The sequence below is a fragment of the Paramormyrops kingsleyae genome, chromosome 5 (genome assembly GCF_048594095.1).
Source record: "Paramormyrops kingsleyae isolate MSU_618 chromosome 5, PKINGS_0.4, whole genome shotgun sequence".
NCBI lineage: Eukaryota > Metazoa > Chordata > Actinopteri > Osteoglossiformes > Mormyridae > Paramormyrops > Paramormyrops kingsleyae.
The window spans coordinates 14531876-14603964 of NC_132801.1; positions in this window are offsets into that span (position 1 = coordinate 14531876).

A 72089-nucleotide genomic window follows, 5' to 3' on the forward strand; every position below is an offset into this window, starting at 1 on the left:
GTTCTGGCTGAGGCACACAAGCTTACCCCCATTAAGTTTATTCATAATGCGTCAATAGCACTAGACACAAATCAGAAAGAAAAAAAATTAATAGTTCTGTACAAATATATTATACCATAGCAAAGGAAAGACAAGTAGGCAAATGAAATATGCTTTCTTATTACAAAAGGATTAGAATCCAAAATACAACTAAAAAGAGATGCTAAGGAGAATTGTCCACACCCTAAGGGAAGCTACTGCAACAGTGAAACAGATAAATTGAGGCTGAATACAGCCAAACCCTATTTTAAAAGTTATATGAAGACCCGTACAAGAATAATACAGAAAATATCAATTAAACGTATTCAGTTACATAACAATACTTTTCGTGGCACTTCCAAAAGGTGCCCATTTCTATAACACAGCTAAAGATTTCTTATGTGGTGTTTCTACGGTATATCCATTCGAGACCAATTAGACACCAGGAGATGAAAGAAAATCCATTTTATTTCTGTTTTTATTAAAATGGGCAATAGACTACTACTTAATAGGTTCTACGTACCCACTGTTACCTATATTATTAATATCTTCCATGCTATGTATTCAGTACGTGATTGCAGTGAACCTGGAGCTTACATTATTTTCAATGGAACACCCAGGATGGCATATGTCCAATGTGACCCTGTCCAGGAAAAGCGATTGGAAGATGGACAATTATAATGTCCGTCAGAAGGACCAGTACAGAAGCACGTGAAAGCACATTATAACCTGAAAACAATGACCACCTTTAGGACCAAGAGAGGTCCATTGAGGATTTCACCTGTCAAACTAGTTGCTGCTCAAAGGACACAGAGTGCCTCTTTAAAAGAATATACATATAAACAGGAAATAAAATCCTGTCTTCCTTATCCATTTTTTAGTAATCACTTTAACATTATTCAAATTATGTAATTCATTCAATCATAAGCTCATTCAAGGACAGTTAATTAAAAGCTCAGCTGGAATGAAAGCCAACATCCACAGAGTGCAGTCAGTGCCAATGTTGAAAAACACTGTTTTAAAGGGCATGAGAGTCAATACACACATACACTGTAAACTCCTTCGTCTCTAACATCAATACTGATTGCTTTGCTCTCTCCCACCAAGTAAATTTGTTATTTATGTTCAAGGGCAAAGCGTGGCATGGTGGCTGAGTGGATGGCATTGCTGCCTCACATCTGGCATCCCATCCAGGTTGTACCCCTGCCATGTACCCTATGCCATCTGGAATAGGCTCCAGACCGCGACCCCAAACTATTATAATAAACAATTAGAAGAAAGTAACAAGTCTTCTGTCTCTGATGTTCACTCCTAACTCGAAGCTTTTCAATACCTGCTTCCACTTTCAAAAAATGCTCTCGTATAAACTCTTTCGACATCTTTTTCTTTGTTTCTGTGGATGGTGCAAGTCCCATAGTAATTAAGGGCTTTGTGCGGCTGATTCTAGTACATATTCAGAGCAGCATCTTGTATTACGTGCTGCCATGCTGCTTGTGTCTTACAGGTCCGTTCATCTGCATCACCCATTCGTCGCTCCTGTCGCTGTGTTCCAGTCCATCTGCTCCATTTCGGACCTTCCCACTGTGTACCTGCTTCCGGTTCCCTCCCTTCCCCCCAGATCGAAAGCCGCCATGCCCGCAAGAAGACATCTCTGTTCACGACTGCGTTCAGCTGTATTTTTACTGGCTTGCATTCTTGTTATTTGACTTTGCATCGCGTACTGGTTCTCACCCTCTTGCCTGTGCCCTTCAGTTTCATAGCTGGATTGGTCTGATCGCTTGGTTTCGGTTTTCGATTGGGGGATTACGATTTTGCCCATTCCATTTGGTATGTGTGCTTATAATAAGTGACCACTATTTTATGTTCTACTGTGTTTGGCTTTGTTTCTGTTAATCAGGTGATCAGGGAAGTATTTGTCTTTTGTTTGACCTTTATTGGTTAAGAAAGGTAGATGGGGGATTTGTCACAGTTCGATTCTGTTTGTTATTTTGGCCATGGGTCACTTCTACAGTCCTGCACCAGTATGTCATTGCCCATTTGCTGTGTCCTGTTGCCATTACCCAAATAATCAGTCTTTTAGTTTCTACCCGTCTTGTCTTCCTTTTGTTTCTCCTCCCTATTTTCATTCACATCATTATGTTATGGCCCTTCCCCTAGACGGGGCCGTAACGCTTGACAATCAGAACCTTCTCCATTTTGGACAGCATAAGAATATGTCCACAGAGGATTGCATGCCACATGCACTCAACACCACCCTGGACCACACAGACAAAAATTACTATGCAAATTCACTATTCATAGACTTCAGCTCAGCAGTTAATATTGTAATCCCACCCAGGCTCATCAACAAGCTGGTAGACCTGGGAATCCATAGCTCCTACTGGAATTGGATTCTAGACTTCCTCATCTACAGAACCCCAGTGAGTGTGGGTTGGCAGAAACACTTCCGTCACAATAATCTTCAAGAGAGGCACCCCCACAGGGAAGCGTGCCGAGTCCCCAGCTACACTCACCATTTGTTCATGACCACATGGGGAGACACCGCTCCAAGACCACAATCGGTGTTGCTGACGACACGACCATCATAGGTGTAATCAACAATGACAATGGGGCCGCCTACAGGGGGGTGGTTGTGTTCCACAGAGTGTTGCCAGGAAAACAATCTGATCATTAACTTAAAGCAGAAATCTCCTTAAACTGACCTCCATTGATGGAGATGTCATGAAGAGGGTCAGGATCAAGTTTAAAATCAACAGAAATTACTTTATATATATATAATAAAAATTATCTGTACTATATTTGTACTTTATGGTAAAACTATAAAAAAAGATAAGGTTGGTGGTGTTTAACAAAGTGCTGACTGAATTTGTCACTTATCCACAGCAGCATCACAGGGAAGGTCTAGAGCCCATCAACAGGGAAAATGCAGGAGAAACCATACATGACAAAACAAAATATGAGACTTTTGGCATTTTTGTTTTTTGCTTGCATTCACAGATCTTTGAGGGGACCTGAAAAACGGTCCCCACAATGTCAAAATAACTGGGTTTTATCACAGTGTGGGGGACATTTGGTCATCACAATGTAATATAAATATAATACACACACACACGTGTACTTCTCTAAATGAGAACTGTCCATTCATTTCTATGGGAAAATCCCTAATTCCAATCACGACACCCTTAACCCCATACCCAGCCCTAACCTTAACCAAAAGCAACAAAACAAAAGACTTATGTTTTACTTCTTTGATTGCATTCACAAGTTTATACAATTGAGGTTATCCAAACAGGGACCTGAAAAAAGAGTTACCCCAAAAGCAAAAAAAGTTTCAGGTTTTAACACACTCTGGGAACATTTTGGTCCCCAAATGTGATCTATGCAAACCTGTCTACATATGCACACACACACACACACACAACAAAGGTTGGGATAAAGCCCCAACCCTGGAAGTGTGAAGTGATAGTGCTACTCATACCGCCCAATATACTGATACCATACTCATCATTTGACAATCCAGCCAAAGCTGCGACCCCCCCCCCCCCCCCCCGAGATGTTACACGATACAGTTTATTTCTGAGATCCACATATGGTTCATATCTCTGGCCCATGCATGTGGAGCAGGACATGAAAATTACTGAAATCAAAATGAGCATACTGTGAAGACATCGCCGTTTTCCATGATATCCTGCATCATTGTTTTTTTCTTTTTAATGGTAACATCAATGATGTGTTTGTCATGAAAAACATTCCAATCACTTGTTTGTATTAACAGCCTTCATAAATCCTGCATGCTGCAGTAGCTAAACAATTTGCCTGTCAAGGGATCCATTTTAAACTTCACAGAATGGTGCCTTTAATCATCAATGAGGTATTAATAAGCTTGTGAGTTGAATTACTAAATAATGGGCATAGTGTTTTACAGAGAGAATTCAGAATTGCCTTTCAATATTGAGAAGTTTTTATGTGTGTTTTTTTTGGAACATGAAGGCTTCTATCTACAAAGGTACTTTCCTTGGCTCAAAGTCCCTGGGAGGATCATGCCAGTCATTATTCAGCTGGTGGTGTAACCCCCTAATGATTTGACGCTTGTGAATTGTTAGAACTGGAATTACACATATCTGGAATGGACCATTAATTTTTCTATCTTATTGAGTAAAAATATGGCCAGTCAGCTCTGCATTTAATCGTGTCCCAAGTCTGGATTTAAAATGCATACTGGAGACATAAAACAATCAATAGACACTAGCATGCATAGTGAAAATATTAAATATTACTTACTGAAGTACCATTTCACAGAATATGAAGATTACCAGCAAACAAAAAAAAAATGAATCTTTCTTCTATCTATTTGTTCATTCATCCTTATGGAAATACAACTATATCCTTATGGTGTAACTGCTACTGGTGTTCATCAAAACCATCATTGGAAGTGTTGCTGAGATTATGGAATTAATCACACACTAAAATAGCATAAAGGTTTTCCCAGTTGTGTTACGTAATCACACATCCAGTACTAGGTTACAGTGAGCCTGGAGCCTAACCCAGGAAACCCACAGCACAACAACACCCTGGAAGGGATGCAAGCCCATAACAGAGAATAACTGGGCAACTGAGGGATACCAAATCACGCAATCATGTTTTTTGGGCTCCCAGCTGAAACCCCCAGAAATACAGTGCCAATGTCTGAGGCACTCAGCAAGGCTTTACATATTTTGAAAACTTTCAGTTTTCAAGCCAGTTAAGGCAACTACAACACACTCAAAGTAATGAGAGAGCAGTGGCAGTGTAAGCAGTATTTAAATCAAATCAATCAACAAAGGAAAGTTGCCCAGATTCATTGCCCGACTTTAAGATAACCCCCTATCCAATATTAATGTGATAGGCTCAACTTTATTTGACCACCCACTCTGCTTTTTGTCAGGCTGCATTTTCCACACTATTTTTTCCAATGGCAACTTACAGGCTGCTCTATAAAAAAACGTACATTTCGTCAGAATACTTTGAAGTGTTCATCTCTTATGAAAGCTATTTCTAAGTACTACCTACTTTCGAAAACAAACAAATGATGTGAATGATACAATTGTCTTTGGTCCATTTTTTCCCCATTGAAGTGAAGATATGTACAAGATACTTTAGTAGTGTGTGACAGCAGTCATGAGTAATATTGTATTTTGGTACAGGTGCATTTTTACTTAAGATGAAATAAAATAAAAATAAATAAATAAATAAATAAATACATACATAAATAAATAAAATAAAACTGTGAAATAGATACTGTAAACAGAACCACATTATGTGATTGTATTCACAGGGAATAGCTTTTATTTGGAGAACAACAGACATAGGGTAGGGAACGGGATCAACATAACATAACTGGCACATCAGAGTAAAAGGAAAACGGAAAAAGTAAAACGAAACTCGAGCAAGGTGATGGGGCAGTGACCAGGTTGCAGAACGGGCACATGGATTTACTAGGGTCAAGAAAGAATGAAACATTCATAATGAAATTACTAAACAGGGAACAAACTGAATCAATATTACATACCCAAACACTTCACCTCCTGAGACTTATGGCATGCCCTGTCCCATCTCATATCCACAATATTGTTACAAAAAACAAAAATGTTACAAAAAATGTTTTTAAAATAACATTGAAAAAAGGCAGAAAAAAAACTTCCATCAACATCTCATCCTCCCATTCCAAGAGAGTGTCAGAGAAATCCTACTGGAATCACAAAATCAACGTTGAGACATTAAGAATTCTTGCAATCAAAAGATTTGCACCTTTGTAGATTCAGTATTTCCAAGTTAAAAAAAAAAAAAAACCTCTTCAAGTTTACAGAGGAAGGATATGACTTTGGATATATTAAGATGGGCTTTAAGCCATTCTTATACTTGACAGGAGTTCTGGAATCGTACATTTTCATAAATGATTGCTTTGTATTTCTAATGTGTAGGAATAAAATCAGCTGGGCAATATTACATCTTCTAAATGGTATACAATGGAAACACACACATTCATACTTGCTGGAAATTTAGCATTAAAGACCTCCTTTATTTAGTTTATCCATTTATCCTTAGCTAATTGGAGTATTGGTCAGTAGATGGATTAATCATTAATTAAAAAAATATCAATATGGTGGAACAAGTGATGAGCAAAGATATTATTAGAAAAATGTCTGGAAATAGTTTTTTCTGTATTTCATTTTCTTATAATGACAGGAATGCATACATTCTCACTTCTACAAAGCAGAAGGACAGGAGCAAGGACTTTATGTGGAAAAGGGTAGTAAAGTGAAAAGTCAAAGCAACGGGGAGGAATCAAAACAAAAATAAATGTTTTGTCTTCACCACAGAGAACACAAAACAGAACAAAAGCACAAAACAGACACTGAGTTGCCAAAGGACCACAATAAAATCTATATGAAGCCAGACATATCACAGTATATATGAATGTGACTCATGAGAAAGGTGGGAGGTAATTGCAAGGAAAGACATTTTTCTTTTTAATAGAATCTTAATATGGCACTTAATTCTTGAAACTTCTTACTCTTTATAGATAATTTTCATCAATTATGGGGGGGGGGGGGTTCTTTAAATTAAGAATAATATCTACCCAAACAGCCCACAACTATGAATAAGATAAGTGGTCAATCAATGGATGGATTGATCATCCCAAACATGAGGAAATTAACACCTGTATGCAAGGAAACTACTTGGCCCCAAAAAGCGTGGAGCTACAATTTTGGTACTGAGAAGACATTTCTCTTTTTTTAACCATCCATCCAGCCATCCATCTTCCAAGCACTTATACTGGACAGGGTCATAGGGTTCACTTTTATTTCTTTTTTTTTCCCTATATAAGGAGTGTCATGGTTTGCAAAAGTTATTTGCAAGTGAAACTTGGCAAAGAACTTCTCCAGCAAAGGAAAAAGAAGACACATTTTATCTGCTTCCAAGGCAGTGAGGACAGCAGTTTAGAATGTCGACCTCCGTTTATGATCCTGGACTATTGTAGATGAAAGCCTGCCCTGTTAATTCAGCTTTGATCTGGATGGTTTGTCTTCTTTGCTCCTTTTTATATTCTCTTCAGCTTGCTAAAATACGGAATACATTCAATCTTATAGTTGTAATGTTTTATAATGGTATTTATTTCTTTCGGAAACTTCCACAGAATACAACACATTTGAATGCTCAGAATCTCTCAACTTAGTGCTTTTGAACTGAATATTCAGCTAACCCATAAAGGAAATTTCACTTGAGAAAACATATTTTATAGTACTTGTGATGAAACGACCCTCGGGGGAATCCTCCACACGCCAGCAGGCGCTGATCACCACCATGCGATTGGACAACAACCGGTTCCTCACCTTTGACCCAGAACCCATATGAGATGAATGCTGCCAGGAATTGGAAGGTAGCTGCTAACTCCACCAACTAAGGGTAGGCCTGTCTCCCATTGTGACACTTAAAGTCCGAGTTGAGCGTAAGCTAGTAGCTTATGGCATCTCTTCCCCTGCGGCTAAGCATCCAGGAGGATGGCTGCCCTGAGGGGACTGCTACCCCCCCTTGTGCCACACACCCACACTGAAGGACCTGTGCCCACCCACTAGATGGAAAAACCACATTGCCCCTGAGTCAGCAACCAAAGCCTCTTCATCGTCTTTATCCTGCACCCTTTCCCCATTTCCTAAAATAAATCTCACCCCACCAGGATTTTTTTCATGCAACTACATCTCCCATGCCTCCGTACCTTCTATTCTCTGAATAAAAAGTGCATATCTAGCTGCATGTAGAATCTGGAAATAAATACAGCTTCAGGTTACCTGATTACAAAAAAGGAAATCTTGTAGGATGGGCAATTTAATTAAAGACAGTCATTTCATTTTTCTTACAGAATTTCACCCTTAACATAGTCACTAGTTCCACCTTCTGTCTGCTGGCTCTTTGCCCATAATATGGAGCTGACTATAAACTGAAGAACCAAAAATATACAAAACAAAAATATACAATTAATATTTACATTTCAGTATATTTTTGTTATAATACTCTACTGCAAAATGTAATATTGAAAAATACATTTTTATCACGATTTGAGGGACGAAAGTGATGAGGGCAGGCGTTGTAGTGAATCAGAAGGGGTTTATTGAGCTAAATGAAGAAAGTTTGGAAACAAACATGACTGAGAGGGATCCAAAATGGGAGGACTGGAAATCAGGAAGGACACGGGCGACAGGAAGGTTCGACATTAATGGCTGGACTGGGGTTGACGAGACAAACAGGAACTTATGGTGCGTTCCACTTGCCCAAGTCGGACTCCAGTTTTGAAGCTGGAAGTGATGACATGCGCACTCCTGTTTCTCAGAGATCTGAGAAATATCCTGGAGCAGCACAGAGGATTCAAATTCAAAATCCAAGATGGCTACGCCCTTTATCAACAGAAGTTGTAGTTTTATACTGTTTAGGCACTACTTCTCATTTGTGGCTCATTAAATCGGTCGCACACACTATACCGTCCAACTTATCTGTGGACGTGTCGCTACGGCCTTTTATACGTAAAGCACGGCACATCATGTGTTATCAACTGATATTGCTAACAATGGTTAACAATTGGATTACATGATTAGTCGGATTATTTGTCAGATTTAAGGTGGATTGGGATAATTGTAAGCGAACTAAGATAAAGGCCATTTAAAACTGAGCTACCTTAAATCCGGCTAAGCAAAAAATCTTGCTTTTTGATACGGGTCCATGGTATTGCTACTTCTGTGTGCAAACAGAACGAATCCGACTTGATTTTCCATGAGTTTTTAGCGGATGTGACGTACTGTAATCTCAGCAACCGAAACTCAGATCCGAGGGCAAATGGAACGCACCATTAAATACAAGCACTATAATGAGGGGTAACAAGCAACAGGCGCGGCTCACCAGGGCCATATCAGGGATGAGACAGGACGGTCTTGTGTACAAGTAGTAACATTCCTGCCCCCCCCCCCCACAGCATGCACAAAGGCCAAACAAGGGGACCATACACCAGGCTGGACACACAGAGCCAGGGACAGAGCCCAGTCAAGAATATGATCTCACTATAATCTGAACCTATGAGATCAGTACATCTCATACTATGAGACTACTGTGATACCACTGCGAGATCAATTTGAAGTCACATACTGACCACACGCCGATATCATTTTATCATGATACCCATGTAATATCATGTTCATTATCTATAGATGACTCATGAAATATGTTGACCAAATGTATAGGTGTCATGGACCCGGACGGGTTTGGTGCCGGAACGTGGCATGACACAGGCACAAAAAAGGTGGACGACCCACTGGCAGCTCCGAGAACAACAAATGGGGTTTATTTAACTATACTAAACACAAAAAAGTACTAACAAACCCAAAGGACCACGGGGGGGTCAAAAGTAAACAAAGACTACAACAAAAACAGGACACCTAACAGCAGCAACAACAATGAACCACTGGGGAACTGAACAGAAGCAGGAACTAAAATACTAAGGGGTAACGAGACTAACACAGGACAGGTGAGGCTAATTAACAAAGACCAGGGAAACAGGGCACAGGTGAAACTAATAAACTCAAAGGAACTAAAAACAGGGAAACTAAGAACTAACCAAGGAAAACACTGGGGAATTACAGACAGGTAAAGACACAAGCAGGGCCACGAGGAACAAAACCAAAAACCAAATACAAAATCACCAGATACAAGAACTAGGAAAAACTCAAATGAAACACTAAGGAGCAAAATACAAAAACAGAGGAGATAGGATTCAAACACAGGACAAGGATCACAGGCAACCCCAAGCTCAACGCATTGAGCCATGTGGCTAAACAGGTAACCAGGGAGAACAAAGACTAACACGAAGGACGGGATGACCAGCGACACCTGCTGGCCAAATGAGGAAGGGACATGGAGTGGGACAACCGGGGCTGACCCTGACAATAGGTACATATATCGTTTGTTAAACATTCCACAAGTGTGTTTCAACTTTGAACAACAAAAAACAAGCTTTATTTTCCATTTGCGCAAGTACAGGCACACTGGAATGCTTCCCTTCAACAACCCCATCTTGCTTTCCAGAGTTTGGGGGTCACGCAGCAAGCAAGTTAAATTCACAGTACCATAACCATATTTTGCTTTTTAAAAGTATATCCTATATTGTTATTCAATCCATACAGACGCAATAATTATTTTTTCATTTAAATCATCTTTATTTGAATTCATAGCATTTAAAGTAACAACATGCATTAACTTACATGCACTACATAGTCATTCACAGAACACACATTTACACAGTGGATATATAAAGTGTACACAGCCCTGGTAAAATAGCAGGTTTTTGTGATATAAACAAATGAGACCACAATAAGTCATTTCAAAACTTTCCACCTTTAATGTGACCTTTATCCTGTACAATTCAATTGAAAAACAAACAAATTGGTTAGGGGGAAAATATATGAAAAAAATCAAAATGTACAATGCGCTGGTTGCATAAGGGTGCACTCCCTTAAATGAATACTTTGTTAAAGCACATTTTGATTTAATTACAGCGTTCAGTCTTTTTGGGTAGGAGTCTATCTGCGTGCCACATCTTGACCTGGCAATATCTGCCCACTCTTCCTTGCTAAAGTGTTCCAAACCTCTCAGATTGCAAGGGCATCTCTTGTGCACAGCCCTCTTCAGGTCACCCTACAGATTTTCAATTGGATTTAGGTCTGGCTGGGTCATTCCCAAGAATGGTGAAGCCATTCTTTTGTTGATTTGGATGTATACTTGGAGTCATTGTCATGCTGAATAGTGAAATTCCTCTTCACCTTCAGCTTTCTAGTAGACACCTGAAGGTTTTGGGCCAAAATTGACTAGCATCTGGAACTGTTCATAATTCCCTCTACCTTGACTGAAGTCCCAGTTCCAGCTGAAGAAAAATAAGCAATCAATTTTGGAGGGATGTCCAGTTATTGGAAACATCACTCTTGTCCCATATTTTCTGCACTTATTGATGACTGTCTTTATTGTGTCCATGGTATATCTAATGCCAAGGATATTTGCGTGCACTCTTCTCCTAACTGATACCTTTCAATAGTGAGATCCCTTTGATGTTTTGTAAGATCTCTGTGAACCATGGCTTTTGCTGTGGGATGCAAATGAGTAAATCTCAAGAAAATCCTACTAGGCCAGCTGAACTTTATTTGGGGTTAATCTGCCACTTTAACTGATAGCAGGTGTGTGCCCAAAAAGACTGAATGCCGTAATTAAATCAAAAGGTGCTTCAATAAAGTATTAGTTTAAGGGTATGCACACTTATGCATCCAGCTTATCGTATGTTTTTTTTATATATATATTTATTTTCCCCCTAATTGTTTGTTTTTCAGTTGAACTGTACAGGTTATAGGTCACATTAAAGGTGGGAAAGTTTTTTAATGATTTATCGTAGTTTCATTGTTTTACATCACAAAAACCTGGCATTTTAACAGAAGTGTGCACACTATGTATTTAAAAGAAATTTGTTTGTAGAATAGTTTAAAATGGCCAGTATTAACATAAATATTTTTACATTTAATCTAGTTAAATTAATCTGAACTTTGCCTTTGACTGTAACGGTTTCATTAAGAAAAATAGTAATTTAACTTAGAAACAATAAACTAATATCATTTGTAAAATGAAATGTTAACTTGGTTAACTTTTGAAAAAGCTATTGATAACTACTGCTGACGCTTATGCTAAGGAAGAACCATTTTACACATCAGACCTGATTAACGTGACTAATGGTAATACATTCATAGTCATGAGTATGTAGTTCAGATCACTCAATGGTGAAAATTACCTTGAGTCTTTATGAAAATAGTTGGCACCAAAAGTAAATGCAGTAATTAACATAAATAAAAAATACAGTAAATCTCTGTATACAGAGGATATAATAATAATTGATACTTTATTGATCCCTGTGGGGAAATTGTTTTTATGCCTCCCTCAACTTGCTCTTTGAAGAGTAAGTTGTCTGTGAAGGGCAGCCACCTGTTAGGGTGCCCAGGGAGCTTGAGGTTAAGGGCCTTGCTCAAGGACCCACAGATGTGCTGAGGCTGGGTTTGAACTGGTGACCTTGTGATTATAGGTACACAGGCTTAGCCCACTGAGCCACACACTGCCCCCATGGGGTTGGGGGGGGGCATACCTATCTTTGCCTATTGGCCCCCATATCACTAAATCTGCACCTGGGTACAGTATGATGTCATAAGTATGGTAGTGATATCAGATAGGTGATATCATGATGTGATGTCACTGTGAGATCATTATGAGATTAAGATTTGATCTCAAATATGTTAGATATGTATGACATCATGGTTATATCTAATGTATATCTGGCTGGGAAGGGAGTGGACAGAGTATGGCAGACCAACAGAGTACACAGAGTAGATAACACATAAGACCTGAGGGGCAGAACCACCGGACAGGACAGGACACAGGCAGGGGGCTGACCAGGGACCAAGAGGACAGCAGGAGAAAACAACACTTCGATGAAACAGACCAAACATGGGGCGAAACCAGGTACCAGGAACACACTAGGGACCAGAAGGACGAATATTAAACACCAACTGGGACTAAGGAGCAGAAGAGACAGACAGAGACAAACAGAACATGCCACCCCACAACAGACAAGCAGAAGAACAATGAAGACAATGGAGGGGGCAATAAGGGATACAGGCCAGGTTAAAACAAAGGCAGAACAGGACACTGGGACTGAAGAGTGACGAATGAAAACAGGGGCATCTGGGGAGTCTTCAAGACCCCGGGGAGCTGGGTGACAGTTCACCGGCAAGGTGGAGCACGTCTGGCCCATCTGACCTAGGGGCCTTGGAGGCCCAGTAGGGCTAGAGGATACAGAGGGGCTTGTGGGAACAGAGCAGTAGGGCACCAAGGGGTGAGTGGGGCCAGGTGGCACTGATGGGCCAGTGAGGCTGAAGAGTGTCAAGGAGACAGTAGGGCTGGAGCAGGAGGGCGCTGTGGGCTTTTCCATCTGGGCCTCAGCAGGACAGTCATCCAGGCAGGCAACGCTGGGTGAACGTAAGTCTGGGAGGCTGGCATGGATGGTATATCCCCCATCTCTCTCTCCAGGTGACAAAGACTCGGTCAGCCCCTCTCTTTGGCCTCAGCTGACACAGGTAGTTGACCCGGAACATAGACGTGGGCCGAGATCATGAGGTGGGCACCAGTGGGACATCAGGAGATGATGCTGGAGCCAATGGGACATCAGGAGATGAGGCTGGAGCCAACAGAACACGTGAATGGGGCGTATTTGTGACACCTGGAGGTGTGCAGGGCACAGCCAGTACAGCTGGAGGTTGGCAGTCCAATAACACTCAAATAAGGGTCAATTGCAGCCGGGACACTTGGAGGCACACAGGGCACAGCCAGTACACCTGGAGGCTGGCAGCCTAATAATAGTTAAATAAGGGTCAATTGCAGCTGGGACACCTAGAGGGTGGCAGCCTAATAAGGCTTGCAGTCAGGGCGGGTGATGGAATGGTCCATACGGTTGACACTGCAGTTGTGACTCACTGGGCCGGCTACTTTGAGCAGTTGTTTAAAGCTGACCCTCCCGCTAGGATGTTTGACATCTCTGGGTCCACAGTTCTCGAAGCTGATTCTTCGATCAGCTGTGAACCACCCAATCTCACTGATATTGCAAGGGTGGTAAATCAGCTGGGGGTAGGGAAGGCTGCAGGGATCTGTGGTACCCAGGGTGAAGTTCTCCAGGCTGGTGGTAAGGCTGTCTTCATGGCATTGCAGGCAATCTTTGCTTCCATTTGGGAGTCAGGCATAATCTCAATTGACTGGAAAATGGGACTTGTAGTCCCTTATCTGGAAAGGAAAGGGTGATCACCTGGATTGCGACAACTACAGGGGGATAACAATGCTTTCAATACTGGGTAAGGTCCTTGCTAGGGTCATCCTTAACAGGATCACTTGCTTGTCTGTCAGCGACCAGAGTCTGGTTTTACATCTAAGAAGTCTACCATCGACTGTATCATGGTACTGAGGGTTCTCATCGAGCACAAGCGCAAATATCGGCAGAGGTTATTTGCAGCTTTTGTTGATTTTCATAAAGCATTCAACACAGTTGATTGAGCTGCCCTGTGGGACATCCTAAGACTTCGCAGGATCCCCCTGAAGTTGCTGGACATCATGGCCGCCCTGTACACTGGTACTGTGAGTGCTGTGCAGAGTGGAGGGATAACCTCTGCATTCTACCCAGTTGATTCTGTGGTTTGCCAGGGGTGTGTTCTTGCTCTTACTCTGTTCAATACTTGTATGGATTGGTCGATGGGCAGAGTCGTGGGGTCCAGCAGCTGTGGGATGTCTATTGGTGAAGAAAGATTTACTAATCTTGACTTTGCCGACAATGCTTTAATCTTAGTGGAGTCAACGGAGGCTCTGATCAGGGCTCTTGAGAGACTGAGCGAGGAGTCTGAGTGTCTGGGATTGCGGGTGTCCTGGATAAAGACCAAGATCCAAGCATTACTGTATGGCTGTGTGACGTGGACGCTATCCAGTGAGCTGAGACAAAGACTGGGCTCCTTCGGTACTGTGTCTCTTCTAAGAATTCTTGGGTACTACTGGTTTGAGTCTCGAATGAGGCACATTACCAGCATCGTGATTGAGCCTCAGATACAGCACTATGGCCATGTAGCGCATTTCCCTGAGGGTGATCCGGCTTGCAGGATCCTCATTGCTGGGGAGCAAGCGGCTGGACCAGGCCAAAGGGACGCCCATGTAACACCTGGCTGCAGCAGATGGATGGGCATTTCTGGAGGGTAAGACTGGACCGTGTGTCTGCCTGGGGGGTTGAAAAAATTGATACTCAAATGCAGATACTCAAAAAATGTACTTAAGTGTAGTACTCAAGTAAATGTACTCTATTACATGACTCTGTACTAGCTGGTGAGTGATGAAATGTAGTACAGTAACACACGTTATTTCTGGCTATCGAAGTTTTATGTGAAATTTTAGTAGAAAGACATAAAAGATCACAATCTCTACAATCTGCATGAAATGTAGATCATGAATGTCTCATCTCCCCAGGGCATTTGCCCCAGAGTCCCCAGCTCCCCTAATTCCGGACCCCGCTCCCGTGGTTCCTGCTCCTATTCCCGTGGTTCCTGCTCTTTTTCCCATGGTTCCTGCTCCAGACCCCATGGTTCCTACTCCAGAACCCGTTGTTTCAGTCCCCGCTCCAGACCCCGGTCCAGATCCTGAGATTTGTTGCTCTTTCCCAAGGAGGAGGAGGAACTCGAGTGGGATCCCTTAGAGACCACACTAACACCAGCCCCAAGGACCACCCCCAGAGCAACACCCTGACCACCACCCCGTCATGGCAGATCCCAGCCAGGACCCCATCTCTTGGTGTCCTGCAGAAGGAGGGGACACTTGCGGCAGTGTCGGGACCCGCCCACCCTGCCCTCGGGTTCGCTTTCGGTCCCCCTTGCTTCTGACCGGTGGTTGCATGCGGTTCCATCAGCCCCTGCTTAGCTGTCACCTGCGGACCCCCTGGCTCCTGCTCGGCGGTCGCTTGCGGTTCCTCCTGCGGTGACTCGCCGATCGTCTGTAGTCCCACCTGCCTGCGGCGGCTTCAACTCCCTCCTCGCCTCCTCCAGTGTCCCCTTTGCCTTCCTCCTCGCCTCGCCCTGTTGCTCCTGCCTTCTGCCCACATGGGATCCCTCCGGCTTTCTGGTTCGCCCTACCCTTTGCCTCTTTGCCCCCGATTGTGCTCCCCCTGTGGGCTTTTCCCCATGTTTGCCCCCCGTCTGTTTGGGTCTCCCTTGCTCTCGCCTGGTAGTATATTTTTCCATGCAGGCATGGGGGTTCATGTTTCTTGACCATCCTGTAGGGTTAAGATAACTAAATATAGGAAAAAATATATATGTGGCAGTAAAGTGTTTTTAAGACCTCCCTTTATTTCTTCTTTTCAAGAAGGATAGTATATACTCGCATTTCCACTGTAGTTCACTTATCAACCATTAATCATGCATGAACAACTGTAATTAAAAATATTTGCTTTCTAAATTCACAATGTTTTTGAATGTTTCATTGGTCGAGGTAGGTAATTTCTGTCCAGGCATCAGTCAGCTTGGACCTGGACTGGACAGGGATTAAAACTGCCCCTCAATTAATTTTTCTGAGCACGGGAAGGGCTATCACTATCAATTTTGAAGGCCCACATTCCCATCAGCCCACTGGGAAAATGCCTACTGGGCCAGATGTCCAGTCCAGGCTTGGCCCCATTAAACTGTCCTGTTACCATTCGGTTTCTTCATATTTTCGGGTACTGTACCACTATAGAATTTCTTGTTTGAAATATTCTTAAATTATAGTACATTATAATTCTACATAGTATATAAGTGAAAATTATGTGTTTTACATCAAACGTGTCTCAAAATAATACATTTCTCCTGTGGTGTATTATACAGACTGACTGTATTATCCTGACAAGCTCAGTACTTGTTATTATGATAAGTTTAGAGTACTTTTCTAAAAATTACTATCACTGGAGAGATTTTCCAAGACATTTTTATTGGTTTCCATGGCTACAGTAACATTTTTCATTTTTACCTTGGACTGTCCTATACTTCAGTAAAAAGCATGTCTGTCTTTGATTCAAATGTCTTTAATGGTATTCTGTATGTATGTGGTTGTATGTGTCTTATGTAATTTCTAACTATATTTTATTGATGCATATGTTTTATTGAGTGCATTCATAAAAGTGCAGTAGATAAAATCATTCGTAATTAGAAACTGTGAACAATCAGTAGAGTTAATGTGTCTCCGTGGAAAGATGGGGAGTCAAATGGGGAGTGTAATGTGAGCCTTGTTAAGCAAACAGGCAACAGAGCAACTGTTCCACTGCAGTGTGAATCGTATGCCAGGGGGTGCATGAAATATTAAAGCAGTTTTGGTTGTTCTAATGCAATAATGCTTCTTATACTGCATACCAATTAAGGGTGAGTGGGAAGAGTTACCGCAAGATGCCAAAAAACATTCAACTACATTCAAATAAACCATGTATTTCTACATAATTAGAACAATTTTTAAACTAAATTACTGGGTTCGTGGTTTACAGAGTACAAACACATACACAAGGCATACAAACACCCAAACACACGTATACACCTATACAATGAGATCAATAATGATGTTTTAGCTTGTGTTCAGCAAAGAGAGTAGCTTTGTGTCTGTGTTGGACTACATCTTTCTCCATGTGACCCCGGCTGACGGTGCTTTAATGAAACGGCCAGCATGTAGGAAATCGACTAGGTCTTCATTCCTTTTCCAATTTCCCAACCCAAGAGCTATTTTGATTTATTCCTCACACTTTTAATGCATGGTGGCTGTGTGCAAATTTCAATTTATTGGCTTTTCTCCTCCTGGGAAGATGCAAGGTTGTTATCTTCCAGAGGTGGAGTCACCTATCACTCCTAACAATGTCCTGTTCTTGCTAAAATTATAGGAGAAAATCATTGGCAAGACCTCTCCAAAACATTTGCTTCAATATTTTATGCTATATTTATGAAGTAAAGGAATGGAATTCTGGATGCAAGTATTAACAGCAGTGTGCTTACTGTTCTGAACATCACCATTTGAAACTGCAGACATACCATCTGTTTGAAGACAATTTTTCAATGATACTCTGCGAGGAGCGACTTTTTTTTTAATCTATCAAGCGAAGTACACAAATCAAGTTTCACAAAGTAAGTTATGAGACATTCCTTTAGCCACTAAACAAAGTTCATTGTACACAAAGGTGTACAAAAGCTCCAGATGTTGGGATAGCACAGAACAGCATAGCCTTGTCTCACAGAAGTTCTACTGCAGCCTTCTCTGCAGTCATAACCATATTTGCTGCTCTTCACCCTGTGTACTTTGCCGAGTTGCCACTTCCAATCATGATATGATAACAAGGTCATGTACTGGTCGATGGGTCACTTTGTAGAAAAGTAAAAAATAAAATGGATGGTTGTATCTGGCTAATATTGCTGCCAATGGAAACGGCATTTGTTTTATTTCCATACTCCAAACACACTAGTAAAGCATGATTTCTCTTTCTTCCCAGATCTTACCAAAAGAAAATATTGTCTTCAAGTGGCACATTGTTGGCCCAAGTGTAATTTACTCATCCTACATGGCCATTTCAGAAGGAAAAAGGCTATTTCACAAAGCAAGTTATGTCAAAAAAACCAATGATCCCAAATTCACATTATTTTAATTTAAATAAGAAAAAATAGAAAAAAATCAAAGGGAAAAGAAATTAACTATTGTTCTCTCGACAAACTTGATTATTTGACCACAGGTCAAATTGCTCTCATGTTCCTATCACCTTCCCTTACACAACTATTGCACCATAGAAGACAGCATTTTTTCCGTTTCCTTTACTATTTGAATTTTCAGCCCAGGAATATATTTGAATCCATTCAAGTGTCACCCTATGCATACCCCTCACACAATTCTCAAATCAGGCAATTCCAATACTGCGTAAGAAGTGTGTGATCCCTGGCTGCTCCCTGAATACAACCACATAATCAAAGGCAACTCATTTCAGAAGCATTACATTTTACAAGTCATCATTCACAATTCGGCTTTTGCTGTCAGGTATAAATCAGGGGAATCTCTGAATCTAACTGCTGCAAAGCTATGCCAAAGACGGTAATCAAACTTCTAGGGACATGGAACTCAAATATCCATATGCACTAATAACCACACCATTTATCATAGCCTGTCAGTGTTTCATATTAGTCTGAACACAGTTTAATAACACTGCTTTCCCCCCAGCTCAAAGCATTTCTCAACCGAAACCATAACTTTCCAGTCCTTGTATTGGGGATCAACAACCTCACCTGACAATGACCAGTTTAATCCCCTAATGGAGTCTAAGGGTGTTCTCACTCCTGGCCCGGTTGCCTTAAAACCACACTTGGCCATGATACCTTGGCCTTGGTATCATGCCTGAGTTTGATTGTCCCACCTGTCCCCCACCCATGCTGGTCTGCACTCACATTGTGTCTAACGGTCCAGGCCTGAGCACTGCTTCCTTATCACCATGCATTTTGCGTAGAAGAATATATAGGAAGAAAAGTGCTATTGCACAGCACAATGGGGTTTATGAGTAACACCCTTATTTTGTGGTTTATTTAAAGTAATTTTGGGTGCGATGACACACGGCCCACATCCATGTACCAGTCACATCACTGACATCATGTCTATGTTCGTTGCGCAGGCATGGTCAGCGATCATATTATGCGTACCATGACTGAGTCCAACTGAACCATGCCCCGGCATACCTCCCCAGGTGGGGTCGGGCATGGGTAAGTTTACCATGCCTGGGCACAGCACGGCATGATCACACTAGTCAAACTAACTGGACTTTGGGGTTCAAACGTGCTGAGCACGGTACGGCTCATCTAGTGTCAGTACACTCTCAACCAAAGAAAATCAGTGCCTGTCTAACACCATGAAACTAATGAAATACACGCCATACAACCCTCAACACAATTCAAAAGGGGCATATTTTATATTCATTGACTCGTCATTCGGAACCTTTAAAGAATACACATGATCCTAGCCTCACCCTTATGACATCCCCACCAAGTTTCTCAGTAGATGATGGTCAAACTTGCTTTTATTGTTTGTGTTTATTGTTTTTATTGTCATCACGTAGCATTAAAAATTCAGTGGATTATAAACTAAGGGCTAAGTTTTGTGTTTATACAAGCTCGTCCCATTCAGTTGCCTTGGGTCCAAAAATTCCAACGAAGAAAAAAATAACTTTTCTTGTTTTGATATTTTTTTGTGAGACAATGTGATATGCCACAAGGTATTTAAATTTTTGATTAGCCTCTGCTGCCTGAGGAAGCCCCAAGCAAGATGATAATAATAATAAAAAAATCCTTTATCCCCACTACAACTCGAATACCCCTAATACCTTAAAACATTATAAATAATAAAATTGAAAGCATAAACAAAGAATCTTGTATTAGGTGGAGTAAAACTGTAGATTTATCATTCTTATTAAAATCATTCTTATTCAATAGCCACCCGGGAGCCCAGCATCACTATGTAATGACCATTAGAAAACAGCTTCTCGGTTTCTGAGAAAACATTTACTGTGTGGACCCTGTTCTTTTCACTTAATCAATTAAAACTAATTACTCAATCATCACTCAGTTGTCAGTATTTATTACTACTTTTACACTTATAATTTACAGTGAAAAGCATATTTTTCACATTTTATACATGCATAAATGATATGCTGCGAGTATAACATTTGTTACTTAAAAATAACAGTTCCTTTCTAAAGTGTGAAACAACGAATCTCTGCAATATAGTTCCATAACCTCAAATGGCACATGACTTTGAGGAACATAATGATGAAAATGACAGGTTGATCTGCTTACAGATTGATTCTTATATATTGAATAGTACTGAAACTCTATTCAGTTTTATGCTGAGGGCTCAGTATACATGATAGATTCACTCTGTCTGAAAAAACTGACATTTCATTCATCTGAGAAATTCTGTGGCACCATGCAAATCCCAGTCCACTGAAATAGTGCCCCAGTCTGATATTCATTGTTTTTGCACATTTTTAACATCGAATTTGTTCAGCTCTTTTGTCCATTGTAGTCCTGTACTGAGGGAGTTAGAGGAAACGAACAGCATCAAAATTCAGTCATTCTTTCATTGATTTGATGTGGGAGGTAATCAAGAATGTAAATTTCAGTGAAAAAGGTGGTACCCCTCTTCCATTAATCCAATCCAAATACGTGGATTTGGGTGAATTGTTTGAATTCTTTTATAATCAATACTGATTTGAAATAGCACTGCCTCATTATGTCCTACTATCTTTAGCCCTCTCTACCAGACTGAATTTAACACCGCAGAAATTCTTGACACAAATCAATTTCTGAGGCTCTCCAGAAAAGTGTTGTTTCATTTGTTTAGAAAGGATTACGACAGCATGTCTAAGGTGCCACACTCAGAGGTATGATGTTGAGGATGAAATGATTCAGAAATCGTCCCAGGACTGGTCATGCTGCTAACATTTGCAAAATCATCTTGGCAATGATTAATAAGTGTAGAATTACACTGGGGTGTTTTGTCCACATAAGGAAAGGGCAAAATACGAAACATGGAAGAGGAGTAAAAGATAAGCTCATCTCAAGCTTGTCAACATGCAAACCCCATAATTCTAGATGGCCAAAGATTGATTTTGATATATTTTGACAAACATGCCTCCCCTCCCCTCCCCAAATCCACATCATGACCTTACAAAGATCCACATACCACCAGTCATAAATGACTCTGATATTGTTATGCTTTCGGGATGCCTAGCTGCCTCGAGACATGGCTGTCTTTTCATAACGGAAGGAGCTGAGGATACTGTAATGTAACAAAGAATGGCAGGCCATCGATAAGTCAGCCGGAGTTGGAGTGCAGGACTGTTGCAAGATGGTGATCTGCAACCAGTAAGAAAGTCCACGTCCGAATAAAAAAAACCAAGAGCAAATTTTAAACCAGCTGAATCACGATCTAAAATTTGAGACGTTGCAGCAAAATTCTCAAACATCACTAAGTGGAAGCCATTCTGTATAGGACTGGTTGATTTCCATTTAGTTATATGAAGCAATAACACAAATAACAGAAAATGTTTGGTTGTAGACATATTGCTAACAGTAGGGTAACCAATTAGTACATAAAAGGGAACAATTGTTTTTGACAGAAGGGCACTGGGTTTTATATTTCATTTACAGTATTAATAAGAAAAATAGTTATCACAGCCAAGCCTCTGGATATGACACAAGGATACTGTTCTGAACAGTTGACAGTCAACCATATTCAACTCTCAGCACCCAGGACAGCTGCGAACCACCAATATTTCAGCACCACTGTTGTGGAAACTAAGGCAAAACTGGGAAATAGAACCATACCCCTAGCAAGGCAAGGCTGAGAGCTAAGGATTGGGGCAAGCTAAGGAAGATCAGGTGGCCCGAGAGAGCAAAGAAAAAAGCATGATACCAAGGCACCAGCCCAAAAGCGGTGGGGGGAGGGAGCAGCCAGAGGAAACGACTGCACACTCCCTGGAGATGGTGGAACTAACTCGTCCACAGCCTGTTTAATTTTTGCAGATGCTAGTTGTGATGTCCGCTAGCTGCACTTTGGCCCTCTGTGGTGTTACATGGCTTAGAGCACTCCTGAAGTCCTCATCCATCTCCCTGCACCATGCATTCCTCTCTAGTGAACACCTTCAATAAACTGCCCCGGAGGGGCAACTGGTCTTAACATTGCTGTCTCCAGTTCTGTTTCACGCTCTCTGGTATATCCTCCATTCTACAAGGTATCCATATCAACATTTTATGCAATTTGTTCCTTAAGGTTTCTCTTTATCTGTCATCAGTGTTGTAAAATCAGCAACATTACAGTAAGTTAAGAAATAAACATACAGAACAAAATCAGAAAATAAATGATTATTTACTCTTCTCTTTCACAGTTCCTTTTAGGAATTTAAGTGGTCCAGGGAAATTGGCTGTTTTAACTGGTTCCAACCTCAATGTGATTCATTCATTCAATGATTATTACTTGGCAAATTGAAAAAATTATAACATTGGTTGTAATAATATATGTGTTTCATAGCTTTTACATTTCAGAAATTGTTTTTTAAAATCTGATTTTCCATTAGCAAAAGGTGAATATATTAATTGCCTCATGTCAGTATGTCCTATTATAAAGAATTGATATATATTATAAATAAGAAACATAAAACCTTTAGAAACACAAACACTAAAAACATCTTTTCAAGGAAAACATTAAAATGACTTATTTTGCAAGCCCTAAGATATCCCAGTTGTGGAAACAGAGTTTAGCCAAGTATAACTTTTCTGGCAGACCAAAATTAATTAGTCAGATGGAGCAAAAGAGAGGATTAGTTCCACAGAAGATGCCGGGAGCCCATTTTAACAGTTTTATGAGTCTCTGTGCGTCTAGATAGTATACTACCCAGTGAATATTAGGCAAATCCTATCCATTAGCCTATCCTCTTACCTATTCTGTGCGCAGTTTAGTGTGTGTGTGTATTGGGGGCGGGGGGGGGGGGGGGGGGGGGTTTGTTGCAACATTATGTAGTCATTTTGCCACCTTATAGGCAAAACATTATTCTTTATATGCATTTGTATTTCATTTATCTGTATCAAACACATATAGTAGCAGATCTGCATTTTTGTTATACCATTATTATTATTAAGTCAGATTTTATTGGAAACTAATATCTTTCTGAAACAAAATTTGTCATTTTTTACCCTAGCTTAATATCTTCCCGCTATAGATTCCACGTATACAAGAGTCATGGCATCTTCTACAAGAACATCCTTTGGCACACGGGGCATTCTTAACACTGTCCTCCTTGTGGGTTTATGTATACAATTCAACAGCAAGTTAACTCCTTTTAAACACAGGAATGGAAATCAGGAAGTAGCCTCTAAGCTCCAGTGGTTTATTATACATCACACTGATGCGTCAAATGAAAAGGAGTAAATCTATAAGATAAGAAATGAGAAACACAATGTGAACAATGTCATGTGACTGTTGTACAATGCTGCAGAATAGCTGCTTGCAAAACACCAAAAAATGTGGCTGAGTTAATTGCCTTATTTCCTGTTTTCATTTCAAAGAGGAATGTGGCATGGACATGGCTGTGAAAACATAACCGTGAAACTGAGAGGCTTCAGGAAGTTGGCTAACCTGCATAAACTCGGGGGCATGGAATTCTGCCCCCCTGCCAAAATGTCACCCCTTACCCTCGGTTGATTGGTAGACTTTAATTTTATTCCAGGGCCCTGCATAAACTATCAGCATTAGACAAGCACTTAAGGCAGGTTTAAATATCATGTTTCACATTTTTCATCATTTTCATAATAATAATACGTAGAAAAAAATGGCTGTTTAGATTTTAAAATAACGATTAGAAACAAACTAACAAAATAAAATTGAAAGGAGTCAAAACCAATAAAGTCTGATAGTAGCTGAGATTCCATTAGCGCTATAAAAATCTTTCCACACTATACATAAATAATCGCAACAAGTCTGTTTTCATGGGTGGGCGGTGGGCGGTGGGCAGTGGGCGGTGGGCAGTGGGCGGTGGGCAGTGGGCGGTGGGCAGTGGGCGGTGGGCAGTGGGCGGTGGGCAGTGGGCGGTGGGCAGTGGGCGGTGGGCAGTGGCATGGTGGTTAGCACTGCTGCCTCACAGGAAAAAGGTCCTGGGTTCGGTCCCGGGTCCTTTCTGTGTGGAGTTTGCACGCTCTCCCTGTGTTTGCGTGGGTTTTCTCCGGGAGCTCTGGTTTCCTCCCACGGTCCAAATGCGTGCAGGGTAGGTTGATTGGTGAGTCTAAATTGGCCCTGTAGTTGTGTGAGTGTGCATGTGCATGCCCTGTGGTGTGTTGGCGACTGCCCAGGGTTGGTTCCCGCCTGAGCCCATTGTTCCCAGGATAGGCTCCAGTCCCCCCCCCCCACTACTCCAGTTGGGATTAAGCGGTTTCAGAAAATGGATGGATGGAAGTCTGTTTTCAGGTTAGTTTATATATCCATCTACCCTCTATAACAACATAAAGATAGTTTGATAAAAATGATGTTAATGATGGTATTTAAGGTTATATTTCTCAATTGATGAACTATTTATTTAAAAATTAACAAAACCTAAATCATATTATTGTAGATGAGGATCTTTTAAATTTTACATAAGACTTCATGTTATAGAAAATTGTGTTATCATATGAGTTTATTCTGTTTTTGACACATTAACAGAACAGTGTATATCCTCCTGAGACTCGACCTATTCATTTATGTCCATTGTAGTGGACATTGTATTTTTGCATTTATTTTTTCACTGATGTTGGGAAACGTATTTATTCTTGTTGTGCACTAAAGAGGACATGCTGTGAAATTAAAATAAATTTGAAAAAATCTAAATTGTAAGATGTCTTATTTCCTCCAAAGACAAATAACCTACAATTGAAGGACACTTTATTCCTTGGGTCTCAGGAGGATATGGATTAAAGCATTTTGTATACTGACTTCATATTGAGTAAGGCATTTAAAATAGCAGTCATAACACATAGAGGCACAGTGTAAATATTACCAAATAAGATTCTGTCCACCTTCTGACACTTAAAATTACTGTTAGAAGTATCTTTTTAGGGATAATTCAGTAAAGTGTGAGAATCTAAACACTTTCTAAGTGCATTACATCTAGAATTAAAGAGGGGAACAGAGATAAATAGGTAACATACCCATGTGAAGTTTTGGTAGACAAATTAAAGACTTGTTGCTTATGTCTTGTGTTAAGTGCTTATCCTCTTTGGGGTGCATCTCCATAGCACTGCCTGGGGTTGGTGGTAGTGTAGTCATCATTCCGTAAAGAAAAATAAAATGCTGTGCTGCATTTTAACCAATACAGGATGTAATTTGTCCCATATTTTTTCGAATTGATAGTATTAAAAACTAGCTGCTGTATTCTGTATGTTTTACTGGATTTCAATGCTTCAAAGTGTGAAATAAGTTCACAGTTGAAGACACCCATCGATATTCCAGAGGGCCACCCACTGGCTGAACGACTGAATCCAATTGGACAGCCGAAGGTGCTTCTGAGTGCACCTGGAAAGTTACTTACTCTTTTAAGCAAAATCTAACCAAATGTAACTCCAATTTAATTAGACTTATTTTGATTCTTTTAGCCATGACATTTCTGTTATTCAGATTCCTTCTGGGATTTGTTTGTTATTGCTTAACTATCATTTGTCCCAGGCGGTGGAGTACACTGTCAGCTTAGCTGGCCTGCCGGGTCCGGTGATTCATATAACTCCTCAGAAACTTAGCCGGTATTCACTGTAACATAGTTTGGGCACACCTCAGAGGCTCAGCCGATATTCACCATAACTCAGCTTGGGCACACCTCAGAGGCTCAGCCGGTATTCACCGTAACTCAGCTTCGGCGGGCCTCAGAGGCTCAACCGGTATTCACCGTAACTCAGCTTCGGCGGGCCTCAGAGGCTCAGCCGGTATTCACCATAACTCAGCTTCGGTGGGCCTCAGAGGCTCAGCCAGTATTCACCATAACTCAGCTTCGGTGGGCCTCAGAGGCTCAGCTGGTATTTACCGTAACTTGGCCTCGGTAGGCCTCAGAGGCTCAGCCGGTGTTTACCGTAACTCAGCCTCAGTGGGCCTCAGAGGCTCAGCCGGTATTTACCATAACTCAGCTTGGGCACACCTCAGAGGCTCAGCCGGTATTCACCGTAACTCAGCTTGTGTGCACCTTAGAGGCTCAGCCGGTGCTTATCGTAACTCAGCTTGCACGGCACACAAGGTCCCCAAGAGAAGTGGTCGACTCAGATGCTGCACGATAGTTCTATACGTAACAAAGCTGATCACAATATATCCGAGCCAAATGGCAATCCAAATACATCAATTAGAAGCAGTGCTTATCCCTTACCCCACAGTCTAGCTTACTTTTAACCCTGGCCAGGGGAGTACGCCCCATCTACCAAGAACATACTGAAGTTAGCAAAGTTAGATGACAGTAATCAAAACAACATTTATTCACAATCATTATGCATTCAACCAGACTTATAGACTCATCTAAGCTAAATCTAACTTTTCAAACTCATAAACTATATTCTGCAACACGCATGCAACACAAGTGCACACTGTGTGTATACCACTCTCTCTCAGTGCAGCAATCCCAGCAGCCTTTGCCTAGCCTTCTGTCTGACCATTTAGGACCTGGAATAGGGGCAGGGGAGCAGGAAGGGAGGGGGGAGAGGGCAGGATGGGTTTATGATCAGTGAGCCCAAGGGGGACTGCCTTAGGGGTCTTTCTCACTTAGTGGCAGATCACTGATATGTTGGTCTGATGGCCTTTGCCCAGCCTCATTGGAGCCAAGCTGACAGTTTACCCTTGTGTGAAACAGTGCAGGCCCAAAAGTGTCCAGTTTCACAGAGTCTGCTTGCTTGCCTACCAGCAACTGGAGCAATCTGGTTTTACACTTAAGAAGTCTACTATCAGCCGCATCCTGGCACTGAAGGTTCTCATCAACTGCAAATGGAAATATTGGCAAAGTTTCTTTGCAGTCTTTGTCGATTTTCGTAAAGTGTTTGACAGTTGATTGAGCTGTCCTGTGGGACATCCTGAGACTTTGCAGGATCCTCCCAAAGTTGCTTGGTATTATGGTACTGTACTGTATACTGGTACTGTGAGTGCTGTGCAGAGTAGGGGGCAGAATTTCTGCATTCTTCCCTGTCGATTCTAGGGTTCATCATGGGTGTGTTCTTGCTCCTACTCTCTTCAGTGCTTGCATGGACTGGGGTTTGGGCAGGGTCATAGGGTCCAACAGTTGTGGGGCATCTGTTGGTGAAGAAAAATTCACTGATCTTGACTTCGCAGACAATGCTGTGATCTTCAATTAAATCAATGGAGGCTCTGATCAGGGCTCGAGAAACTGAGTGTCTGGGCTTGCTAGTGTCCTGGATAAAAATCAAGATCCAGGCCTTTAATGACCTCTTAGGCACAGCCATCAGCAATGTGTCTGTCTGCAGAGAGAATGTCGAGCGTGTTGAGAGGCTCACTAACCTTGGCAGGGTCTGCTGAGTCTTCCTATGAAGTCAGTAGATGGATTGGGAGAGCATGGAGGGTCATGAGGTGACTGGAAAGGGGTGTGTGGCGCTCCCGATATCTTTGAAAGAGGACAAAGGTCCAAGTCTTTAGAGTTCTGTTGTTTTCTGTATGGCTGCAAAACACGGACGCTACCCTGTGACCTGAGACGAAGACAGGACTCCTTTGGTACTGGGTCTCTTTGGAGAATCCTTGGGTACCACTGGTTTGACTTTGTGTCAAATGAGTGGTTGCTCAGGGAGTTGTGAATGAGGTACATTGCCTGCATTGTGAGGGAACATCAGTTATAGCACTACAGCCAAGTGGCCCGATTCCCTGAGGGTGAGTTAGCTCTTCATTGCTGGAGACTTGAGCAGTTGGATCAGGCTAAGGGGACCCCACGTAACAATTGGCTGTGCCAGATAGACGGTCATTTCCGAAGGGTGGGACTGGACCCCGTATCGGCATGGTGGCTTGTCAACTGGGATCCTGTGGTATTTCATCATGTGATGGTTCTGGTAATGCTCTGTACCAGTGCATGGTCCCCAACCTGACCTGACTTGTGAGAGTTTTCAGTAATATGTATGCATGAGATTCACATATATGTGTGTGACTTTTCAGTAGTATTGATGTGTGTGTGAAAGTTTCACATGTTAATGCATACTTGCTTCATGTGTGTTTGTGTAAGGAAAGTCTGAAGTATATCCTAAATGACATATACAAAAGTCTGTTGCACATCAGACTTTAAACTGTACCACTGATGGCTTTTTACCTTGTTTAGATACAATATCTCCTTTTCTAAAATATCTGGAAATGAAAGATCTGGTACTGAACTGTCACTAGAAGCTTCCTCCAAGGGAGTGCTTATCTCTTCCATGATGTTACCAAAACAGCAGTGTGTGGCGTGCTCCACTCACTCAATCAACCTTGTTCTGAATTTGTTAGCCATAGGTTACCTGTTCTTAAATAACTACCATATGATTGGTTGGAATTAGAGATGGGAAAAATATCGATTTTGTGATTAAACATGAGCATTATTAGTCATGGTGATGTAGTACTCCAGTACGGAAATGCAAACAAGTCAAGTAGAGCTTTATTTTCGCACCAATAATTTTTGGTACAAAGTACTTCTGGTGAAGCAAAATACATGAAAGCAAAAGAGATAAAATGATATAAAAGCAATAGATGCAAGGAGACAATGGATATTATTGAATGTGGCCTGCTGTCAGTTATGAAAATTGAATGTGGCCTGCTGTCAGTTAAGAAAATAGTTAATTATCAATTTTTTTCAAACACTGAAGCAAATGAAAGCAACTGAAGTTCTGCAAGTATTATTTATTTATTTTTGCTTGTGCAAGAACTGCAGAGGGAGTCTGAATGAAATATTTAGGTGTATTCATTGGTAAGTACAAGAATAAATTTCATGATTATTATTATTTTGTGATGAATGCCAGATCGAGACATTGCAGCAACGACGGCAAATGACGAGGAGGCACATTTAGGGGAGAATGATGCCCTTTCATTGCAGTCCATAATAGGATTATAACAGGCACCCAACGGGCACCAAACCAACTACAAAAACAAAACACAAGATGGTCAGATCCCGAACTGTAAGGTACACATACGGTGGGAGATTTATACAAGCTAAGGACACGCAAGAATCGGACAGGGTTCACATAAGACATGGGAAAAAACACATGCCAGAATTGGGAATACAGGTATTAACCATAACAACAACAATACAATTACAATGACATACCTGGGACTATACTGTATACACGCGCTCGTGAGGCATACCAGAATATTATCTAATCCCACCGGCGCTACACTGCCACCCTCCCCCCTAACAGTTGACTGACCATCCTGCCGACCACCACCCCCAGTCCCCAGGAGTCCACTGGCAGCTGCTGGTGTATTGACTCCAACAACAGAAGGCCATCAGCTCCCAATGCTTGCGAGCTATGGCAGGTCTTAGCTACTGCCCGGTGCTGGCATGACAGATTGCTTGCTTTTGCGTGCCTTAAGGGGGATACAGTATCGCTTCCAAGGGGTCCTCCTGGCCAGGGAACACCGTTCCCAATGAGGCCCACAGCCAGGCCCCCTTCTCTGTGGACAGCCAGTGGATGGTGCAGCTGGAGATCACTGGTGGTGCAGCCTCCTCCTGGCCTCACCCCTTCTTTCTACCCTGCTTAGTGGGGTCCTGATGTTGTATGGCAGGCTGGCTCTGCCGGAGGGCCTCCTGCTCATGGGGTTGGGCGGCCCTGCACAGCTGCTCCTGCACCATGACATGTGTAGCCTCTCGTAGGCGTGCCAAGAGGGCTTCCTCCTCATGGCGCTCATGGAGGTCCACCATCACTTGGGCCTCCAGAGTGAAGCACACCTGCTCGAGGTCCCACATCGCAGCTTCTGGGCCGGCTAGGCTTCTAAACAGCGACACACCCAGCCGAGCAGCACCGTCTTGCAGCCCCGGAATGCCGCCTCCACTGCCTTTGCCTGACACACCTGGCAGTCACGTTCCTGTTCTCAACTGGCCAGTGCACCACGCAGCCACACCAGCTTCTAATGCTCCTGCTCTGCAGACTTCCGCAGCCGCTCCCAGTCCTGATGGTCCCGCTTCCGCTACTTGTCAAACTTGCAGTATTTCCAGGTTAGCCAGGCCTCCCAGCTGCAGCACGCCTCCATTTGCTTACACAGAGAAACCTCTGCTTGCTGCCTCTGCCTGTCGTGCTCGCAGCTGGGGTCATGCTGCGGCTCCTCCAAGCTGGCGAGGTGGGAGCACTGGTTGGCCAGTGAGTGGCCAGAGTCCACAGAATTGCCTGCCTTCCTCTGCCAACTGTACCCTATATGTGTAAGGAATTGTACCTTTTAAAGTACAGGAAAAAAATCTGAGGAATTTCCCCAAGGTACATACAATATTAATGTGCCCCTAATGGTACTAAAATGTTCCTCATAGTCCATTTCTGTACCTTAAAAGGTACAATTACCTACAGCCATAGGGCCCACAATTGGCAGACCCTTGAGGGTACAGCTCAGTGACAAGCAAAGGTACAAACTGGTACTCTTTTTTCTGACAGTGCATTTGTGTGTTTATATATTTAAGGAGGCAGGGGGGCATTTGCCCCTGGGCCCATTACATTGTGGCCACTGCATGTCACTTACTAATGGGTTTCGGGCATGGAGGAGGTGTTTCACAGCAGGGGAGCTGACAGGGGTTCCCCCCCTTGGTAAAAGGGAAGGAGCTTCTCTGTAAATTGTGAATTTTGCACATGGTCAAATTTGTCCCAAATGGGGTGTCTTGGTAGATTTTACAGTGGGCCCCGTGCTGTGATGGAAAACATTAATACATCTTTTTGTCCAGTAAGACCTATCAATTATCTCACAGAAACTCGAGAATTCTCAGGGAGACCTGAGTTTACCTTTCCAGGTCTCTATCTCTTCCATTTTGACCTTCATAACAGTGTATTACTTTCCCACCCGAAGGAAACTGCTATTAATTTCAGCTACTGGTGAGGTATCTGTTTTCAAAGGCCCCTCAAAGACCTTCTGCTCATCTCTTCAGTGTTGTTGTTTTCCAGTTCTGGTAGACTTATGATACAAGATTTCCCAGTGATTGATTAGTCATTTATATCCCAGTGGTCCAATATTTTCAGTCGATTTTTTGGTTATTATATCACTGAAAGATTGATTTAGTAAAATCTTGTTTCTGTAACAACTTTTGCTTTAGTATATTTAGCGTAAGTAAATAGAGAAAAGAGAGGGCATGAGTACAATACTTTCTGCATATTTACTGTAGCCACCAAGACAAAATAAAAGTTCAGATACAGTTGAAAGAACAGGTTGATTCCAGAATGTTGTACAAGTTTATGCTTTTGTTTTCTTTATCGCTTTTATGGAGTTTAATTGACTTTACTGAATTCCATTTTTGTAAACATATTTAAATTTATAAGGTCCAGTTATTAAAAGAGAATAGCAGGGAATAGAGTTTCATAAGAGTGGTTAAAGCAGAAAATACAGCTTTGTTCTTTTGAATTGAGCATATACAATAGAAGTAATACTTATACTGCTATGGTAGCTACTATATACATACTGTGCCTAGTATGCAGGTAAGATTAGATTTCTGTCTAACTAGCTACAGTACAAAGAGGGCTTTACCGGTTAAAAACCATTTAAATTTGTAAATGTCTTTATGAAGGGTGGCATGGTGACTCAGTTTGTAATGCTGGTTGCCACACTGCCAACCCTGTACTGTGTGTGTCTAGAGTTTCAGTACTGGAGAGTAATTGCATGTGATGGACTGGCCTCCTGCCCAGTATGCTACCTAGCCTTTTGGCCTGTGCTTTCTGGGTTAGACTCCAGGATATAAAATTAAATTACAATACTGGCTGACTATGAAGACTATACAGTAGAAAGTCATTGGAGACAGTTTTACTGCATAGTTCAGCTCTTTTAAAATGCTGGTTTTTCAGTGCATAGTGATAAAATGGAATATATGTATGTGTTGTGAAATGTGCTATCCTGTAAAAATGCATTGTAAATAGTGATTGATAGATATCCATATTTTGCTTTTTACCATGAAATGAGAACTTGATTGCATAGCTATGCTTTTAAAACTTTCGGTCATGCTAATATGAACTGGTCAGAAAATGGTTATACCATATATACCAGAAATAAGGTATTTAAAGCAGCTCAGAGCAAGATTAAAACATGCACGAGAAACATTATATGTGTCACGATCCGCTCCGTTCGATCCCGATGTGTGCCACGCCCACCTCGTTACCTCGTGTTCAGCCCTGATTGTGATCACATGAGTCCTGTTATGTCTAGCTTGTCTTTTGTATTTAGTCCTCGTCTGAGTCAGTCTTCCCCAGATCCGTCATTGTATTGTCCGTGGATGTTCCTGCGTGTTTGTGTCTTGGTGATTAAACCCCTGTTTACCCATGAGAACGGGTCCGCTTGCCTGCTTCCCCGCTCGCCTGCACGCCGAATCGCGACAATATGGCATGTATTTCCACAACTTATCTGCACATTCTGCCTGTTTAAGCATGATGAATAATTAAATAATCTTTTGAATGCAGAGTTGGTTGATTTTTTTCTTCTTCAAAAAAAATAAACTAAAAAAAATTTGGGGATTAGTGGTCATTGTTGGAGTAGGTGGACAGAGAAGATGTGGACCCCGTAATGCGTGAGAACGGAGTTCTATTGAAAGAGCCAGATAGAGCCAAAAGGGAAATCCAGGAGTGGTCGGGTCGGGTGCCTGGGTTCAGAAGCCAGGGAAGTCAGTCCTACGAATAGTCACAAGATGGGGCAACGACGAGACGGACAGAACGAGGAGCGGGGCTAGGTAGGCAGGCAGGACATGCGAGACAAGCAGGACAAACGGGAAAGGCACAAGACAGATAAATGCTCAGTATGGCTCAAATACATGGCAACAATACTTCGCAAGGAGCATTACGTTCTCTCTGCATTAAAATCCCCTTAAAACGAAGCTGTAAAAATATATTTAGTTTCTACCTAATATATATTTGAAAATTAGACCGTCCAAGGTTTCTGAAGGTGTTTTTAAAATGTGTATATGACAAACACTTGCAGAGTTATTTAAACGGTTCGGCGAAATTTCTGTCATATCCCGCCGGCGGGATAGCCGACTCCAGAGGGTTAAGATTACGGGTTGAAAGCCAAACCCATTGACCCACCCGATAGTGTGGGGCAGCACACCGATGTTTCTCACCCTGGGTTTCCTGTCGGGAGGCTTGACCAGTGAGGGAGAGCCAGGTCCTGCGCCAGACCTCCTTTGCCCTCTGGTACCAGTCTTCTGTCTGGGGAACATCACAAGTCGCAGAATCCCATTGGAAAAGTTGAGGCTGAAATCCTAGAGCACACTGGATGGGAGACATACTGTACGAGTGACAGGGCTCACTCTGGTATTCAAAATGTACTCTGCCCAGACAAGATGAACTGCCTACTCTGTGGGTTTGTCCTTGCAGAGCAACCGCAGCGCTTCAGACACCTCCTGATTGGTTCTTTCTGCCAGGCCGTTTGACTGGGGATGATACGCCGAGGTGAGGCTGAGGGTGATATTAAGCTTAGTACAAAATGCCCGAAATACTTGAGATGTGAACTAAGGGCCCCTATCAGACACTACATCTTCCTGGATGCCATAGTACCGAAATACCCATATAACCAGAATGTCAGCTAATTCCGTAGCGCTCACGAATTTAGGGAGAGCAATCAGGCGACACATTTTAGAAAACCGATCCACAACAGTTTTACCTCAGGACTGAGGAAGATCGGTGATGAAATCCAGTGCCAAGTGGAACCAGGGACGAAACGGGACTGGCAAGGGCTGCAGTAGCCTCGCTGGAGCTTGATGGGATGACTTTAATTGCGAGCACTCAGGACAAGAGGCAACATACTTCTCAACTTCTGATCATCAGCCCAGCCACCAGTATCTCCGTGATAGTAACTGCTGGGTCACGGATCCCCCCGGGTGTCTGGTGCTAAGAGAGGTATGCACCCAACGAATTACGGCGGATCAGTGAGGGTTACGAACATACAACCTACCCGGGGGGCATCCTGCAGGTGGCGTTGCACGTTCATTAGTGACCTGGATTGTCTCCTCAAAAGACCAGGTAATAGTGGTTGTGAAGCAGGTCGGCGCAAGAACAGACTGTAACCGATCGATGGCTTTGGGGGGGTCGAACTGCCTAGAAAAGGCTTTGACATTCTTTTTTCCAAGAAGGTAGGTTACCTTGAAATGAAAACGAGCTTGTCAGGAATTAAGTCGTTTAGCATTTTGTAGATATTCCAGGTCCGTGAACACCTGGAACGGATGACGAGCCCCCTCAAGCCAGTGTCTCCACTCCTCTATGGCCAGCTTAATGGCCAAGAGCTCCCGGTCCCCGACGTCGTAATTTCGTTCTCCAGGGTTACGTTTCTTTGAAAAGTAAGCACACGGATGGCACTTGATCCCTCTGAATGAGGATGGCTCCAACGCTGGCTTCCGAAGCATCAACCTCTACCTCGAAGGGACTGCCAGGTCGCGGTTGTCGGAGAATGGGGGCTGAGAAGAAGGCCTGTTTGAGATGTAGAAACGCCGCATCTGCTTCTGGAGTCCACCTTAGGTGGGGACCTGAGCCCCACGTGAGGGAAGTAAGGGGTGCAGCCACCTGACTGAAATTCTGAATGAAACAATGATAAAATTTGGCAAACCCCAGGAAGCACTGTAGTTCCTTGATGTTGTGGGGACAAAGCCACTGTTGAATGGTTGCGACCTTCTTTGCATCCATCGCAACCACACCGGGTCAGATGACGTAGCCTAGGAACTGGACTTGGGTTTGGTGAAACTCACATATTTCTCCTTTCACAAACAGATGATATTCATGCAGTCTTTGGAGCACTCGACAAACGTGGTCTACATGCAGAGAAAGGGAAGGTGAGTAGATCAGGATATCGTCAATGTAGACAATGACGAATCGGTTTATCATGTCCCGGAACACAGTATACATAAAAGCTTGAATGATAGAGGGGCTGTTAGCCAAACCATACGGCATCACCCCATACTCGTATTGTCCGGTGTCGGTGATGAAAGAAGTCTTTCACTCATCTCCCTGTCGGATCCGAATCAAATTGTAAGTGCTGCGAAGGTCAAGCTTAGTAAAGAACTTAGCCTCCCGAAGCTGCTCCAATGCGCAGGGGATTAAAGGCAGAGGTTCACGTCGTTTCACGGTAATTGAATTCAGGGCTCAATAATCTATACACGGGCAGAGTCCCCCATCCTTCTTCTTGACAAAGAAGAACCCAACTGTTACGGGTGAGGTACATGGACGGATAATACCTTGTGCGAGTCCCTCTTGGGTGTATGCCTCCATAGCCTCTTCTTCTTTGACAGAGGGCAAAGACGGCCCTTTGGGAGTGGCACCCCCTCCAGGAGGTCTATAGCGCAGTCGCATTCCCGGTGAGGGGGCAACTGAAAGGAAAGTTCCTTATTAAACACATCCGGGAAGTCTGAGTACTCGGGGGGGAATCACGGACAGGTCCTCTGGGTCTGGACTCTCCACTAAAGAGGCACAGCAAGCCTCTGGGCGTAACAGAACCCCCCCCCCCCCCCAACGGCCACTCCTCTGGGCGTGAAAGTCATTGTTGACACACCACTGTCATGGATCCTGGCGGCTCGGGCGCGAGAACGAGGCATAGTGCACAAAAAAAGGTGGACGACCCACTGGCGGCTTCCAGGAACAAAAAATGGGGTTTAGTAAATAAACGGAAAACACTACAAAGACAACAAAACCAAAAAGGACCACAAGGGGTCAAAAACTAAAGGGGATAAATACAGACTACAAATCACAAATAAACATAAACTGGGCAGGTAAACATAAGACAGATCTAACTTCAAAACCGTAAGACAATCAACAACAATCAAATACAAACCACCAGATACAAGATCTAAAAAAAACTCAAGAAACACTAGGGCGCAAAAATACAAAAACAGAGGAGACAGGATTCAAACACAGGACAAGGATCACAAGCAACCACATGCTCAACGCATTGAGCCATGTGACCAGATAGGGAACAGGGGAGAGCAAAGACTAACACAGAGTACGGGATGACCAGCGACACCTGCTGGCCAACCGGGGAGGGACACAGTAGGACCACAGGGGCTGACCCTGACACACCACAGCACACATCGCACAACAGTGAATTGTGTCCTCTGCATTTAACCCAAAAACATGAATCCTGTTATTCTAATTTTCAGTGTTTTATTTTTCTTGTAATGACAAGTATAACACAGTCAGGAATTTGGCATTTTTGGTTTTTCTGCAGAGATGTTCTATTTTAATCATGCTCCATATGCAACAATATTACTCATAAAAGTCTTGCAGCATTATAAGGTTGTTCTCCTTTACTCTGTTCCTCCCTCTTTTTATGAACTCATTATGTGTGTCCTGAGGGGGGGCTACTCTCTGTGGTGACACACTGGAGAGCACAGCCTGAGCTGATGTGGCCTTGATTAAAGCATTTCATCTCTACACATGAAAGAAAGACCACAGGCATGAAAAATGAACTTTATCATGGCACAGCTTCTAGAACTATTGAAACTACTGACTGGAGATTTAAAGCGGTGGTGGGGAGTGCTGACCTCTCGTGACATTGATGCTATTGGTAATGTTGAGATGTTACGTTACTCTAAGGAATGACGCCATACTTCACAGAAGTCATGTATTTAAACATACCCTGAATAAAATACTGTAGTATCGTGGAATAAGCCACTAAACGCTAGGATTTCTAGTTATGTACAGTATCCATAAACAGATATGTTGAGCATTGAATTTCAGCCTAATTTTCTGTGAATTATAATTACTTCAGTTACATCTTTACATACTCATGAAATCTGCACATATTAAACAGTAAGTAGTTCCACATAAATAGACTCTCCCTCATCCCCTGAGAGAACTGAAGCCTGACTCATCACAAGCAAATTTTTTTAGACTTTTTTTTATTTTACATTCTCGGGGAAGAGGATTGATGTTGGCTTGGTGCATAATGGAAAGCTCATATCTACAATTTAGCCTTAGGATAATATTCCAGGAACATTTGACAGGATGCTTTTACTGGCCAAAAGAAACTAATTGCCTTGTCATATTATTATAATAATATGACATACCTGTCCTCTTGCATCTAACCATATTTCAGTTGGGTTAGCCAACAAGTTACAAGCAGTCCCCAGTGAAGCAAGTAATTACATGCCTCATTGGTCACGCCACTGAAAACTGCTGCCAGAACACAGACTCTGTATTCTGACTCACTGAATTTCCAATTAAACATCAGCATACACGTTTGGGTTCTTTCTATTCACTGATAAACTCCCAAAATGGTCAAAGATGATGAGGAATGAGCTTTTTCACAAAATAGCACATTTCTCCTTTATCCAGCCTGTTCCTATCTCCACTTTCTTTACGATTTAAGAGTGGGTGGCTTTGGGTTAAATTGTTACTACCCTTACCCTTACTAAGCTGGCTCTATATCTGTTTGAAATTCATATGGCTGCTACTGAAGAGTAGCTGACAGGAATTCATAGGACAATTAAGTAATTAAAAAGATAATGAAATCCAGCATTGCTTGACAAGAATGCCCTAGATCAAGGTTCCCCAGTTGTGGTCCTGGAGGGACAGAATCAAAACAGTGTTTGTGGATTTCCTTGTTTAAACATCTTAATCAGCTAAGTTCCAGATGCAGTAGGTGTGTTTGAGCAGGGAAATCTGCAAACTGTATTCAATACTGGCCCTCCCGGACTGGATCTGAGGCCCCTGCTCTAGGTATTACCACAGTTTAGGAATCATGTTTTCTTACATTTAGAGATGTATTTTCAGGATTAGTTATCATCATAAAAGATACCACTGATTATAACTATATCCAATTTTTAAAATAAAGGCAAAATCGGTAATGCTTAAATCGTCATCTATAATGCATTGTAGATACCTTCATAATGCATTATAATAATCCATCCATCCATTATCCAACCTGCTTATCCTACTGGGTCGTGGGGGGTCTGGAGCCTATCCTGGAAGCAATGGGCATGAGGCAGGGAACAACCCGGGACAGGGGGCCAGCCCATTGCAGGGCACACTCACACACCATTCACTCACACATGCACACCTATGGGCAATTTAGTAACACCAATTAGCCTCAGCATGTCTTTGGACTGTGGGGGGGAAACTGGAGTACCCGGAGAAAACCCCACGATGACAAGGGAAGAACATGCAAACTCCACACACATGTAACCCAGGTGAAGACTTGAACCCATGTCCCAGAGGTGTGAGGCAACAGTGCTAACCACTGCACCACCATGTCGCCCCCTCATTATAATAATTGGTATAAGAATTAATAAAGCATTACAGCACAATAAGCTCCAATGAAGTGCTCATCCATAATACACTTTAGATACCTTAGATACCTTCATAATGCATTATAATGGTCGGTATAAGAATTAAGGATGGTTTGTACTGTATTCTGTATTTCTATCGTGCATTATAGAGGACAGTTTCATAAAGCATTCATGATGCATAATAAACATGCCAATGTTTTGCCTTTTTATAAATATTTATAGCAATATTTATAATGCTTCATGAATGCCTTGCAATGTGTTCTGAATGCTTTCATACAGTAGATTCATATAGACATGGCATAGAAAGTGTTACTGCGAAATCTTTTTCAGATTACCTGACACTTGCTTCAAAAAGAAACCACATTAAGTAACTTGTCTCTCATAATAATAATTAAAAAAACATATTTTATATGATATACATAAAAGTATACATCACTATAATTGAAGTTTTTATACTCACTTGTGGCAGACACAGTAACCTGATGTAATGGACAAAATGATTAAATGTGATTTTTGTATAGTCAGTTAATATGGGCAAAGTAAAATGTGTTTTCATATTAGGAAGTGCAGTATATTAGTAGATAAGGAGGTTAAACAGAATAAAAGTGTTTATTCTGCATTCGCAGGAAATGTTTAATGACATGTTCATCAAAGGTAGAAGAAAATTGGGGCTCTGCTGAAAAAGAGTGGTGTATCAGAGACATTTTTGTCGTTTGGTTTATTTTATTTATTTGTTTAATTTGTTTGTTTTCACTGTTTCTAGAGCACTCTGATGGTAAAGGTTAAGCTGGCTGTTGAGGTCCAGGTTCTTAGAAGTCCTAGTGAAGAGGAGTATAGATGACTGCACCTTCAATGAAGTACTTGCCCCCGATCTAAGCACTGGGATGTGGCTTCAGGAGCAATAAAGAGGGATTCATGATTTCATTCCTAACTGCTAACTAGCTAAAGGGTACTTTAATCAAAAATCTGATTTAAATTTTTTATTAAAATTAAAGTAGACAAAATGACAACAAAACTGTGCCAACACACCACACAGTGACAGCTCGGTCCAAGGCCCTTGCATCATAAACAAGTCCATACAATATTAAGATCCTTTCAAAGACAATTTATAAATTATAAAACACATATGTCTCATTAGATTCTACGCAGAGAGAACATCCACCAAACACATCCAGGATACTGCATATGTGTCTAGAACAATGTAAGAGTTGGATCGAAGGAGGTTGCCAATGGGAGACCTCAGTCAGTTTTTCTAACAACTCTTCTGAGATTCACTTTCAAAAGAATTGATGCCTGCTGTCACGTCAACTAGTGTCACATTTCCTTCTTTATCAAGCCTTGGTCACATGTGGATGAACCATTCTAACAAGCCCTCAAGCTTTCCTCCTAGACACTGCAATACTACACCCACTGCTCTTTTGCCATGCAGAATTAAAGGTAAAGTAAAACTTCGGTCCTAAACCCAGTGCTGCTTTCTCACACGGGATGCAATCACCACTTTAAGCCTCTTCTTAAGGGGTTCTGTGAAACTTGTCTGGGGGTGATAGGCAGTTATCAGTTTCTAGACCACCCTAATCCCCGCTGTTGGCACAGGTTAAGGAGGAGAATTAAGTTCCTTCATCAGACATCCTTCATTTTATTGATATCTTTTAGATGAGTATGATAGCTAACTTTGGTAACAGTCACACTCAAAGGAAACAACATTCCCCACTTGCTATAGTAATCGAACATGACAAGTAATTGTCAAGTAATTCTGTTTAGGCTTATTAGGAAATAGTTCCCGTGAAGCTTACTGTAGGTCCACCACAGCAATAGACTGGAGGCATAGAGGATATGCGCATGATATCACAGTAGGCAGAAGAAACTGCAGTTTCATCCACTGAGTGGCAAAAAGCCTGAGTGGCAGCGTTAGCATTTAGCTTGAATGCTGCAAAAACACATCTAAAATGCGAAAGAGTGGTTGTGCATTTGATGTGCAAATTATCAAGAAATCTTTTTACAGACTGCTGAAAATGACAGGAAAGACAAACAAATGGTTCCCTGCAATCCACAGTAACAGCTGGAATCCAGGCTCCGAAACATGGATTTGCAGTTGTCATTTCTGACTAAATAAAAGTTGCAATAAAATAATAATATTTGTATGAACCTGTCCACATATATCCAGAATATCCATTGGTGTCCTCATCATTTTAATTCCGTCAGCAAATCCCTTCTTGAAGCACGACCAAGCTCCAGAGCTTTTGTATGTCTTCAGGCTTTGCTTTGTGTATCTTTGTAAATCAGGTAGGCCTTTATATAATTCTATTCAATTTAATTTTTTTATTGTCATTCCTATACTGTACATCAACAAAATGTGTTTCTTTGGGTCCCGGTGTACAGTACAAAGAAACTGAGGGAGATGGAATTAGAAATGTCAGAATGAATGAGTGAATGAATGAATCAACAAAGAAAAAGAAAGAAAGCTATTTAAACTATAAATTGAAAGCGGCTATAAAGTCACAATGTGGTCTGAGAGCAATGATGAGGGTGTACATAGTACACATATGATCATCAGGAAACCCGATTCTTGGTCACATATTAATGTCCATGGTCTACTGATACTTTTTGTCAGTTGTATGTATTACTGTCAAGTCCAACTGCTTTTATTTTAAGCGGATAAACGTTTGTTTGTTCCTGACTAAAATAAGCCATGTTGTTTGCTGTCTTGCCACTCGGTCTGCCTGAGGGGGGTGTTTTCTGGCGGGAAAGTGACGTCAATGCATACCCTCTATACTTTGGCAAACCAAGAACTCCTCACAATACTACCACCAATGCAGACGTACTTGTGGCCAGTAAGCAGTGTCCAAAATGCTTAGTAATGTCTTCATCATTCCTAGATGGGATATTACGAGCATACTCTGTCTTTCCTAGCAACACTATGGAATAAGAACCCAGCTTGTTGTGTTTTTGTTATCTCAACCTGGTTAATTGACTACCAGGCTGGTACATAGGTTGGTATGATGCAGCAGATCAGACAGAAACCTATAAGGCCAAATATGTTGCTAAAGGTTATAATCAGGTGATGGGAGTAGACTACAAGTAGACTTTCTCTCCAACTGCCAGTCTCACCTCAATACGTGTTCTGATGCAAATGGCAGCACAATATGATCTTGGTTTATACCAGATGGATGTTAAGACCGCATATTTTCATGCTCCTATTGATTGCGATGTTAATTTTGAACAACCAGAGGGATTTGAGGTGAAGTCTGACTCGGGTGAAAAGTTAGTCTGTAAACTAGACAAGTCACTTTATGGTCTCGAGGAATCCGGTACAAACTGGAACAAAATGCTTAGTGATTACTTGACTGAAAATGATTTTGTACAAAACCTTGCAGATCATTGTGTCTATAGAAAAGAAATTGGAAATGAGAGAGCAATACTTGTAATTTGGTTTGATGATTTACTTATTGCTACTAGTAATGATGCTTTGTTGAATCATGTAAAGAAGACACTTGCTGTAAATTTCAAGATGAAGGATCTCGTAAAACTAAGACATTTCCTTGGGACTGATTTTGAACAGGATAAAGAAAGTGTAAAAATCAGTCAGAAAAAGTACATCATGATGGTACTGGAAAGATTGGGCATGTCAGATTGCAAGCCAAGGTCAACCCCATGTGAACAAAAGATAGAGCACAACAGTGATGCTGACCCTGTTGTAGGCCTGACCTAAGCTGGGTTGTGAGTAAGTTGTCTCAGTACATGTCTGAACCAAATGAACAACACTGGTTAACAACTAAGCATGTGATGAGGTATCTGAAAGGTACAAATGATCATAAGTTATGCTACAAAAAAAGTGAGACAAATCTAAAACTTGTGGCATATAGCGATTCTGATTGAGCAGCTGTTTTGAATGATAGACGAAGCACCACCAGATACTGTATTGCTTTAGTTTAGATTTTAGTCCAGATTGTGGCAGAGTGGATGGATCTAAAAAGCCTTGCAAATGCATAGCATGCAAGTAGTCCAACTACGCCAACCTGGGAATTTCACTCAAGGGCATATTTACCGTTAACCCAACCAGTAGGTCACACAGGTTTGTTCACTAAGCAAGGCTGAGGTGTGTCCCTGGCTACCAAAAGTAGTTTATTAATACACAGCGGTACTACAAAAGACAATTATATAAACAAAAACTTGCTCTTGACAGGTAATACTGATCCATGCAGCAGGGAGAGATGGTTAACAGGCTGGATATGACTGGTAGGGAGGTGTGCTTGCCAAGAGACCATGCACGTGCCCTGCACAAACCAAAAACACAGCCATTATTTAGCAAGCATTTAAAAACACTGCACTACAATTCGATGGCGTCTAACATCTCCCACCTCCCTCCCCTAACCCCCCAAGCTGGCGGCAAGGATGAAATTAAACACAGGGCATTCACCACACAGTCTACTGCTCAGGACACATAAATTAAACAATAATCAAAACCGAATACAAAATTAACAAATCAACACAATAAAATTGGCACAATTCAGATAATATTACAAGGGAACAAAAGCATGGAGGTGAACACGTGCAGAAGCTGAAGTCACAGTGAACAGGTAGAAACAGGCACGAGCAAAACAGTAGCGGCCGGTCTTGACTTCTAAATCCCTACAATTTAAACAGATAATAGTTCTTCACACAACAGCAACAAGATGCTCAGTGGCAGCCCACAGCTAATAAACTGCATAAAACGGTACCTATAAATTATATTAAAACAGTTATACCTTAACAGCCAACAATCCAGCATCAAGTAAGGGGCAACGGTAACCAAGCGGCGTACGTGACCACCCACCCAGGAGCAGCCAGGGAGTGGACAACACAAAAAAGACGGCCCACCAGACAAGCAGCCAATCAAATCACCCCACCAACAAACACTTGCTATAATGGTGCCAAAATGCACTCTTTATAAGAAACTCCACTAATTAAAAACATGCAAAATAGACTGGGCAAAAACTACTCAGCCGGAGCAGGTAATCTACCCTGCATTCTGTTTGGACACATTCAGTGTTGCTATCCTATCAGTGAGCTAGGGAATATAATGATGGTATTATATTGCTAGCACCCATGAACCTTTGCCCACCTTGTACGGATTTGAGATCAGGGATTCACATAACGTCAGCCTTCTCAAAGCAAATCTTAACTCTCTCTCCCCAACAATGTGTCCAAAAAACTTCAATTCCTGCCTTTTTAATGTTCAGACCATGTCCAACATGGTGTAGTCTGGAACAGACTTCAGTGTGTTTTAAGTGCTGAACTTTGGACCCGGAATACACAGAAATGTACATAAGAGCATTTTTCTTTCAGGCCCAGCAGAAGATTCTCCGTGAAACACTTGAAGGGGGTAATGGCGTTTTTCAGCCTGAGCAGCATTCCAATGAACTCAAACAACCGTCTTCAAATGACAAAGACAGTTTGGATCCAAGCTGATTTTCTATTAGTACTTTTGAGGTCCAGATTATTTTGCTGGGACGATTAATGTAGTTTCCAAGACAGCAACCGCAGTGTGAGTGCATGCATGCCAGTTATGCATTAGCTGCACCAACCTCTGTCACATCTCTAGTATCTGCTTTCTTTACCAGATGTTGTTCTTCAGTAGTTGTTCTGTAAGGCATGTTACACTTGTCTGTAACTTTGTATGGCTGGAAGATATCCACTAGCTAAAGGATACTTCCTGTACTGGACCTTAAACCTCATCTGAGGGCATGATTTGGGTAGCCCTCTGGTAGTACATCAAGAGGCCTGCAGATGACAGAAAATCCAAATCTAGAAATCAAGGCTAAATCACTGGGTGTGTCCAAAATTGCATACTTGTTTACTATGTAGTACTGTAGGTGAAAAATAGTATGCAAAGTGAGCAGTTAGTCCAAATCCTCAGCATGGATGAGGCAGTAGGCGAACAGTACCCAGATAATATACTACATTAAGCAAAATTCTGAAGTGTGCAACCCATGGACACTATGCTATCCCATAAGGCCAATGGAGCTGCAAACAGAAACAAAGAATATCACTTGCTCAGAAACAGGGTGGAAGTACTATCTCTGGTAGACACTTTTGTCAAAAGAAGTTTAAGTTGGGCAGCATACAGTTGTCAAGAAGGCAACTTAGGTACAAGTATTGCTAATATACCTAATATACATTCTATAGGAGTTCTCATTGTAATAACCTGAATATGATGACATATCTTTCGCCGTGTGTGGTTCATATAAAATCTCAGAATGTAGGTGTGTATGTGCTACATTAAATTGGTATTGTTTTCTGGATGTATGATGCCTTGTGCCCAGGGCTTCACAGGAAAACAAAAAAATCCAAAACTACCACAGCTGATCTGTAAATGGACAAGTGTTTATTAAAAATGGATTATCCGGTGACTCCAAGAAGATGACTTAGAGTTATTTTACACAGGCTCCAGTGCACAGATCTACTTTCACACTGCAAGCATCACACAATAAAATGGTGAACTTTGTAGAAACCTCTTTTTTTCTGTCTATTATTATTTCTTTTTAAAAAACCAAATAGACTAAAATATTGCAGTTGCTTTTCTCAACCAGTTTCCACAGTTTCAAGTAGCTTTTATCACCTTCAGCTTTTGCCACTTTCTTCTCAAAGTAACACAGATCACAAACCATTAGAAATGCCCAGAGAATAGGTATGAGAGTAAAAGATTAAAAGATAACAAGCTTTTGCTTCCACTATTCATATAATAAATAAACAAGAACTTTTAAAAGTTTTTTTCTCAGTTTATATTTTAGCAAAATGATGTAATGTGTATACTATGGAAGTCAAGAAAGGCCATACATTAATAATACATACATAAGTTGTTTTTTCTCTTTTTTTCTTGTCAATTTCTAGTGTTAACTAATAACATAACTTGCCATGTAGCTCTATCAGACAACAGATTGCTAACTGCATGCATCATTATTGTTACGACCGCGGTCGGTCAAGCAAGCGACAGAGCCGTGCATACTGTACGAGTAACCGAGGGTTTATTCTGGGTAACAAGGCAGACAGGGAAGCTCACAGCAGACAACGTCAATGACCGGACTGGGGAATACTGACTCAGACGCAGACTAAATACACAGGATAGGCAGAAAACAATAGGCAACAGGTGATGACAATCGAGAATCAACATGAGGTAAGGAGGTGGGCATGGCACACACGAGGATCGAACGAGCAGGTCATGACAGAACCCCCCCCTCAAAGGCGCGCACTCCAGGCGCGCCACAGGGGAGGCGACGAAGGAGACAAGACCGGAAACACAGGACCTGAAAAACAAGAGCAAAACACATCAACGGGACAGCGGGAATAAAACCAAAACAGGACAAGGACAGGAACCAAGACAGAAACCGACAAAGAACAGGAAACGCAGACAGACAGACCAGGAAGGGAGACACAGGGGGAACACCAACAGGCGGAACAAAAGGGCCAGGAGTGAAAGAAGGAGCCAGAGGGGGACGAGGAGCAGAGACAGGAGGAACAAAGGGACGAGGAGACGGAACAAAGGGAGGAGGACAACGGGGAGGCCGAGGGAACCCAGGCGGGCAAGGGAAGGCAGCCACAGGGGCCACAGGCGGACGGAAGGCTGAAGCCGGAGGGGACCACATAGGGGACAAGGAGACAGACGGAGGGACCGACAAAGGAAACGAGGAGGGGGGAGGGGGGAACACCGGCACAGGCAGGAAGGAGGGGGAAGCCGCGGCAGGCGCAGCCGGAGCCAGGGAAGGCGCCGTCCGACGCCCAACCGGAGCAGGGGGGCCCAGACGCGGCCGACGAGGCGCCGACGGAGGGACCGCAGGCAGGCGATGAGGCACCGGAGGGGGACCAGCAGGCAACGACCGACCCGAAGCCGCAGGACCCACAGACGGCCCCCGAGCCCCAGCCAAAGCAAGCGAGGGCGGGGCAGGGCGGGCGAAGCCCCAGCCCTACGCTTGTGTCCTCTCCCCTTTCGGGACACCGAAAGACGGGGTCTTTGTGGGTGTCGGTGTCGCTGGGGCAAGGGCAAAGGAGTCATTAGGGAGGTCCCCGAGGGGTCCCACTCAAGCTCCTCCTCCTCTAAGGAGGGAGGAGCATTGGTCAGACTGTCTGGGACCTCCTCGGGGATTGGGACCAGTGCTGGGGAGACTGGAGCAGGGACTACGGCTGTAGCCTGGTCCTCCGGCATGGGCGGAGCAGCAGGCGGCCCTGGGACCTCAGGCAGAGTGGCAGGTGGAGCCACAGGCGGAGTGTTAGGCGCAGGTGGAGCTGCAAGGCGGGACGGGCGAGCCGGGCTGGACAGGCGGGACGGGCGGTGCCGCGGGCAGAGCGGCAGTGTCAGGGGGTGCCTCAGTGGGCGTGCGGCCAGCAGGGGGTGCCTCAACGGGCACCTCGGGCATGCGGCCAGCAGGGGGCTCCTCGGACGGTGCCGCGGGCAGTGCGGCGGCAGCAGCAGGCAGGAGGTCGGGCACCTCTGGAGCAGGCAGGTCCAGAGCAGGCAGGTCTGGAGCAGGCGTTGCCCCTTTAAGGGCCTTGGAGACCAGGGGAACAGTGTCCCTTACCGCCCGTATCCCTCCTTGGCCCAGGCGTTCTGCCCAAAAGTTATAAGCCTTCAAGGGAGGCGGCTGCTCGTCGGCGGGGCTGGCAGTGGGAGCGACCTCCCGGATGATCGGGAAGTCCCCGTGCCCACTGGCAGGGATGAAGGCGGGGCGAAGCGAGCAAGCCCCCACGAAGATTGTCGGGGCTTCTTCCCCTCCTTTTCCCCTGCGCTTCTTCTTCTTTCGCCGCCCGGGACAGGTAGGTGGAGGCGGGGTTGCCTCTGAGGAGGAGATCGGCGACTGCCGCTTCTCCTTCCATTCGCGGATGAGCTGCTGCAAAAGCATGCGCACTTCCGCCATTGCATGTGCTTCTGTGCGTGGGGTTACCTCCTGTAGGAGGGTCCAGCTTTGCTCCGCCAAGGCAAATAAGCCAGGGTCCTCTGGGACCTCTGGCTGCTCTGGCCAGTAACCCACCTCGTGCAGTAGGACGAGCCATAGGTCCTCATCCTGCCGCGGTGAGTCTTTGGGGAGATCCGTCATTATGTCACGTTCGGCAGGCAGGCGAGCGGAGCCGTGAAGACGGACAAACGGGGTTTATTGTTAATGAAAGGCAAACAGGCACGAACATCCACTAACAACACATGACAGATCTGGGAAACAGAGGAAGACACGGACTCATATACATCAGACTAGCCAGAAATAATAGGACACAGGTGATCACAATCAGGTAGTAACACTAAGTAACGAGGGGGGCGTAGCACACACGAGGATCGTACTAGCCGGGCTAGTTAATTATGCAACATCTGTTGGTTCACTGGAATCTTTTTGTTTTTTTACGACTTTAAGTAGGAACCTATCCAATGACAGCTGCTTTTGCCACCTTTTCGATTTTGCAGAAATGTGACATTACATTGTCATGAAACAGATTCGTCGCTTGCACTACTACGCCCTTATTCGGGTGGTGCTTTTCTACTAAATTTTGACTATACCAATGAGGCACGCCAACTAAGACCAAGCATGGGAGACAATTCCCCACAATCACGTTGCGTGGGAAATTTGGGGGAAAAATGTGGCTAAAAACAACTTTTGGCAAAAAAACTATGAAAACTAATTTTGGAGAAAAAAAACAGTAGCAAAAAACTTATTTTGTTTATGTGCTACTGAAATGTATATATTAACTGAGAAGCTACAGTATGTTATTGTTTGTATTATGTCATTGACAATGCAAAAATGTGCCGTAATACAGTGGTACCTCAGTTCTCGAATTTCTTAAAAGTCGAACCAACCAGTTCGAAAAAAAAAAGCTCTAACGCTCGATCTGAATCTCAGAATTCAAACCGTGAATGCCGACCTAAGATAACTTGTACGCATGGGGAAATGAGTCACGTTGCACGTCTCTAAGCAGAAACAAAGGGTAACGCTTCAGTCTCAGCCTTGTATTCGCTGTGATAGCATCGTGCATGTTTACACTAGCTGAATACATATATTTAGACAGTAAAAATACATTTATAGAATGATAGACAGTAACAGTAATTGTTATAATAAAATACATTTTAAAATAAAGATTTCTTATTATTTATTTTAATATTAATAATAAACCATTAATACATTTATTTATAATAATATTGTTGTGCCGAGCAGAGACGGAATGGAGACAAAGGCGCAAACGACAGGGTATTGGGGAATACGGGGTTTAATTACAGGCAAGGCAGGCAAAACGCAGACAGACAATACAATGACCGGACTGGGGAAGCCAACTGAAACGCAGACTAAATACAGAAGACTAATGACAAAAACCAGAAACCACTGATCACGCAGGGATTCCACACGGGGTTAACGAGGGGGCATGGCACACGGGAGGAGTGGCCGATCGGGGCAGGACACATTGTTTTTTTTAACTTTGCATATTGTTTGGATATATTTATTTTCTTACTTTGCAAATTACTGTTTTGATAAATGTGCATAGATGTGTTTAGTACAGTATATGTTCTTCTTGTTTCATCCGGTTCATTTTGTGTTTATATGCTAAAAAAAAAAACATATTTAGGTGTAAGTTTTTGGGACCGGGAACCAATTAATTGGTTTTCCATTATTTCTTATGGGGAAAATTCGATCCGGAGTTCTGAACGGACTAAGTTTGAGTTCTGAGGTACCACTGTATATACTGTAGATGCTGTGGTAACACTACTATGCCAAATAATGTAGCAATATGCTATGACTTATGTATTAATTAATCAGTAACAGTGCTAGTTCCAAACCTGTGTCATGTTTGTTCATCAGTAGTGAACTGTCACACATCTTTTATCTCAAGCAAGTACTATATTTGTTACTATATCTGTAAATTCTGTAAATCATTGTGAACTACTGACCATGGTTGCAACCATCAACCAATACAAGACACAGTATGTTCCAATACAGGATTGTCCAGTATTATTAGGGATGGGTGGCAACCTTACTACTGAAGGAACCACTGAAGGCGTTCTGTAGGAACAAATAATAACACATGTAAAATACTGATCTCATTTTTGTTCATGTTTAATGAACTGTGATACATAATTTATCCCAAGCAGTCTGTAAACCATAGTGAACTACTGAAGGAACTACTAAGGAACTATTGATGGAACAAGTAATGAATGACAAGTGAAATATTACTTATCTCATGTTTCATTATTAATGAATCATGACATATCTCATCTTAAGTAGCGACTACATTTGTTTATGATTTGTTCATGAGTTGTTCATCAGTAGTAACTGAGTTACTATTAAGTATTTCTGTGCCCTTAAGTAAAGTGTTACTGATGCTGTTCGGTCTAATTTCTGTTTTCAAAAGATTTTGCAGGGCAATTATTATGCTAATTCAGGCATTACATATTAAATTGTGTTAATATAATTATTATAGTATTAATAATTTAAATAATATTTTACTGCAGAATTTTGCTGTAATTTATGTGGCAGATACTACATCTGGTCTTGGTTTGTACATAAATATAGTTTTCATAGACCCACATTTAACTTTGTGGGTAGAAGCTTGATTAAAGAAGTTTTAAGGGACTTGGAAACATATCCAGAAGATAACGATATATGTTTAATATCCAGAATGGGTTTTTCAGTTAGAGCCAAAAGCTCCTTCATTAGTTATGGAGGTGTGGGATTCAGAAAGCAAAGAGTGTGACTTTGAACTTACATGTACGAGCAGGTATTTTCGTAAAATAAAGGTTAATTATGCAAAATACTAAGTACAGTCATCCCTCGTTTATCGCGGTTAATCCGTTGCAGACTCTACCGCGTTAAATGAATTTCCACGAAGTAACATTCTTTATTTCTTTATTATTCGGCTGCACCTGGCGTTGAAGGATTTGCGGGGGTGCTCAAATACATAGGCCTACAGTCCATACGTACAGTAATTTTAATTTTAATTGTAATACAGAGGTGTATAATTGACAACCGAGCGCGTGCTGTACCATTTTCACTATCAACTTTTTAATGAATAAATGTATTTGAAAAAACCACGATAGAGTGAAGCCGCGAAAGTCGAAGCGAGAAATGGCGAGGGATGACTGTATAAGCATAGTTTCAATATTAGCTGTAGATATACCACAGATCTGCCAGCTGCTGCAATAACTTAGCACAAATAGTACATACTTTAATATCAAATTTGCTGTCAAATTCATAAATCCATTACTTATATATTATGCATTTGAATATCCTTCCTTAATTAATCTAAACCAAGATATTGATCCAGCTATGGTCAGCAAATATCTATAATTAAAATGAAGTATGTTATACTTTAATCTTTCTGGAACATATATACCCATTATAAGTGGCGGCTGGTGAAAAAAATTCTTGGTGGGGCTGACGTACCAATAGATTTCCCTTCCTAGTCCAGTATAAGCATTCAAATGAACAGTCAGAAAATGACAACAATTTCACAATCATAATTTAATTTCCTTAGTTGGCTGTGTGATATTTATTTCGGGCTTGTCGGGTCCCAGCTCCTTAACGTGGATTTTTTCCACCATCGTCCTTCTCGCAAAAGGTGAGAGTGATAAGGAGCTGACCGAGGAGCAGTACCTTAGTCTGGCAGACGAGGCTCTTTACTGGTACAATCAGCCCGAAGTACAGGAAGATCCCGTGGCTCAAGCCCTCACCTTCCGGACGAGGGATATTCTTGAAGGAATGTCCCTGTCCAAAGACCCTCACCTCGCAGAGGAGGTGAGAGTAAACCTGTGGCTGAGATGCGGGGTGGCGGAATCCAAGACAGCAGACTTCCCTATGGTTCACTGTCTGAGCTACCAGAAGTGCCCCAAGCTGCAGGATGGAAGAAACAGCGGAAAAGCCGAAGACGGGACTATGCGCCGGAAGTCATCCTAGGGGCCGTCTTGGTCTCCGCTGCGTGCCCTGCGGCATGTCAGGAGGAGTCCCAGAGGAGGTCCCTGATTCCCCGGTTCCTGCTCCCGACCCCCCGGTTCCTGCTCCAGTTCCTGCTCCTGAATCCCCGGCTCCTGTCCGCGAGGAGGTCCCAGACTATCGGACCACTGCTCCTCCCCCCTTAGTTGAGCTGGAGGAGGAGCTTGAGTGGGACCCCTTGGGGATCACCTTGACTACCTCAATGAACCCCTCCAGTGGGTCACCCCAGCCACTGCCCTAGCGTGGTAGATCCTGGCCAGGCCCCCATCTGTGATTCTCCCGGAGAAGAAGAAGAGGACACCTGCGCTGGGTTCGAGTCCCACCCGCCCAGCCCCCTGGCTCACCTTTGGTCTCCCTGGCTTTGGCTCGGTGGTTGCCTGCGGGTCTGCTAGCTCCTGCTCAGCGGTCACCTGTGGTCCCCTGTGGTTCTAACTCAATCAGTCTTGACATTTCCAGCCTTGTCCTTGTCAACACTCTCACCTGTGTTAATGACAGAATCACTGAAATTATGTCAGTAGGTCTTTATGTGGTAGGGATGGAATGCAGTGGAAATGTTTTTTTTTTGGGATTAAGTTTGTTTTCATGGCAAAGCGGAACTTTTCACCTAATCACTCTTCATAACATTCTGGAGTATATCTAAATGGCCATTATAAAAACTGAGGCAGCAGACCTTCTGAAAATTAATATTTGTGTCATTCTAAAAACTTTTGGTCACAGCTGTATGTCTAATTAAGCCATAAGATACCTTTATGTCAATTTTCAAACATTAACCTTCAAGTGTTGACACCTTCAACATGTTAAACATTAAGTTATAGCACTAACTTTAAACCTAATTGTCGTACTCCTGAGACTCCTCCTAACATGACAGATTATAAAATTATCTGCTGCAATATCTGCAAAAGCCAAGGAAAGAACTTGTCACCACAGCAGAGACCAACATCATCAGACAGACATCAAAACAGCTAAGAAAACGATAACATAGGAAAAAAAGAGATCATTGCTGCAAGTCTCTCTTAGATTCTAGAGCAACATCACATGAGGACAACTTAACACATAACATTTACAGACCCACAAATTATTTTGAAATTTGAAGGTGCTCTCAGTAATGCAGCATGTAGTCAATCCAAGTAATTTTTACTCCCCTCAAGCTCTCCAATTCCTTGCGTCTCATTTAATGACTTTGTCACACATGTCAAGATGACATTTACTGTTTAATGGCAACAGGTTCATCACAGGAAGCTTCGGAAATTAGAACAGTGGATGTGAATGTCAGGTGAGATAATGGTCAACTACTATATGTATAACAAAAATGTTGATGAGTATTGCACGTTGACTCCAAATACAGGCCACAATTCATTTTCATATGAGAAAAGACTAATCCAGAATAATTTAAATATAAGAAAGATTGGATGGGTTTAGTTAGATGGGTTTTCTAAAATGGGTAAAGTGAAATATGTTACTGCATTTGACCTGAATGCACGTCAATCACTGATAGTTACAGAAAACACAGTATTACTCTGATGAAGAATGTGCAGTGTGAATAATTTATGAAGCAACACCAATAAAGTAATAATACAATTGAAATAATAATTATTATTATAATAGACTGCCTGGCCAAATAAAAGCTGCACAGTTTAATATTTTGTTGGATCACCTTTAACTTTGATTGTGGTGCACATTCGTTAATGCATTGTTTCCAATGTGCTTATGCAGCATCTCAACATTTTTTTAAATCCAGATTTGCATTAATTTCTCGTCAAGATCTTGTATTCATGATAGGTGAGTTGAACCACTCCATAAAGTCTTCTTCAGCACATCTCAAAGACTTTCAATGGGGTTAAGGTCAAAACTCTGTGCTGCCCAATTCACGTGTGAAAATGATTCCTTGTGCTCCCTAAACCACTCTTTGACAGTTAGAGCCCTATGAATCTTGGCATTATCATCCCGGAATATGTCCATGCCTTTAGGTAAGAAAAAACCCATTGATGGGATAACCTGGCCATTCAGTAGATTCGGGTATTCAGCTAACTTCACCTTATCGCTGCATAACGTTGCTAAGCTTTAATAAAGACGCTTTCATTGGCTTTTAAGTACCTGCTGAGTGGTGACTTTTTTTTTGGCCAGTCAGTGTAGTTATTATTGTTGTCTTATGTCCATTATACTTATTATGTTTCATTTGAATTTTATTATTACTGTTATATATGGCAATATATAACCCAAACTCCAGAAAAGTTGGGACGTTCTTTAAATTTAAATAAAATGAAGACTAAAAGACTTTCAAATCATGAGCCAATGTTTTAGTCACAACAGAACATAGATAACATAAATGTTTACTCAGAAATTTTACAATTGTATGCACAAAATGAGCTCATTTCAAATTTGATGCTTGCTATAGGTCTCAAAATAGTTGAGCCCGATGCATGTTAACCATGGTGTAGCATCTCCTCTTCTTGTTCTCTATAGGTGAAAGATCTGGACTGCAGGCAGGCCAATTCAGCACCCGGACTCTTCTCCGACAAAGCCATGCTGTCGTAATAGCTGCAGTATATGATTTTGCATTGTCCTGCTGGAATACAAAAGGCCTTCCCTGAAATAGACATTGTCTGGAGGGGAGCATATGTTGCTCTAAAACCTTTATATACCTTTCAGCATTCATAGTTCCTTCCAAAACATGCAAGCTGCCCATACTGTATGCAGTTGTGTACCCCCATACCACCAGAGATCCTGGGTTTTGAACTGAACGCTGATTACACGCTGGAAGCTCTCCCTCCTCTTTAGCTCGGAGGACACGACGTCCGCAATTACCAACAAGAATGTCAAATTTGGACTTGACTGACCATAGAACACTTTCCCACTTTGAAACTGTCCATTTCAAATGAGTCTTGGCCCACAGGACACGACAGCGCTTCTGGTTCATGCCATTGTTTCTTTACATTATTTGTCCTTGTTTTTGGGATAGTTAGGGAGTTAGGTTTAGCGTACTGTTTTTGAATTCCTTTTCATATCACACAGCCAGTAGAAAGTCTCGATTTTTAGGCACAGGGGTTTTGTTTATTGTGTTGGCACTAACCATGTCCATCAACAGTAATGATTCTTGTAAACAAATCATACAGTATAAAAAATACCTTTATTGTAATAATTTTAACCTTTCCCCCTTCACAACATATACATTATTTACTGCTATGGTATATCCCTAGACCATACCATAACAGCACGTTATATGTGAAGACCAAACTGTGCAGTTCATAACAAGCAAGACTAAAAATATCACAATTATTAATTGTATCTTTATGGAAATTGAATTATTTTGTTATTTTATCTATTGCCAGAATATATATGACAGACAATAGTAGGTTCTTACAAAGAATATGTATAAACATAGAACATCACTGGTTCCAGCCCTGGCTGTAGCAAAACAGTCATCTGTCTGCAAGGCCTTGCATAAGGCCTTTAACCCCCAGCTCCAGGGGCTCTGCACGTTAGCTGACTCTGCACTGTGACCCCGCAGCTACAGAGAGCAAGTTGGAGTTGGTGAAGAGAAGCATCCCAATGTATGTGTACCTGTACTTGTGTAAATTGGCAAATAAAGCATGTTTGTTGAGTCCATCATAAGGCACATACATAAACACTCACTCACAACCAAGGGAAAATTAGAGACGCACTTTGCCTAATCATGTTTTAGACAGAACCAGTAATGGTTTTACGAGTGGGTGAGAACAACACTAATCTCACCAAACTGAAGAATCCAAAGTTCATAAATTTTTCTTGAGATTTCAGTTGACTGAAAAATCTGCCAAGGCACAGTAACAAAAGCCCTTGTTTTCTTTCAGTTTCCCCACTATCAGGAGACAGACCATTATATAGAACTGATCCATTTTTCATTTTAGTGAATTACAGCACCGAAACATTAAGTGATAGCACTTACTCAACTTCACAAAAGAAATGCCTGTGGATGATAATGGCATATTGCTGAAAACAGCCTTATGGCACACATGGGGCATGTCAAATCTTTTTATTACGTTGTTACTGAAAAAAATGGATTAAATAAATAAAATACCTTACGGCTTATCAAAGTCATGGCAAAAAAAAAATCAAGATTTCTTATATTTCACTTTGGATGAACCAGTATGGAAATGAAGTGCACCAAGTTTCACTAATTTATTTATTTTTTGCTATGGTGGCAAAGTAGACATAGGGTGCTTTTTGACCATAGTATCCTCTGGTACTTATGAATAGTCAAAATTTATTTCATAATTGTCAATTTGAAAACATCCAATTCTCATACTCATTTGTCCTTGTATTAGGTTGTGGGGGTCTGCAGCATATGCTATAAGCAATGGGCACAAGGCAAGGAATAACCTTAGATGGGGCACCAATCCATTGCAGGACGCACAAACTACAAACAAATCCAACTCCAACTTCAGTGTGTTTTTGAACTGTGGGGGGGGGCAGATAACCCCACAATGACACGGGAGAACATGCAAACTCCACACACACAGAGCCAGGGCGGAGACTGAAACCTCGTATTCAGAGCTATGAGGTAACAGTTCTAACCACTGCACCACCGTGACACCCCCAAACTGAAAACATCATTTCGCAAAGTGTTGTTTAAACATGTAAACTTAGATGTCCCTCCATCCATCCATGAATCCATCTTTTTTAATCAGATGCAGATTATCAAATGAGAAAAGACAGATACACATCATTGGTGCATATTTTACTGATGTTAGTTTCAAAGTCATAAAACAACTTTTGTATTATTTGCATAATAAATTTGTATTTTGCAATTCACATGCATGACACACCTGTCATGATTTTCATATAAATAGGTTCGAAAAATTAAAAAAAATATATTCATGCAACAATATTTCGTATTCCAGAAGAGATACCACGACGAAGAAGGGATATCAATGACCAGTTTAATGTTCACATAGTGGGAACAGCAGAAAAAAAACGTACAAAGTACTGAAGCATGGAATGTTTGCCTTTTTCACTGTTTGTTTTTTTTTTTAACTACTCCATGTGCAGTGAAACAGAGCCACGTTACATATATAGGTGTTATAATGCACCCTGTTCTCCTTCTGCACTTCTTGAGGAAGTCGCATAAGATGCTGTTTCCCAGTGTCATTTTCTATGCAGTAGGTCACCCAAGTTTTAATTTCTCTCAAAATTATATGTAAATCTTCTTTTAATTTGATGTATAATTTACATAATCCACTTGCACCTCTGTGACTTGTACACATGCACAAAAACCAATCCGACAATCCAAACAACAAATGTTCTACCAAAACACACAATTAAATATAATATCAGATGCTCAAAGTCAGTAAAACTCAAAGTTTAATTGATGTCAGGCTGATGTGTTGATCAGTGCGAAGTGCGTGTAACTTGAAAATAAAACCACATATATTTTCACACTGTGATACTGAAAATGTTAAAAACACATTAAATTTGTAATGAGCTTCTTAGGATACATACAGTATATAATTCAAATAAATGAATAATAAATATGGTCAAGCAGGCTGATTTTTAATAGCTGAATGGTTAATATTTACTCATGCATGTCAGCTACAATTGAACCAGATGACAAATTTGTTTTATATGAAATAAAACAAAAATACATAACAACAACAACAGGCTTGTGTGCATAACCAGAAAAATTAGTTACCACTATATAAGTATGCAGTCTTCTGGGTCCTCCTAGGCTTGTTTGGTGCTAACTTCACTGCCCTTCCTTCTAACAAAAAAAATCCATTCTTCAAGCTGCAAGCTCAAATACCAGAATAAAAGAGGCACTGTACAGCTAGTAGCATACCCTCTCAGTGGGTTTATAGTTTATTGATGTTTTCAAGGGCTTGGCTATCAGACAGAAACAGGTTTCCTTCACACAGATGGTTAGGTGGTGTGGTAATTTAGTGGGTAGCACTACTGCCTCACGTAGCCTTGGTTAAGGTTTCAAATCCCATCTCCATGGAGTTTCTATGTTCACTTTTTTGTTATATGATGGTGGATTCAGGCTAATTTGTACCTCTAAATTGTTTGCTTTGTCTAAATGTGCCCTGTAATGGCCTTGCATCCTGTTCAGGTTGTACTCTTGTCTTGTGCCCTATGCTGTCCTTGATAGACTCCAGGCCCCCCCTGCCATCCTGTCCCAGATAAGTGCTTGGAAGATGGATGGGCACAGATGGCTACTTTCCAAGAATCTGTCATTTCCCATTTATACATATTAATTACTAAAGTATGCTCCAGCATTTCCCAGTCCAGTTCTCTGGGACCCCCAGACAGTCCATGTTTTTGCTCCCTCCCAGCTCTCTGCCACACAGTCCACATTTCTGCAAAATCAAAAGGAAAAACATGGACTATCTGTTGGTCCCCGAGGACCAGGTCTAGAAACATTGGTATCGTCATGATCAGTTCCTGTCTGGCCCTGCCCCATGTTGTCCCCGTTTGGCTACTAGGTGTCACTGGCCATCCTGTTCCCTCCTCAGTCTTGTAGCCTTTAGTCCCTAGTGTGTTTGCTTGCTACCTGGGCTGCCTTGTGGCTTAATGGGCTAAGTGGTTGGCCATTGTTCCTAACTCCCCTTTTTCATATGTGGGTTTGAGGCTGGCCAGAGGCCAGTCTCAACTAATTTCTATTTTATGTTTACTGGTTTTGGGTTCTCCTGGTTTATCGTTTGTATAGGTATTTCAGTTACAGTTCCTTGTGTTTTTCTCCATGTTCCATATTCATTCAGTTATCCTAGTTTTGGTTTTCCTGAGTGTTTGGTCCTTTTCTGTATGGGTTAATTGACCTCTCTGTACCTGTTGATTGCAAATGTACCCCAATTGTTCCTTATTGCCCCAAGTCCTTTGTGATTATGTGGTTCTCACCTGTACCCCATCGAGTTTTCTTATCAGTCTAAGTGCCTGCTCTTGTTTTATTTCTTAGTCAATCATTGTAGTTGTTACTTAGTTGATACTTAGTTGTTACATCGTGTTTGTAACTGTGGTTGTTTCCCTGTCTTGCAACCAGTTTTGTTCTGTTCATTGGTTGTGTTACTTTGTGGTTACTTTTAGTTAGTTCATATTTTTTCTGTTTTGTTTTTGACCTGTTGCGGCCCCTTTCTTTTCTGGTTCCCCTATGTGTTACATTTTTTATTTTTTTTTAAATTTAATAAAGCTTTCTATTTGTTGGAGATGTTGTGTGGATCGTTCTTCTTTTTCTTCGCCATGCCGTGCCGTAATGGGTAACAATTGGTGAACAGTGTTTGTATAATTTTATTGCGCAGTTGCCACTAAAAAAATAATTTTCAGCAGATTAAAGTCACTGGATGACTGCTTTGAATGGTTCTTTTACTGTCTCTCCCTCCAATGCTTTCTGTTCCACAAGCCACTGATTTTAAATGATTTAGCCAATGCATTTGTAAACATTAGAACAGTTCCCATTTTTATTTAGTATTTATCCTAAACATTATTGCATAGTATTACAAAAAATAAAAACACCCATCCATCTATCCATTTCCTGTGCCTGCTTGTCCTATTCGGGGTTGCGGAAGGACTGAAACCTAACCCAGAAACTATGGGTGCAAGGCAGGCAATAACCCGAGGTAGGGTTCGAACCCTTCGCAGGTAATTAAAATATCGTCTTACAAAATCAATTTAAAAATATATTAAATTTGGATGCCTCATGACATAGATGCCAATAACAACTATTATCATTATTACTTAATTCATTCCAGAAAGCTGGTTGAGTTGCGATTTAAAGCTATATACCTACCTAACAAATGATGAAAATTATTAACAATCAATGTAAAACTAATACACACAAACTAATACACACATGAAAAAACACACATGCAATAGCAATAAACATGAAATCAATGACAATATATGAGCACTATACCGTACAGAGGTGAGCCAGTGGCATACTGGAAGTGGCAAGTGGAGAGGAGGAGGAATGGAGGAGTTATTGTTTGGAAGGGGAAGCCACTTGGTCTGTACAAGTTTTAGCAGGTCTCTTTTGTTTTATCACGTTCTAAGTTTTCGGTCAAGTTATGGTTAGATTTTTCTCGACCTACCCATTCCAGGTAAGAAGTTGTTGAACGCATCTCAGCCAATACAAGTTTTAGCAGAAACAACTGAGTTCCAAGATTTCTGTCGAGGTACAAGTTAAAAAAAATATTCGAAGACCAATTCGTCATCCAACTTGGTCAAATTAAGAGGCTTTCGAGTTCCAAGGTTCTACTGTAAAGTCATTTTCATTATGTAATATAGTCTTTAAAGATTACTTTTTGTCAGTGCAGATCCTTCAATAAAAAACCACAGGCCATAAATCCATTGCTGTGCTTGCCTGTCCAACAGACAGAAGACTGCAGCCTGTCACTTGCATACACAGACCTGATTCTCCTTCTCTCCACACCTCTGCCTGTTGCTTCCTCCTCCAAGAGGGGGGTAAGGAGCTCCAGAAGGAAGCTGGCTGGGACTAAAGTGTGTTAGCAGAGCACTGGGGCTGATGAGTACAAGGCTAAGGGGGGCAGCAGCTACAAGATGAAAAATGGCATGCATGCCTTTGGGAGTAGAACAGTAGAGTGCTGAACTCCTCATACCGATTGGGTGGGGGAGGGGGGGGAGGTGCTGTGTGCCTTGGGGGTGCACGTGTTGCTGTTAATTTCCAGCAGGAGCAGAGCTACTGTGGTCATGTCATTCCCTCAGTTACTTATAGTGATAATCATTATTCTCAGTAATGTCAGGCTATCAGGTGACATCAAACACCATTACAACATCTGCAATGATAATATGTTCTCCAGAGAAGTCTTATCACAGTCTTCCCTTAATAAAAACATTAAACCATGGCAAAATCATTACTGTCACTGTCACTGACACTGACAACAGATTTATATGAAATACAATTTCCAGAGTTAAAGCCTGGATGGTTAAATTTAAAGATTACATATTCACATGCTGCATATGATGCATACAGGTTTTTAAAGTGAAATATGTTTATCTAGTTTCTACTTGGGGTGGCACAGTGGCTGAGAGGAGAGTATTGTTACTTCATATTCCAGGAACAAGGGTTTGATTCTTGACTTATTTTATGTATGTGCGTTGAGTTTTCATGTATTCCCTGTGTTGTGTCACTACCCTCCTGTCCAAAGACTTTAGTCAGCGGAGTTGATATTGCTCTGCACACTCTTTCCGTACAGCCATTTTGGAGTTGGTGTCTCTATATGGCTGTGCACACTGTCTTTCCGTACAGCCATTTTGGAGTTGGTGTCTCTATATGGCTGTGCACGCTGTCTTTCCGTACAGCCATTTTGGAGTTGGTGTCTCTATATGGCTGTGCACGCTGTCTTTCCGTACAGCCATTTTGGAGTTGGTGTCTCTATACAGTATGGCTGTGCACACTGTCTTTCCGTACAGCCATTTTGGAGTTGGTGTCTCTATATGGCTGTGCACACTGTCTTTCCGTACAGCCATTTTGGAGTTGGTGTCTCTATATGGCTGTGCACACTGTCTTTCCTTACAGCCATTTCAATACTCTACTATAGGATGAGAGGGATTACCTGAGATCTGTGAATCCAATAATATTATAATATTTCAAAAGACGGAACATAAAAGTGAACACCTGCAAAGTATTGCTTATGCGAATGTGGTAATCTGACACATGTAAACTGTATACATCTTCATCTTCACATTATTCTGTCTCTCTATTTCTATCATTCTAATTCTCACCAGGTGGAAAGTTTTTACACTTGTTTTTAATGTAACCATTTTCTTTTTTTTATTACAATAAGTATGAACAATGTAATGGTTTAATATTTGTTGAACAATTTAGTTGCAATATCATTTAAAGCAGTTTTCTATGAGAAAGTGTAATGATTGTGTAATGGTTATTGTATTGCTTGTTTGTTTTGTTTTCCAGCATATGCAGTATATGTAACTGAGAGAGAGAGAGTTTTCTTGGCAACAGATATTTTAGTTAGTAAAGGCCTAGTATGTTGAGATGGAAGATTAATTGTTGCACGGTCACCAAGTATCGAGAATAAAGGGGATAGTGGGCATGAGACTGTTTTTCGGAAAGACAGAACGGATGAGCAAGCTAGGTGGCATAAAGGTGTTTTTCTGGTGTTTTCACTATACAATGAATGCATGGGCTTGAGCAGACATCCCATGTTAGGCATATTGATTGCAGGGAGGCAGACGAGGAACAAGCGAAAGTGAGAGTGCTGGATGAGCTTTGGCGGTATTACAGCAGTATCGTAGACTGCAGCATGCCGGTGGTAAAATTTGCCGCCCGGGGCTAGACTGTGGGGGCAACATTTGTTGACGGTTGGGTAGAGTCATTGTGGCAAAACTTCTAGCCAACTAATTGTGGAATAGTGGAACGCAGTACTGGTCCTAGCTAATGTGATACCCTGTGTGAGCATGACGTCCAGCACCCTCTATTCAAGGCAAAGTGAACTTGGCTGGCAAGTTGGTACGACCTCAGGAGTGGGTGCCTATATCACCTAGAGGATTGAGGCCCTGGTGGAATGACAGATTTCTGGGACATTGCACATTATTTGTGAGTGTCATTGTCTTAAGATGTTGTGAGGGGGATATAGGGCTCTCGAAGGAACAAACAGGCACGCTTAGGTTCGCTTCTAAAAACTATTTATTACAAGTAATACAAAATAACCTTGCATTAAAATCAATACCAAAATATTGGATCAAAGGCAATGCAAAATAATCCTGTATCGCAAGTGATATCCAATAATTAATTATAGAATTTTCCTTAAAGAATACAAGAGATTATCGGTATATATTTAAAAAGTGACAATGAAACTTGTATATATAGAAAGTGCAAATTGATATTATGGTTATTGTGATATTGATTGAATCAACACATTGACACTGCAAAGCTATTCACACTCGGATGTGCCAACATCTGCACGGGGAGGCACGTTTCAATCCTGGCAGGAGACCAACACGTGAGTCCTGAGAAAGTGCCGGGCGATGCGCACTCTATCCCACAGCTGAGCTCCAGTCAGTACTGAGATCTCCTCCTTCCTTTATACTAATTTTGGGTGCTGCGTGCGGGCAGAGGACGAGCTGGCCAGACTCACCGCTCCCCTCCCTCAGGCAAAGGCATTATCAAATTTCCAATTTTGTCCGAATAATGCTGCCTGCAGTTTCAATTAGAAGTGAAAAAATAAGTTTCTATAATCAATGTATCCCCCCTCCTCCTAAGGATGGGGTTAAGCATTCAACACACACTGACCAACTAGGTGCTGTTCCCAAAATAATTAGACGAGTATCCTTGAGCAATGCTTTCCCTTTCCCATGAAGATAAGGCAGGTGTCTCATACACTGACCAATGGTGTACAGAACATATTGAGCAACGCCTTTCCCTGTCTTCAACAAGCCCCCCCAGAACCCGGGGAAACATGGTGAGCGTCCTTGAATAGGGTAAGCATCCCAGAACGAGGATTCTTTCACATAAGATAAGGATACTCTGAATGCAGTCATTTGTGAAAAACAAGTTATATAAGTGATCAGAGAGGGGAAGAAAAAAAACAATAATACAATAATATTATAGGTGAATCATGGACGACGTATCCAAATCTCAGGATGATCAGTCCAAACACGATCAGAATCAATCAATACCTCAATCACCTCATATGTATGACAGTAACAGGAGGACAATGATTAATTCTAGGCAACGTAAACGTCCGCAAGTTCGTCCTAATACAGTCACACTGCAAAAAAATGGCCTTTCAAATTTAAGATAAACTGCTTCTGTTTTGAGACAAGTAACAAACTAGCAAACTAGCAAAATTATCTGCCAGTGCAGTAAGAAAACCATACTTGCTAAGATTTCCTAAAATAAGACAATATTCCTAAATGCAAGCAAATTAATCTCATTCTTAAAATGGATTGTTAATAAGTTATTCATGAAATTAGAATTTTCTCAAAATAAAAGAAAATTATACTCTTTTTTTTTTTTTTTTTGCAGTGCAGGGAGCTGCTGTCAATTTATGGGAAACTCCCAGATCCCGGAAGTGGTGGGATGCCAGGCTTGAGTCCCATCTCATATATTTTTCCATTTGCTTAAGTGTAATTTGCTATTTATCTTATAATGAATTAGATTTTAGTCATTGAAAAAGTGACCCAATAGAACTGTATCTTGAATTTATGATTTTAGGAAGCTGTTAGGTCTTTTTTTCCAACAGTTGAAAGGGATACTTGTCTCAGTCAGACAGAAGCTAGTAAATTGTCTGTGTTGGAGCCAGCTTACATATATGTCCTTTTATATTGAGTCACTGTTTGTAGGCATAATATTTAGGGTGGAGTTCAAAGGTGGAGTGGGAGGGATGAAGCTAAGGAAGCAAAGCAATTTTTTTAGCTATAAAATTTTGGGGATTAAGCTATACATTAAGCTATACATTCATATATGTGGGAATACTTTCTTACCAGTGAAAATAAGTTGAAAAAAACATGTTAGGAGCCCAATGCCCCAAGATGGTTGCCCCTACAGTCTGAAGAGAAGATGCCACTACACAGTTATTTGCATAATTAATGCCATACTGTTTCCAAATGCACTTGCTCCTGTAGGTTGTTAACATGATATTAAAGTTAATGTTATCTCTATTTTTAAGGGAAAACCACTGTATACATTTTCCATGTATTTACAAAACATTGTACAGTTGATTCTACCAGTGCACTATTTGTACTTTCAAATTAGATTAACTGCATTTTGTTGTCTGAGTCCATGCACATTGTACAATGACAGCAAATTTAAATCTAAAGCCACTACACTACATCTACATGTAAAACATAAATAATTAAATATGTGACATTGTGTGTATGCAGTATTGTGATTGCTATTATTCATACTTTATGGACAATAGCAATGGCTAGCTGTATACCATGAGTTGATATGGTTTTTAATGTCATTTTATGTGTTTAATATCAGGGCTTTTAATGTAATTTTATATGCAGGACTTTAAATCAAATAATTTTTCGACAATAAGACTAAAGCCTGAACAATTAATTTCCTTTGTGCTTAACAACGTATAATTCAAGTATGTTAGTAACTTTTCTGCATGTCCTAAGCTGTGAAAAAAACTGTTTCTTTTTAAAATTTCAAACTCAAATATGACAGGGGAAAAAAGCGGTTGATTAAACAAAAATTTATTAAAAGCAAGCTCTCTACAGGTTGTTTGAAAATGAAAAAATACATTTAAATAAAGGTTTATCTCTTAAAATGAATCTCCTTCTGCAGAGCATTGATGAGTTTTTTTCAGCCTGCCCATTGGAGTGCAGAAGGCAGGGTGATATAGCTCAGTTTAATTTGTGACACTTCAGAAAAGCTGGAATAGTAATGGACGGTTGCATGCCCCACAAATTCATTCCTGTTTACTTTTGTAGTGTCTGAGTAAAAGATTTACATTGCTTCCGTGCATAATAAAGGTCCTTGCATGGAACACTCCTCTTGCATCTTTATCTGCTGCTCAGAAAAACCCAGATGTCAGTTTACTGCCAACAACAGCAACAGCCTTATAAATCTAATTACAACTGTCACACTGTGGGACAGATTGAACAGCCAAAAACGGGTTTATAGAAAGAGCTCAGATAAAGTCTGCAAAAAATACAGGTAATTATTATTATTATTATTATTATTATTATTATTATTATTATTGTTTGTAGTAGTATAGTAGTAGTATTTTTAACCTTTAACATTAATGAGTAATGTTGTCAAATACATCAATGACAGCCAGGATTTTTACTTTAATGCTTGGAACTATATTTATTTATTTAAAATGAGAATTATTTATATATTTATCTCTCCTTCACATGCACATGTATAATTATCAATTATAGCAATGCTCATGGAAGGTTGCTCTGAACTTCCAGTTTCCCAGCTCCATTTAGCATATCCGGGGAAAAGAAATGCCTGCGCTCATGTGAAATCCCTGTGTAAGGCCATGTATACTTTCAAAGAGACTTATCACTTAATAAGAACCCACAAAAGATAGCCATTTCCATAAATGTTTAAAACCAAGACCGAACTTGATAATCAAAATCTGTATTTTTAAAATATCACAAACTGAAAATAGAGCAAAGAATACTTATTCTACAATATTTTCAATTCAGCCATAAAGTATTAATTTTCACTATATATATAATAATATTCAGTTTGGTTATATCAATAGCAGTGTAAAACTGAAGAGAAATAATGTATGATTCTGGCACCCTGTCTGGGATACCAGCCGACCTTATGACCTTTAGCTGCCTGGAATGATACTCCCTGTCTTCTTTCCATGTAAAACCATTTTCAGTGTGAGTTGTAAAATACAGTACTGCAGAGCCATTATCCATTTCAGCCTAATATATAATTAGCTGGTCACAGTTACATGTCATAAGAAAGGGTCAATGTGATAAGGGTTCTATGATTTTTTTTTCTTACATGTTCACTCATCACCTTTAATTTAGTCTCATAATTTTGTAGCGTGGAGCGGCTCCATGGTCCTTTTTTTAATAAGTCAGCATTATTCATACTTCAAACATTAATACGGCAGGTTGAGTAATTATTTTCTAAAATTAACTCAAGTGAATTCTAGCTCTTTTGGCAGATATTTTATATGTTTTGCGTAATGATTTTGGTTACATCAAATAAAGACTAATGCTACCTTTTTATGACTAACACCAGCATCCATACACTGTTGCCATTATCTTATAAAAAAAGTCAAGTGTCAGGTAGGAGTGTCATACATTTGCTGATAAACACACTATTCTGACATGTACAGGGGTTGCTTTCCCCGAAAGCTTTGTAACGCTAAGTAGTTCATTTCTAGCACTTAAAATCGATTGTTCGTTAGCATGCGTTTCCAGAAACCCTTCGTAACTAAAGTAGTTTGATATGTCATTCTTAGATTTACGAGTGCTCTGACCCACTCTGACATATTTCAATATGAATTATCCAGCATGTTATCATGAACAGCATACACTGAATTCTGCCCATACCCCCCACCACACCATCAATGAATATTTACAGCAGCAAAAATTATCCATCGGCCATGCACCCCCTGTTCGAGCGCCTGCCTGAAACGTGTGTGCATGTCACTGTTATTTATAATAAATGCCACATTTGAAGTGTCGTCTATAGAATAATTTAACCGTGATGTTGTGTACCATGGTGAAAGACCACTTCATACAGTCATGCAAGTAACACACTCACTAAATGCAAGATACCAAATGCAGACTCCTCATGAATGGTAACACACATAAACAGCTGAATATGAAACAATAAATAGACACATGGAAAAGGAATTAAAGGGCTGACATAAACCAAATGCACATTGCTAGAATAGGCTAAAACAATTACACAATTTTTTATCTTATCTGTTTCCTCAGGCAAAAAACAATCTGGCTTGCTGGGCAAATGTGCCATTGTAATAGCAATCCACTGTAGATCATGCCTTTTAAAGGTAATGGTGATGCGCCATTCCGATTGGCTCATTGCATGTTACGGCAAAAACACACCTCTGAATAATTTAGAGAGTAGGGAGAAACTTATTGCACCTTGCGCTGGCACAAGGTCTGCTTTTTCCGCCGTTAAAATAGCGAAATGGATTTGTACACGCCCATAAATGTTAGATGCACTTTATGCTTTGCGCTAGATCATCGAAACAGAGAGCAAAGTGTCCTCGCTGATATGGATCATGTGGTCAGTCTAGCCTAAGCTGTAGCACATAAGGTTGTTTGGGCTATACAGTTGATTGCATAAATGCGTTCTACATTTTCAGTCCATGCCTCTAATAATACTAACGTTTACACCACATATATTGTGTAGGCATATTTGCTTGTTTACAGAATTATTCTTAAACACATGGGTGGTTCTGACAAATTCATTAAAATAACACAATAAAATTTGTGTCTAAAATGGTGATATTTGCCACTGAGGTAGTTAATCGGTTGCGGAGTAAAATAACTGATAATACAGAACAATTGAAGAAGTCAACATACATCTTAGTATACTAATTGTCTGTTGTGGGTTTCTTGGAATAAAGTAGATTTTTTTTTTAATAGTTTATCTACTTTGTGATATTTGATCTTAAAACTGCACCTGTAGTGCCTATTCAGGGAAAACACTTGCGGGATCTTTAAAGCAGAGCTATTTATGATGTTTTTAATGTACCTGATAGGTAAGGTAATGTCAATTGGTTTGGACAAAATTCACACACCGTATTTCATTTTTGTTGAAGGATTACCATGTTTGTGAAAATATAAGCGTAGTAGGCTTCTGCCATGCTTTTATTTTCAAAATAAGTGTTTATGTGGATTTCAGTTAGGTTAACAAAATGAATTATAGAGTCCACGTTCCACATCTTGGTTGTTGCCAAAATTATTGAGAGCATGACCCCCTTTTCTTGCTTGGTGAATTAATTGAACTTATTGCACTAATCACACCTTCTTTTTCAAGTGAAGTGCAATGGGTGCGACCGTGCTGAGGAGAGTAGAATACGCATAAATCAAAAGCGTGTCACTTTTAAAAGGCATTTTGATTTAAGTGTCCGACAGGAGAATTGAGCCCAAAGTGCATAGAATGAGATGCTGCATAACCAAATTTGTGTTTTTACATACTGTCTTGTCTGCCTCCATTGCTAGTGTTTGGTACGAGTTATGGACCATAAACCAGTACCAATCATGCACAGTACAAAGGCAAAATGCATATATCCAAGAATACTATTTTTTTGGATTTTAGTGACCTGATCTTACTAAGTCTTTATAAGAGATACAGGGAATCTGAACAAGCATCACAAAAAATCCTTAGTGAAAACATTAATCTAACATTGTCTTTTTCAGTAAGTATGTGAACCAGCAGTTCTGTCAGATCTTTCAATCAATGAGACTTTCAAAAAAGAGTTCTATGGGCCTTCTTTACCAAAAGAACACAAAGTTTGTGACACATCAACAGGCATTTCTGAGAACCTCAGAAAAAAATGTGTCAGTACTGATCAGGCTGGAAATATTACAAAACTGTTTCCAAAGACTTCAGAAAATGAAAATAAAAAAACTGAAAGACTGAAATGTTGCCATTTTTACTTGCCTGCACAGTTTATAGTCATCACAAAATTCACTTCGAAAACAATACAAGCAAAACAATTCCTGGGATATAGTGTGACCATCTTGAGTTACAGCTACGGATTTGCAGCCCTCTCTTTCATTACCAGATATTGGTGTCCATCAATCCACCACAAGGAAATATTCAATAAGAATGGTCAGCATGGGAATGTATCATCGTGCACTGCAGTCCTTCCTAAAGATCACCTGGATGATCCATATGGATTGACATAACATAAAAAACAAACCCATATCGACTGAGGAAATTCTGGTTACTTTTATTTTGTCACTGTTCCTATGCATATGTTCTAATGTTTAACATTCTGAGCAAATAAACACTTACTATACAGATAAGTAACATTTGGTTTGAAGGTCCAAGACGTCTTTACATCATATTTTTCATTTTTCTTCTTTGCAATCATTGCAATAAAGAGAGAACTATATTAATGTCGTACTCTGCAACTAAAAAACACTTGTAATGTGTATTTAATAAATGGACAACAGATCCATATCTCTCAATTCCTATTGGTGGAAGACCAGGTGAAAATTTAAATTGCCTGCATTGTTTATACTGGCAACAATGATGTTGTTTGCAGTGATTGATTATAGCAAAATTTATTAGTGCAGGGGCATCTTCTAAAAGTAATTTATCTGTTTTAGGGTGTGGCGAAGGTGACAGCGTAGATTTGACTAATAAGATTTATAGGGTTTTAGGTGTGTGATGGCTGGAAGTAGGGCTTCCAGTGTCTGATTTCACTTGTTATACTAGTGTAGGCTTGGGTGAATAAAAAAAACTAATTTGGGATCAGTGTACAATCAGGATTTACTTATTCAATAGTTCTGTTGCATTTACGCATACATAATACCACACCGATGCTGTCCACTGATGTTTTTAAAAAAACATGAGAATCTCAGTCTTACGTAGCCTTATTTTGATTCAGGGCTACTACAGCACACAGGTATATAGAAATAAATTATCTGTGTTGGTGGCTGACTAGTGAATGCATTAATAAGTAGGTAAGGTAAAAATATATCCCACACTTTTTATTTAGGATTTCATATCTTGTAAAAAATCTACCTTTAAGCAGTTCAAGATTTAAAAAAGAATTGTGTGTCTGACCCACGTTCCTGTTTGCACAATACACTCCAGTAAAATTGTGATGGATTTGTCCCTTTGCTCTAGTGCTTGGGAAATATGAAGATTTTGTATAATTTGAATTGTTTATCAGATGCATGGATGCATAACTTATAGGACATTTCAGCATAGCAAACAATAGCTTGAAGGTTCTGCAGGGATAGTTGTTGCCTTGCAGCTGAAGTTCTGAAGGTCTGAATAGCACCTCTGTGTCTGCATGTGCCTGGAGGGGTTTCACTGCGTGTAAAAGATTCCAATTACAATAGAAAGCCGTGCTGTTCCTGACAATTGGTGACTCTAAATTGCTTGTCTGGGTGTACTGTGATGAACTGGTGATCTGGCCATACCTTCATGTCCCATGTTCCTTGAGGCTGTGAATCACCGAGGCTGCAAATGGATAACTGGTTGCAGGAAATGGATGCATGGATAAAAATATAATAAATAACAGTTGATGTATAGGAACTGTTACTTAACTGCAATATTTCTTTTTTTTTTTTCAAAACAGTAATACATTTCATTTCCACTTTGGTCTAAACTACGATGCAAGGGAAATGTTTTTTTTTTCCTGATGCACACCACTTCAGTTGAAGTATGAAATGTGTAAAGATATGGTACAACCAAAGATCAGGGTGCTGACAGTAATAATTTGTATTGTTATTATTTGCCATTTGCGTGGCAACACCAGTTGTCACTCATACAAAGTACTATATGTAAAATTCATTCATTCATTCACAATTCATAAAAATATGTTATTATTATGTGTTTACAAAAGAAACATAAATTTTATTCTGGTTCTGGATTTTCAGAAAATCTAACTTACCTAAGAGAATATGAGATTTAAGATTTTGGTCATTTAATATTAAAGCAGAACAGCAGATATTAATCAGTGAATGCAAAGCATCGCAGAACAATGCTGAAGGTTCCTGCCAAATCTGGTACGTTACCACCTTAAATTTACGTCTTATCATATATTAAATAGATTATTGTATCTGACAGCTTGAAATCATATTACACGTGAAATATATAACATAGCATATTATAACATGGGAACGTAAAACACACCTGCTAAGGTTTTTAAGCAGCATGCTGAAAATGCTGAAAACCCCATGCTACAGTATAATGATCTTGATTCCCTTGCTTTTTGAACATGTTCTCATGGAAAGACTGTAAATGACCGAGGGTCAGAGCAATAAGGCTTCTTGCTATGGGAAACCCAAGGCTTGAGGAAACCCCTTGGCAGGTAGGTGACAATGTTTTAGCAATGAACTTGCATGCTGATGGATTGTAGAGCTATCATATTGTAATTAAGCTTCATTTTATCCTTCCACTGGCACGGCCATCACAGTTATTACACACCCAATTGCACAAATGATGGCTGTAATAGGAAATTACTGCCAACGTACAGGATGAAACCCACTCACAGCCCACCCCTGCAGAGGTGCTAAACCCCGGTCATATAAAAACCTTCCTTTTTAACATTTTGTACAGTGTTACTATTGGACACACTTAATTCCCCTAGAAGCTAAGACATGACTGTGTGTTTTTAAAATATGAAAACATTCTGTAATAATATTTTACAGGTAGGTTGAAAATGTATGTACGTTAAATTCCAAAATTTGTAGTGTGTACAAAAAGTGACGGTCAGGTGAACTGAATCTGAAAGACAGAAATGTATTCTAGATTTAAGTTGTGTTTTACAGGGTGGTACTGGAAAGTGAGAATGAAGTTGATTTATTCATTAATTAACATTGTTTATCTTCATTTGATTTACTTCATCTCATTTCACACTGTATGTCTTCTATATATATAAAATGTTTACACTTCACTAAATGTTATATTTCTATAACTATGTGACAAATAAAGAATCTTGAAGTCCAGTGACCAGCCACAGTTCTGTCACTTAAAGGTAAGAAAAGCAAATAAAATTATATATGTTACCCAAACATCAAGATATTTTAAGTACCTCAGTTAATACCTCTAAGCAAACATCATGTTTATAGTCTTAATAAGGACATTACACTAATGTATAGATTTACTACTGGGCACCAAGAGCAAATCATAATAAGCAGTTACCACCTTGTTTTTTCAGTCTTAACATATAAATGTGATGTCTTTCATAATTTTATCATCTAGCTTTACCTTTAGAGTGTTGAATAAGTAGTTGTAACAGTGGGCATCACTACTTAATTATTTTTATTAAAAAAAGTCTATTAAAAATATATAAAGCATTTATTTTCCCTCAAGGGAATGCAAATATACTGTATGAAGGTCAAATCTAAGAAGAGAGGGTTTACATACAGGTGTAGTTTATTTATATTTA